This window comes from Mesoplodon mirus (genome assembly GCF_964341445.2).
Source record: "Mesoplodon mirus genome assembly, chromosome: 7".
In the NCBI taxonomy this organism is placed as follows: Eukaryota; Metazoa; Chordata; class Mammalia; order Artiodactyla; family Ziphiidae; genus Mesoplodon; species Mesoplodon mirus.
Genome location: NC_138983.1, coordinates 55,731,754 through 55,803,842, shown reverse-complemented (window position 1 = coordinate 55,803,842; position 72,089 = coordinate 55,731,754). Strand labels below are relative to the sequence as shown.

The window sequence follows — 72,089 nt, the reverse complement described above, 5'->3', positions numbered from 1 at the left end:
AAGAAAGATGTTGGACTAGATTCACTCATTTATGCAGGAAATGCCAGCTGAACCCCTATTGTGTGCCAGGAACTGTCTGGGTACTGGGAGTCAGCAGAGAACAGACTAGATGACCTCTGGAGGCCCTTTCAGCCCTCACATTCTCTGATGATCCCCCCAGCCCAGTTTCCATACACCCCCAACCCCCACTGTAGGCAGTCAGCCCTGGCCTTTCCCATGACCACGTTTTCTACCCCAGCAGTGCATAGCCCCCTCTTGCTGGGACCTTTGATGGAACTAGGAGTGAGTTTCCTCTGCAGGCAGCATTGCTGTCTCCCTCTGTAATTGCCCATCAACCTGATCTGTCTGGCCTGGAAGTACTGCCTGGCCAACCACAACGGAAAGGTTTATTTGTAGAGGTCAGGAAGTCCCCCACGACCCCTCTCCATCCACCTCTGGGACAGGAAGCCCCAGGAGGAAAAAACAAAAGATGAAACGCTGGCTGACTTCCCAGCTTCCAAGTGTTCAACAATACTTTGGTCTGGAGGATCCCTTCTGCCCAAAGGACAGTGACCTCCCTCAGCTACTCCTTCCTTGTCATTGGGCCCCAGGACCTCAGTTCCTTTCCAGGGGGTCCAGAAGGACTTAGGTGACGTAAAAGAGGTAAAAGAAATGAAGATTGACTCCCTGGGAAAGGATGCATGTTGTCTTATCCTAAGCTAAGCCTCCGTGTCTGAGAGGGAAGGAGGCCGAATTCACAGAGTGGGAAAAACATTCCCAGTGGTTAAGAAAGCAAGTGACTCACATGCTCTGACCTTCATCTATGCCTTCCCATGGCCAGGGTGGCTTCAGGGAGGGGGTGGGGATGGAAGAGATCTCCTAGCCTCAATTTTTGCTTCCTGAGTTACTTGGGGACCCTTACTTATGACATCCCCTTCCATCCATCACTCTTCTCCCAACATCTTAGCTAACCTGCCTGGAAGAAAGTTAATATCAAGAGGATATGACTGTGTAGATGCCCAGGGCCCTGTGCTTAGAAGGACCTTGTGCTTGGTTTAATGCTCTGTTCTTGCCATCTTGAAATTCTTGATAATTTCTGAATAAGAACCCCACATTTTCTTTTTACCCTAGGACCTGCAAATTACACAGCTTGGGCTGATTTAGATGTCCCATGTATTTCGTTCTAAGCCAGGTACCTGAGTACTCCTTCCATTCCAGTCTCTAACTATGCTGATTTAGGGACTGTTAGTTCCTTGTCACCACTGATGAAATTCAGGCTTAGGTAAGTAACTTGCTAAGGTCACATAGCAATTACAGGGTGGAGCCAGGATTCAAGCCCAAGTCTAACTCCAGCATTAGTGCTCATTCCTGTCCACAATGCTGTCTCATGAAGAGAAATGCTTTTACTTCCCACTTTATAGGAGAGCTGAGTCTGGAAAAGCAATTCAGAAGAGTCAGGCAGGAGTGGGTGAAGGGCTTTCACCAGATCTGGAAGTTCATGCAAGCCCCGAGTATATCTTTTTTGAGAATGATCTGCATGCACACTCACACACTCACACTCAAACATTCATGCACACACACTTGCACACATTCACATCCACCCACACACACCACCTAGCCCAGAACCTTCCTTCAGAAGCAATTCACCTGGGGAAAAGCAAGATTCAAGTGTACATTCCCTAGCAGTGGTTCAATAACTAATTTTAAAACTGGATCCAGCCCAAAGTTTATCTTTTCTAAATTCTTTCCTTGATATATATATTTTTTCATTTCTAGCATTTATAATTTTATTAGATTGAGCTGTTTTTTTCATATCTACCTATTTTTGTTCCATAATCCCCTATGTTTTGTAATTGAAACATTTTCTTCTTTTATCAGTTTGAAGATATTAAAATGCTTATTAAAAAAAAAAGGGGGCCTCCCTGGTGGCGCAGTGGTTGAGAGTCCGCCTGCCGATGCAGGGGATACGGGTTCGTGCCCCGGTCTGGGAGGATCCCATATGCCGCGGAGCGGCTGGGCCCGTGAGCCATGGCCGCTGGGCCTGCGCATCCGGAGCCTGTGCTCCGCAACGGGAGAGGCCACAACAGTGAGAGGCCCGCATACCGCAAAAAAAAAAAAAAAAAAAAAAAAAAAAAAAAAAGCAGTTCAATTACGTGAACCATTATAGTATCCTAAAGTGTCAACACCACAGGGGCCCTATAGGGAAGCACCTAATCTGATCATCAGATTCCTTTGTTTGACGGATGAGAAAACTGAGTCTCCAAGAGAAAAGAGAGTCGTCTAGGGCACACACTTTACTAGTGGCAGAGCTAGGGGCCACATGCCAGCCTCCGGACTCTCAGTTCAACAGTACAGAATGAGGGTGAATTGACAAGAGGTAAGATGGGGCCACTACAGGTGTATCTGAACAGAAAGGAAGCTTGATCTAGAGGTTAACCAGACTTTCTTTCTCTCCTGACCACCCTTCCTCTGCACCCTGAGCAAAACTTACCCATCAGCATCTGAGAAATGCTTTGCTTCTGACACTGTCTGGGCACAGAATCCCTTTACCTCTGTATACATATTTATAGTAATGCTGTAGCTCAAGACCCCAAACACCTGCTTTAAGGGGTTAAGCAGTTTGGATTAGGAAGGTTGAATTGTTCTTTCATTCATAAGCAAAACAAAAGACAAAGGCAGAATATAAACAGGATGAGGCATGAGGGTTTAATTACCCTACAGAAACAGGAGAGTTTCTATGAAGTAAAAAACAAAACAAAGTACCATGATCTGCCAGGAACTGCCCTAGGGGAGCAGATAACCTGGGGCTGGGCCCAGTTTATGACCTTCTCTAAACAGTTTCCCAGCACCAGCCCCTGGGGCCAAACTGGGCTAGAGTCATATGGTTAAAAATGCAGGGCTTTGATACCTTCCATCTTTCATTCTAAAAAGGCTTCTCCTTTTATATTTCCTCTTTGATAGCTCTGGGTTCAAGTTTTGACTCTGTCACTTAAGAAATGTGATTTTAGGCATGTTGCATAATCTCTCTAAGCCTCAGTTTTCTCATCTGTAAAATGGGCATGATCCTCAAACCTATGTTCAGATCTCAGGGGATTCCCAGAATGTGTGACTTTCAGGGGAGTCCTGGCGAACTGGAAAGGTTGTTCACCTTAGTCTATTAGGAAGTTCATTTTAGTAAAGCACTCATCATGGTGGCTGGCACACAGTACTAGCTTTAAAAAAAAAAATAATTTTTTCTTCTTACTTCAGATATTTAAAAAGCACCTCTGCCTGCCACACTGTGTGCTTGGCCCTGTTAGAGTAAATTACAAACATTTGTAGAGCTCACTTTATAATTTACAAAGTATTTTTGTACCTATTATTTCATTTAATCTTTACAATAGCCCTATGAAGGAGGTAAAACTCAACATCCCCATTTTACAGGTAAGATAGCTGGAATTCAGAAAGATGAATGACTTGTTCAAAGTCACTCAGTGAATAGGTTGCTAGGACTAAATGGCCACCTCCAGCCATTCATATATTGAAGTCCTAATCCCAATTGTGATGATATTTGGAGGTGGGGCCTTTGGGAAGTAATTCAGTTTAGAGGAGAGCGTAAAGGTGGAGCCCCTTATAAAGGACTGGTGCCCCTATAAGAAGAAGAGACCAGAGCAACTCTCTCTCTCTGCCATGTGAGGATACCGCAAGAGGGTGACACTGCAAACCAGGAAGAGGGCTCTCACCAGGAGCTGAATTGGCTGGCACTTGATTTTGGACTTCTCAGCCTTTAGAACCATAAGGAGTAGATTTCTGCTGTTTAACCCACCTAGTCCATGGTATTTTATTATAGCAACCTGAGCCAACTAGACATAGGTGAAGGGCTAGGTTATGAACATGAGTCTCTTTGCTCCAGAGCTTAATAACTTTCACATCATACTGCGTTCTCTCTCTTGCTACCCTTCTCCCTTCTAGTCCACTAAAGCTGCTGGTAGCTCCTGTTCCATTTCCCCTTTATCAAGCAAGAGTCCTTGCTGCAAGCAGGGAACATATGTGGCTTATATAAGCAGAAAAGCAATTATTGAAAGGATATTAGGTAGCTCACAGAATCTCCTGGAGGGTGGAGAGCTGGGCTTGGACCTTTCCCCCAGGATCAACTCCCAAATTCACCATGTAGAACTGGCCCAGTGAACACAATGGCATTCACTGTTCTGGGGATTGGGACTACTCAAGTACGATCAACATGACCACTCCAAGATCCTGGAGTCTGCCACTACAGCTGCTGCCTCTGCTGCCAGCCATGGCTCACACTGATTCTGTACACCCCTGCTTCTTTGCCTCACTAGCTTCCAATTCAAGGTCTGTCTAAGGCAGGTGTATCTGATTGGCAGGGCCTAGGTCATGTGCCTTGTCTTAGTTGCAGGGGATGCTGGGAAAGTGAGTTGGCATTCTCAGTTTCTGTAATGGGAAGACAGCTCTGCCCGTCTCATAAGATGAGGAACTCTCCAAACACGAAAAGGTCCTAAAGCTTGGCAGCCCCAAGTAATTACAGTTGACATAGGTTTGAACTTTGTGAGTTCACTTATATGCAGAAATTTTTCAATAGTAAATACTATAGGACAACACCATCCGTGGTTGGGTGAATCCGTGGATGTGAAACTGTGGATAGCAAAGAACCCTGGATAAGAAAGAACTGTGGGTATTGAAGGCCAACTGTAAAGTTATACTTGGATGTTTGACTGTGCAGGGTTGGCATCCCTAATTCTTGCATTGTCCAAGGGTCAAATGTACAACTATTTGCTCTCTCCTACCTCTCCATTCTCTCTACACCTCTAGGCCATCTACCTCCAAACTTCAGATTTTATTTTGTCTGATTGTATTAGGTTGGCCAAAAAGTTTGTTTGGGTTTTTATAAGATCTTACAGAAAAACCCGAGCGAACTTTTTGGCCAAGCCAATACTTTACTAAAAGTATCTCAGGTCTTGTGAATTAGTCCGCAGTAAAGTCCGAAGTCCTTAAATAATGTATACTTTTACACAGGTATGTTACTCTGGGTCCTTCTAGAAGCAAAGTCAAGCAAGGTTTAAGCGTGCAAGATTTTACAAAAATTGGAAAGGAGAGTTTGGTTGAACGATAAATCCTCCATTCAAGTCTGACCCTGAGTAAGCAGAAGGGAAAGGAGGGTTGGGTGGAAGTGTCCGATTCTGCTGTATGGTCTAAGGAAGGTTGGGTTATCCTGAAGCCACAAAGTTGGCTGTCAGAGGTCAGAGGAATCCCTTGCCTCTCAGGAATACACCTGCCTTAATCTCCCTGCTGTGCCCAGTTCTCAGCTGACAGCAGCTCATGGGAGGTTATGTCTCAGCGCAGACTGGATGCTGGACTCGAGAGAGCAGCGTCTGGGGCCTTTGGTCTATTTCACTCCTATAAGTTGGCGGACTGAAAGATACCGTTTCATGGCCACATAACATGCTCTTCTCTCTGACCCCAGTGCCTCCTTCCCAGCATTTTCTTCTTGACCAATTCCTCTTGATCTTTTTTTTTTTTTTTTTTTTTTTTTTTTTGCAGTACGTGGGCCTCTCACTGTTGCAGCCTCTCCCGTTGCGGAGCACAGGCTCTGGACGTGCAGGCTCAGTGGCCATGGCTCACAGGCGTAGCCGCTCTGCGGCATGTGGGATCTTTCCTAGACTGGGGCACGAACCCGCGTCCCCTGCATCGGCAGGCGGACTCTCAACCACTGCGCCAGCAGGGAAGCCCCCCTCTTGATCTTTTAAAACAGGTCTCCAATCTTCTCTGAGAAGTCCTCCTTGAACTCCCCAGTTAAAGTGCTCCCACAGCCCCCTCCATCCAGCAGTCTCCTAGCAGCCATCGTACTCTTTATAACTGTTTAGATGCCTGTCTCCTCTCCAGTCAGGGCTCCTCTAAGGTGGGAACAATCTCTGTATCCCCAGCACTTACACATTAGTAAGTGTTGGGGCAGGAGTGAGTGAGTGTATAGATGGGAGAGATGAGTGAATGGGTTGATACCATGTTATCAGTGTCCTGCTCGCCCTTAAGCAGTTCTGACAAGATAAGGTGAACAAAATTTTTCCTTATGTATTATCTCATATCCGTCTCTGTCCCTCTCATTGCCACTGCTACCACCCTGGTCCAGATCCTCTTCTGCCATCTAATGTCTGGACTATGGCAGCAGCCCGCTACATGACCTCTTTGCCCGATCTCTCCTCCAGTTCATCCTCTACACAACATCAAAACAACGTTTTGACATGGAGGGGAGGGATAAATCAGGAGCTTGAGATGAACATACACACACTACTATATGAAAGGTAGATAAACAACAAGGACCTACTGTACAGCACAGGGAACTCTAATCAGTATTCTGTGATAACCTATATGAGAAAAGAATTTAAAACAGAATGATTGTATGTACATGTATAACTGAATCACTTTGCTGTACACCTGAAACTAACACAACATTGTAAATCAACTGTACTCCAATAAAATTTTAAAAAATATATATTTAAAAAAAATATATATATATTTATTTATATATTTGGCTGTGCTGGGTCTTAGTTGCGGCACATAGGACCTTTTAGTTGTGGCATGTGGGATCTAGTTCCCTGGCCAGGGATCGAACCCAGACCCCCTGCACTGGGAGCGTGGAGTCTTAGGCACTGGACCACCAAGGAAGTCCCTAAAATATTTTTAAAAAATCATGTTTTGAAAACAAAATATCCTTCAATAGCTCCCTGTTGAAAAGAGGGAAGACCAAACTATTTAGTCTGAGCTTTATGACCCCTTATGATCTGGCTCCAGTGACCTCTCCAGCCCCTCTTGCTGTGCCCCGTGTCACACCCCAAGCTTCTAGCACAGTGTTTCTCCCTGTCTCCCCCCTGCACTTGGCTGCTCCAGGCCCCTATTTCCTGCCTTCTGCCTAGCAAGGCACCAACCCACCTTTTAAGATTCTCCTCAAAGTCATCTGGGCATTCTAACCTTCTCCTCAAGGAGAGCTGATCAGTCCCTCTTTGAGCCCCCGTTTTACTCCGTGTACTTTTTAGCCTGCAACCCGTAACACTCCATTTTTCCTCCTGCTCACTGGGATCGCCTTGAGGGCCAGGTTTATTTGTTTCTGATTCTGTGGGGCTTAGCACAGAGCCAGCAAAGAGTTTTTAGGTACTTCGTAAAGGCTCATGGTGGAGGCTTCCCTGGTGGCGCAGTGGTTGAGAATCTGCCTGCTAATGCAGGGGACACGGGTTCGAGCCCTGGTCTGGGAAGATCCCACATGCCGCGGAGCAACTGGGCCCGTGAGCCACAGCTACTGAGCCTGCGCATCTGGAGCCTGTGCTCCAGCAACAAAAGAGACCTCGATAGTGAGAGGCCAGCGCACCGTGATGAAGAGTGACCCCCCCGCTTGCCACAACTAGAGAAAGCCCTCACACAGAAGTGAAGAACCAACACAGCCAAAAACAAATAAATAAATAAACAAATGTGGGTAAAGGCTCATGGTGATTGCAGGCATACATGAATGAATGAGCGTTTAAAGGACAGGTGAATCTGGAATATTTGCATTTTAACTGGGGTTGTAGTATATATGTATAGAGGTCAGGATGTTTGTTTTTGTTTGTTGTTTGGTTGGTTTGCTCATTTGTCCAACATTGAAACCCCTTTCAGATATCTGGAGAATTCTCTACCATATGCATCTTGCAGGGGGTCAGATCTTATCTCCCATTATAGAAGTGATGATAGCCAGATATTTGCTTTCCCAATCCCCCCTTTCAGCTAGGGTATGCACATATGATCCAGACTCAATCAATCAGGTACATTCTCCCAGAACTTAGAATAAGACATTTGGGTTGAAAGGAAGCAGGGACAATGGAGAATTCATTTTGATAGTGTTGGGGGCAGTGGCCTTAAAATCTAGATTTTGGGGTAGGAATACCAGCAGAGCAAGTAGTGGCCTCTGGGTCCAGTGTTCAGGGCAGGGGTAGGGGTGGAAGAGGTGTTCTTATTGAATTGCTTCTGTAGCATGATTTGGGCTGAGGTTGTACCTGTCTTGGCTCCCTTTGTTTTTGCCAATGTTTTAACAGCTTTATTGAGGTATAATCCACATACCACACAATTCACCCATTTAAACTATACAGTTCACTTTTTAATATATGCATAAGTATGTGCAATCATCGCCACAGTCTAGTTTAGAATATTTCTATCTTCTCAAAAAGGAACATTATACCAGGGACTTCCCTGGTGGCACAGTGGTTAAGAATCCACCTGCCAGGGCAGGGGGACATGGGTTCGATCCCTGGTCTGGGAAGATCCCAAGTGCCACGGAGCGACTAAGCCCATGTGCCACAATTACTGAAGCCCGCGCTCCACAACAAGAGAAGCCACCGCAATGAGAAGCCCGCGCACCACAACGAAGAGTAACCCCGGCTCGCCGCAACTAGAGAAAGCCCGCGCGCAGCAATGAAAACCAAACCCAGCCAAAAATAAATAAATAAATTTATATATAAAAAAAGAAAGAAATGCTATACCATGTAACTATCACTCCCCTACTCCTTGTCCCTCCCCCATCCACAGAAACCCCTAATCTACTTTCTGTCTCTAGATTTCCCTATTCTGGGCTTTCATACTAGTCATATGGTATGCAGTCATTTGTGACTGGCTTACTTCATTTAGCGTAATGTTTTCGAGGTTCATCCATGCTGTAGCATGTATCAGTACTTCATTCCACTTTTACAGCTGAATAATATTCTACTGTATACCAGATTTTGTTTATCCATTTGTCTGTGAATGGACATTTGGGTCTGTTAAAAAGAAATAAGCCCAAAATGGAGTCACTTCTCCTAAACCTCACCAAGACTTAATACCTAACCTAAATGCAGTTTCAGCCACTACCAGGAGTGGAACTGTAAACCGATCAGTCTGGAATTTCCTGTCAGCACTAGTGAGGTAATAAGCGAGATAAGACCCCCCCCACCCCCACCCCCCATTTGCTGCTTACTTAGGGAAGGTGACCTAGCCTGAAACAATTCTTTCTTTTCTTTTGCAAATAACTTCCTTGTCCTGCCCCGTTTTCTGCCTATAAAAACCTTCCGTTTTGTACAATTCCTTGGAGTGCATCCCATCTGTAAATACATTATTTACTAGATGGGATGCTGTCGGTTTCATGAATCATTGAATAAAGCCAATTCGATCTTCAAATTTACTCTGTTGAATTTTGTTTCTTAAAGGTCTTTTCCATAGTTTGGCCATTATGAACAAAGCTGCTATAGACATTTATATACAGGTGTCTGTGTGCATATATGCTTTCATTTTTCTCCCCCCTTTTTTGTTTTGTTTTTGTTTTTTTTGCGGTACGCGGGCCTCTCACTGTTGTGGCCTCTCCCGTTGCGGAGCACAGGCTCCGGACGCGCAGGCTCAGCGGCCACGGCTCATGGGCCCAGCCGCTCCGCGGTATGTGGTATCTTCCCGGACCGGGGCACCAACCCGTGTCCCCTGCATCGGCAGGCGGACTCCCAACCACTGCGCCACCAGGGAAGCCCTTCTGCCCATTTTTTGAGCCTAATTCTCCAGGCTTTCTGGAGAAGATTATCTTAATAAATTTATTTCTCATTCTAATCAGTCAGAGTTGATTTCTTCTCTTTAAGTGAGGTCTTTACTCCTTTCCCTTGGGGCTAAATTCTTAGCCCCAGAACAAAAAGGCTATAATTGGCTAATATGACACACTTCCCAACTAACTTTCAAAGTCTTGAGTTTAGCTTTCTCTGTACTCTGATGTGAAGAATAAGGTCCAGAGAGGGAAAGTGACTTGCCCAAGGTCACACAGTCAGTCATTGGTATAGCTAGGACTAGAATCTAGGGTTCTCCATCCCGATTTAATGTTCTTTCCACTACACTATGCTGCCCTTCATCAACCCAACAAATGTTGTCAAGCTCTGTGGCCATAAAATATATGGAAGAAGCAGAGAGTATAGAGTCCAAAGATGTGATTCCTATCCCTGGCTTTGCCACTTCCTAGCTTAGTGACCTTGGACAAGTTACAGTTTCTCTGGGCCTCAGCTATCTTATCCATAAAAGCTGGGGACTGTGGGGAGGGGTTGGGTTAGAGGGTGCAATCTCAAATGCCTACAGCCTCCTGTGGGTGTTACTGTTTCAGTTATTGAATTATATTTTATACACTTATAATTTATTCCCTTAATTCCATTTGATAGCAGAAACATTTATTTGCATTCAAAAGAATAAAATCTATTGAAATTTGAGTCCTTTCTTCCATGGTTGCTTTTTCATCTCACATCTTTTCTATATTCCTTTTGGTTCTTATTGTGCTTTATTTTTAAGTTTTATTTATTTTTTATAAATTTATTTATTTATTTTATTTTTGGCTGTGTTGGGTCTTCGTTGCTGCGCGTGGGCTTTCTCTTGTTGTGGTGAGCCGGGGCTACTCTTCGTTGCGGTGTGTGGGTTTCTCATTGCAGTGCTCTAGGCACCCAGGCTTCAGTAGTTGTGGCATGTGGGCTCAGTAGTTGTGGCTTGCGGGCTCTAGAGCGCAGGCTCAGTAGTTGTGGCGCAGGGGCTTAGTTGCTCCACGGCGTGTGGGATCTTCCCGGACCAGGGCTCAAACTTGTGTCCCCTGCATTGGCAAGAGGATTCTTAACCACTGCACCACCAGGGAAGTCCCGTTATTGTGCTTTATTTTTGTAATGTCACCTTAAGTTGTGTTATTTCAACACAGACATACTGCTTACTTCATTTTCACGAAGAAATGGGTTCTTCCCTTCCCCCATTTTTTGGAACTTGTGGTTCTCTTAATCTAGGTCTTATTTTCTTCCTTTTGTTGAAGACATGGTTAAGAAAGATTTCACTTATAAGAAAAAGGTTTAAGAAAAATGACAATACAAGTACTTTGATCAATGGCAAAAGACATTTGGCCTAAATGTTGGGAAGACCATAGGGAGTGGCAAGGACCAAGGCCCACGGGAGAGCACAGCCTGGACAAAGGATGGCAGCCAGATGTTTGGATTAATAATTAAAGCCTGAAATCCTATTTTAATATAAAATCCCCTATTCTTTCAATTCAGGCAATTAATTCAATTAAAGTCTGGCCCACAGAGCGTTTTCTAATTGATTGTTGAGGTCCTATCTTCATTGTTATTCTTCCTGTGTGAAGGAGCACCAGCAGCTCCTGATGGGAGATGACAAAGGAGGAGCTGGTGCTGCCCTCTGCTGCTCAGTGACGGTACGTACCTGCCAGTTCTTTATTAGGGTTTGGGCACTGCCTGCAGAACTGATCAGATCTGGAAGGCCCTCCCGTGGGCCCTTCGTTCTATGGATGGGATGTCTGAGGCACTTGGAGGTCTTTCATTTCAGGACCTGGAAGCCACCTAGCCAGCCCCTAGGTAAAACCCACAAGCAGAATCTCTCCTCTGGTGAGCATCAGGGATGTGCTGGCACAGAGCACAAAGTGTAGAAGATGCAGGGAGAGGAGAAAGGATTAGAACAGGAGACACCAAAGGAAGCTGGAAGCTCCAGAAAGGGGCACAGTTTAAGGAAAGAAAATGGAGAGAAAAGAGTGGATTTGAGAAACAGGACAAACAGAAAACCAGACCTGGGGAGACATGGGATCCCGAGAATAAAGGGGTAGGACTACCAATGCCTCCCAATGACTTGTACTTTGTGCTACCAAATTAATCTTCATAAAAGTTCAGTTTGATCATTCATTAACTTTAGCCTATTTTGGCTTTCATACTGCAAGGCAATCTGCAAAGTGGACAATGAATGCTCCTACTCACCCCAATCAATCTCCCCCACGAAATTGAATGAATCTGTCATGAATCCTAAAGTTGGTGGGGAGTCAAGAAGCCCCAGTGTGAGTGCCAAGTTCAGTCGCTTTCTGGCTGTGTGATCTTGGAGAAAGACACTAAACATCTGGGAGTTTAGTCTTCTCATCTTTAGTTTACTCATCTGAACAATGGCTCCCTCTATTAGGCAGTTATGTCGAGCCCAGTGGCACATGAGATAACGTCTGACATCTATCATCTTATTGAATCTTCACAACGCCAGGGAATGGGCACTACCATTATCCCCTTTGTTCAGATGAGGACACTGAAGCTCAGAAAGGTGGAGTAGCTTGCCCACGGCTACAATGCTAGTAAGTGACGGAGCTAGAATTCAAACCCAGGCTGCTTAGCTCTAAAGCTTTATTGCACTGAATCTCTGTATTGGTTAGCTTTTGCTATAAAATGACTCACCCTGAAACACAGTGGCTTAAAACAATGATCACTTTATTTAACTCGTATTCCATAGGTCATCTGGTCTTGGGCAGCTCAGCAGATCTATGCTGGGCTCCCCCTTGGGTCTGTAGTCAACTGGCAAGTGGGGTGGTGGCCGCACTCATATATTGGGAGCACCTTTTTTCTCCTCCAATGTGGCCTCTTGTCCTCCAGAAGCCTAGCCTAGGCTCATTCACATGGTGGTCTCTCGACTCCATGTGTGACAAGAGAAGGGAAGCCCCTGTACTCAAGCACGTTTCTAGTCAAAGTGAACAACAAAGCCAAACCAGAGTCAGTGTGGAAGGACACTTTTAAAAGATGTAGATAAAAGTGAATAATTCCTGGCCATTTTTACAATCTGCCATAGCTGCTAAACTATAATCCTTATGTGACAGAGTTGATCAAAGGAGATAAAGGATATGAATAAGCTTTGTAAATTTTTATAAGGCACTGTCTAGATGAGAGGTACTGTCTATTAGATTATATTCCACTAACATCTGAGACTCAATATGTCTGATTATTATCTCCATTTTACAGATGAGGAAACGAAAGTCCAGAGAGGACACAGCATATGTAAAGACTTGTAAGTGAGAAATAGCATAGTATATGCAGTCTACTTATGAGCAATCTCTGGTGCTGAAGCAAAGGTAAGAAGCAATAAAGGGTGAGAAGTGAGGTTGAAGAAGTAAGAAACTTAAACTTGATTTTAAAACCTCTGGGATCTACCCAAGAGAAATGAAAACGTATGTTCATGTGAAGACTTGTATGAAAATTTTTTAGCAGGAGTTTTAGCACCAAAACTGGAAACAATCCAAATGTCTATCAACTGTGAATAAATAAATAAACAAAATATGGTACATCCATGGAATACTACCGGCAACAAAAAGTAAAGAACTACTAATATTTACAATATTATGAAAGAATCTCAAAAACATCATGCTACATGAAAGAAGCTATATTAGTTTGCTAGGGCTACCATAAGAAAGTACCACAAACTGGGTGGCTTAAACAATAGAAATTTATTTTTTCATGATTCTGGAGGCTAGAAGTCTGAGATCAAGGTGTTATCAGGGTTGACTTCTTCTGAGGCCTCTCTCCTTGGCTTGTCGATGGCCCTCTTCTCCCTGTGTCTTCACATGGTCTTCCATCTGCAGTGTACATGTGTCTTAATTTCCTCTTCTTATATGGACTCCAGTCATATTAGATTAGGTCCCACCCCAATAACCTCATTTTAACTTAATTATCTCTTTAAAGACCATATCTCCAAATATAGTCACATTCTGAGCTACTGGGGGTTAGAATTTCAACATATGAATTTGGGGTGGGGACACAATTCAGCCCATAACAGAAGCCTAACCCAGAAAACTACATATTCTATAGTTCCATTTATATCAAATTTCTAGAAGAGACAAAATTATAGCGACAGAAAGATCAGTGGTCGCCTGGTGTTGGGGGTGGGAATAAGGATTGATTGTGTAAGCAGGGAATGAGGGCACAAGGGAACTTTTGGGGGGCAATGGAAGTGTTCTAAAATAGGACAGTGGTTCTTAAGCAGGGAGTAATATCATCAGTTCTGTGTTTTAGAAATGTCATTGTGGAACTGGTGTTAAAGATGGACCGGGGGGAGCAGGGGCAGATTGGAACAGAGATCAGGCTAGAGAAGATGTAGATGAGCATGATTTCCTTTATAAGCCGAAAAACAAGTTAAAAAAAAAAAAAGACTGATGATAAGGAGGGTTTGAAATAGGGCAGGTCCAGGGAGATCAGAAGGGTGATGGAGGCATTTCCTCATCAGACAGAGAAAGGGGAAATGAGGAGAATTAGTCTGGGGGGAGTCTACTATCTGATTTTGTCTCTTACTCTATAGAGTCTTGGAAGAAAATATTGAAAGGTAAGATACTTCAAATTAGTCACCCCAAAATGTATGGAGTGTTTACTAGATAAAATCCTGTCTATAAAGATTGTACATATAGGAATGCATGGAGCCTCCCTTCGGGGTCTTCAGCAGCAGTGCTCTTTGCAGCTCTCAAGCTTGTTTAGGATCTAGACTTGGTCCTGACTTTTGTCCATAAAAGGTCACCCCTCTCCCCCTATTTCTGATCACTGGCCTTTGAAGGCAGCTGAATCTCCCCAGTTAACTTATCAGTAAAGCTCCCCATGATAACAAGACTATGTAACAATTTCAGTGGTGGAGGGAAAGGAAAGACAACACCTTCCACAAACAATGTTCTGTAAATCAACAAAAGGGATTATAGAGCAGAACAATATTTAATTCAATTCCATTCAGCCATCCATCTACTTATTCTGCCATTCAGTTATCAGTCAACAAATATTTGCTAACGGCCTACACCATACCAGCTATGACCACGCTGGGTGCTGGGAATGCAGGGATGAAAAGACTTGAAAAATTCCCATTCCACGGGAACCGAGGATCTACCACATGCTCTCCTCCTGCAGATTCAGACCTGCAGTTTCTGAGGCACCCCTGACTGAGGACCTTCTACATAGAAAAGACCCCAGAATGCCTATCATACTTCCTTCTCAGCCAAACACCCACCACCACCTCCCACCCCTGTAGCTTAGTCAGACGTGTTGTGAAATTCATGACCACCCTCACCCCCACCCACCTCTCTGTTTCACAGAGTTAGTTGGCCAACGTTGTCACTACCCTGTATCTTCAGTTCCTTGTTTCACTCTTTCTCACTCCTTAACTCACTGCAATCTGGCTTTTGCGCCGCTCACTCCTCTGGCCAATGTCACCAGAGGCCCCCTAATTGCCAAATCCAATGCCTTCCTCTCAATCCCTACCTAGCACTACTTTGGGGAAGCGTTTGACACTGTCAAAAATTCCTCCTTCAAACTCACTTCTCCTCTTGTTTCCACTTTGAACCCTCTAAGTGCTCCTTCTCCCTCTCAGTCTCTTTTTAGGCCTTTTCTCCTTCGCGTGTCCCTTAACTGCTGATGTTCCCTGGGGTTCTGCCTTTGGCTCTGTCCCTGGTTCATCTGATCCCCTCCAGTGGCTTCAGGTGTGGATCCCCACTCTAATTCTGCATCTGGGCACAGGCATACCCCACAGTCTACTGGACATCTCTGATGGGTGCACAGTGTTTGTTTCCTCTCATAACATGATCTCGTAACTTTTCGTTAACTTCTCTGTTTCCATCCAGGGCCACGTGTCTCTTGTATTCTATCGTATCTCGCAGACATAGTCAGCTGATAGAAGGAACTCAATCAACGATTGGAGAATGAATGAAGAAGCAATTATCCCAGAGGAATCTTTCCACTGGCTGCTCAGTATCCTGAGAAAGATATTGCTCATCTGAGATTTAAAAGAAACAAAAGCCTGAGATAAGCTAAGCATATCAGGTTCAACAATTTAGGAATTACATAATGGGGAATTGTTGAGAAAATCTGTAGTGACGGACAAAAACTGGAGGCCGTGGGAGAGAGGAGCCATGGCAACCTATGGCTGTGTTTAAACGGAAATTCTGAGGAAGTAGAGACAGTGGTTAAGCCAAACAAGAAAACAGAATAGTCATAGAGAAGCAGTGATGTCAGGAGACAGACTGAGCAAAGAGAGCAGCCCACTCCATCAGGACTGTGTCTAGAATGGCCTCTGCCCCATGTTCACCGGAAACTAAAGCTGAAGCCACACGGTGTTTCCTCAGGAAGTATTCCCACCCAGCAGGGTTTGGGAGCCAGAGAGCAATGGTCTGTAAGAGAAGGATCATATGCTTCTTTTCAGCCCTGAAAGCCAATGCCCCCTGCCCCCAATTTTAATAATTCAGAAATGATATGCTTGAGACAAAACTTCTCATAGCCAATTTCCAATTAACTTTCACCTTCAGCATCCCCTCCACCCCCAGCCCCCTTCCAGCCCCCAAGGCAATGGACAAAGGAAAACAATGTACAAAGCAACTGCAAGATGGGGCGGGGGTGAGGTCCTCCTGCTCTTCTTCTGAATGTCTGTGGCAACAAAGATGACACAGTGAGCCTCCAGTGGCTGAGCTGAGGGATGAATGGGCTGGGGTGTGAGTGTGGGCTGGGGGGAGGTGTGGTTTGGTGCTGTGGGTATGAAACAAGAGAACCAGTGTCTGAGTGTCCTCTTGCCTCATCCACCTTGTTTTGATAACTGAGGGGTTTTACATTGATTTTTACAGAACTGATAAAGTGTTTTAAAACAGCACCTGGAGCCTTATCTCACCATCCCCTGGGCTCCTGCCTCCCCAGCTGTCAGGAAGGTTGATGTGTCCTGGCCTTGGTGGCTGTACATTCCACAGGACAGTCTGCACAAGGTATATGTATTCTCATAAAACAGCTTTTTTAAAGAGGAAATACAGGTGTGTTTTGCGTTGTTAAAAACTATAAAAATGGCAGCACCCTGAGTTCATTTCTTTTATATTTTGCCTAAAGTGAGAGGAGGGATTACACATCTAATCCTGGAAACACAAGTCCACTTTTCCCCGCATTTCTTCTGATCCTCAGGCTGGGTTGGTTGCCTCCTGTGGGTTTGCATGGCACCCTGTGCTTCCCTTGCACTGTATTGCTGTTTGTTCCCCCCCAATTCTAAAATCCCCAGGGATGAAGACCATGCTGTGTTCCCATTGGTCACACGGGGTCTAGTAGGTAAGAGACCTTTAGTAACGCTTGATGAATGAATGTACGAATGATCTAATGCTAAATACCTTGGTGTTAATAAGTCCTGGGCCTCTGGGACTCTGGAATGGCCCTTGGACAGTTATGTGGCCTCCGAGTCATAATTCTTAATCTTATACTCCTTTGTTCTAACCCGTTACTCTGACTGGAATGCTATCCCCCAGAGACCTATGGCAGCCCTGAAGCCCAGCCTGGTGGGGCTCCTGAGTTGCTCTTACAGGCCCTCTTCCCCTGCTTGAGGTCTGGGGATCCTGCCCACATACAGGTTAAAAGCTCCTCATTCCCTCCCAATACTGAGCCCCGCCTAGATTTCCCACCCCATGCCCTGTCAGAATCATTAGACTCTCCGAAGCCAATCATTTCTGGGGTAAAGTGGGATGAAGAGGAGGAAAGAGGAGGGTCAGCCTTCTATTTCTAACGTCAGCCTTAGGTTCTGTTTTGAGACATGGAGCCTTCATGCTATGGCTCCCACTGCTGGTATCACCTGACACTGCCATCTCCAGAACTGCTCGTGTTCTTACAACTAATCTTAAGCCTCATCCTTAAGGAATAGGGAGTGAGTTGTCTCATTTAAAGAAGCAGTATTTGAGGTGAAGGAAGGAATGGTGGTACTTTTCCTTTTTGGAGATTTGCCTTTTACATTTCAAATAGGGAAAACACCATGCCTGGAGTAGGAAGTTGAGTTAATTTTACGTTGCTAAATGCACTTTTTCTTCAAAATGAAAATATGTTCATTTTTTTCTAACAATAAAAATGATACTTGTAAAAATGACTTGTAAAAATTCAAAGATGCACAAAAAACAATAAAATAAGGAAAAGAATAAAAATCAGTCCAATGCTCTCCTCCAAAGACAACCACAGTGTTTGAGCATGGGCTCTGGGCACACCTGGGTGGAAACCTATCTCCACCACTTACTACCTGGATGGTTTGGGGCAAGTTACTTAACTTCTCTGAGCTCCAGTTTCTTCATCTGAAAAACAGGGATAATAGTAGGTAAGTAATAATATTTATTTACTTTATAGAATTATTTTGAAGATTAAATGAGAATATTAAAGTAAAAGGCCTAGCATGGTGCCTGTACACTTTCCACACTCCCAGAATGATAAGTAAGAGTGAACACTGTCTCAGATCACCTTGTTTCTTAATCCAGTGTTTTTCCTCCTCAAATCTCACTTCCTTCAGTGTAATTGAATTTAAGTCAATAAACGTCACTGAGAACCTATTAGATGCTGGTGAGGTTGTTGTTATTATATTAGAAGGAGGCCAATTCTAAAATCCTACTTAGTTATTAGTTTAAGCAAAACTTGTCTTGGAACTTATATGAAATCATTTCCCATTCATTCTTCCTACCAACAGCATAAAATTGATTTCAAATTTGGGTTCTTTTTTGGTGAAGGGATAATCAAATTTAACAGGGTTGTTTGACGATTAAATGAGTCACTCTCTGCCAGGTCCCCATAGCATGGTAGGTGCTCAATAAATGATAGTTATTAACATTCCAGTGATGCACATGAGCTGAAGGAGTTTCATACCTATGATTTATGGGCGTGGAAGTGCAGAGCACTCCTTTCTTTTCTGATTTAGTTTTGACCCCAGAACTAAGCTTTCAGGCATTAGTTAGAAAAACACTAATCTCCTGGCCACAGTCCTAGGCTTGTACACTGGCATTTGTTAGCTGTGGTTTCCTCCATAAACCTAATCAAAGGTCCATTCCTCCCACCACCAACTTTCCTCCCTCAACCTTGTTCCCCCCCTGCAACAATTGCCTTGAAAACTTCTAATTAACTCCTGTTTACCTGGACTCTATATTCCCACATCCTTTAGATACTCAACATATATCATTTGTTACTTGGCTTCCACTGAAAGCAATTCTCACTTGACTGATGTACACAGGGATTCCATAATTCTGCAATAAAGTGTGTTAGACTTTCACAGTACTTATTATTTTCCTATATGCAGTTGTAAACTAATAATGAGGCAGCAAAATACAATGTTTAAGATCATGGATGTTGGAGCCAGACTACCTGGGTTATAACTCTGGCTTTGCCACTTACTCTGTGATCTTGGGCGAGTTACTTAACCTCTCTGTGCCAATGTTTACTCATCTGGAAAAAGGGGCTAATAACACACCTTACTTTCTAGGACTTTTATGGAGGTTAGATGGGTTACTATTTGTGAAGCACTTGTAACAGAGTCTGGCATATAGTTAGTTGTATGCAAGTGTTAGTTATATAATAATAGTTACCATTTTTAGAGCACTTAGCTATCTGCCAGGCACAGAACATGTTTCCTTCAATCCCCTCAATCATGCAAGTTAAATTATATTTATAGTAGTGTGCTGGAGCTGGCCCATACTTGCTTATGAGAGCTGAATGTTAAAGTTTCAGAAAGTTTGCAAGTCACTTGTTAAACAGAGCTGTTACTAAAAATTAAATTACATAACTTACTATTAAATAAATTATATTAAAAACAAAGATAATATTCAAATCTTATTTCTCAATTATATTACTACATTTTACTATCAACTATGCTCTTGAGGTTATTTGCTTATTGTATCTGTACAGTGGATATATTGGTGTGATAGTGTGCATCTCTTCCTGACTGCATTCTGTGATGTCACTATCTGTAGTTTGGAATGCTATGGTGGGAATATTTACACCACAGAAGCTGGCAATGACTACAAATCAGGGCTTTTTTTATTTGGTAAATTGGTTCTTTTTTTTTTTTTTTTTTTGCGGTACACGGGTCTCTCACTGTTGTGGCCTCTCCCGCTGCAGAGCACAGGCTCCGGACACGCAGGCTCAGCAGCCATGGCTCACGGGCCCAGCCGCTCCACGGCATGTAGGATCTTCCAGGACCGGGGCACGAACCCATGTCCCCTGCATCGGCAGGCAGACTCTCAACCAGTGCGCCACCAGGGAAGCCCGGTAAATTGGTTCTTAAAATCATTTATCAGAACATCACTGCACATCATTGTCCATTCTTTTTTTTTTTTCTTTTGCGGGACGCGGGCCTCTCACTGTTGTGGCCTCTCCCGTTGCGGAGCACAGGCTCCGGACGCGCAGGCCCAGTGGCCATGGCTCACGGGCCCAGCTGCTCCGTGGCATGTGGGATCTTCCCGGACCGGGGCACGAACCCGTGTCCCCTGCATCGGCAGGCGGACTCTCAACCACTGCGCCACCAGGGAAGCCCTGTCCCTTCTTTAAAGATGATGAAAATGAGGACTAGAGAGGTTAAATGATTTGCCCAAGGCCACACAGCTAGGAAGTGGTGAAGCTGGGATTCAAGCCTAGGTTTTTGTTTGTTTGCTTTGCTTGCTTTTTAAAAGAAAAATGTACTTCCAAAGCCCACATGCTTTCCAGTCAGCTACGCTCCCCTGAGGTAGGAATGTTCAAGGCTGGGTAGGCCTCAGACATAAGCAGAAGAGCTTTCCCTTCCACCTCCAGCTCCCTGCCCTTAATGTACAAGCCCAACTCCAAACCTGCCCCCTCCCGGGCATAGCGGTGGTCATTCCATTCTAGTCTCATTATTCCAACCCAGTCTTGGAGATGCCTTTGATCATTTATCTTAACTTGATAATTCCATTACTGTCTTGCCTGGGGTCCATTTGTCCATTATCCCTTCTTCCCAGAATCTCTTTTCTTTTTTCCAAGGTTAAGACTAAACCTATCCTTTCCAATACCCGTCCTTACCTGTACCTATTTTCTGTTTTACTGATTTGAGAAGACCTGGCACCATAGTTAAAGATTTCCTGAATAATCATGTAAACTTTTTATAGATGTAAACATACATATAGAAAACCATATATATCAAAAGTGTACAGTTCAAATTTTCACAGACTTGACACACCCATGGGATTAGCACACAGCTCCAGAACCAGAACATTACCTTTTTCTCAGAAGCCTCCTCCTACTCCCTTTCATTTTCTATCTTCCCAAAGACAAACACGAATCTGGCTTCTAAAAGACATGCAACTCTTTTAATATTGGCAGATCTAGGACCATGTTGGGCCAGGTGGTCTGTAAGTATTATCATCTGCTCCCTTTAGGCGGGGAGGTAGTATCGAGACTCTTCTTTGGTCAATTTTGACTTCTTTTCCCATCCTGTGGAGCAGTGACTAGAAACGAGTTCCAGTTCCAGTACTACCACTTAACCCTGTGACCTGGAAAATCCGTGTCTCCTCCCTTGAGCCTCAGCAATCTAGTCTATAAACTATGGACAAACAGCATCCATTTGCAGGGATCCTATGAGAATCAAATGAAATCTCGCTCTCAAAGCCTGGAACGGTGTGCCTGGTATATAGCAATGTAATAACTGTTTTGTTGGTGTTGGTGTTGTTTTCTAACTTTAGTCATTTTATCATTTGCCAATGCCAAGTACAGATACTAACTGTTGATTTCATTGTGTGCAGGCATGGCATGAGGGGTATATGTACATTACCCCGTTTATAACTCTGGCCAAATAAAATTCTTAAATTTTCTCACCTGCTCCTTCTCTCAGTCTTCTCAGTAGTCAAAGGCATCACCATTAACCTAAAGACTTAGGTTCCAAATCTAGGCATTTTCCTTGATTACTGTCTTTCTCATACTCCACTCATCTCATTCATTAGCAGTTTTTGCTGACTCAAAGAAAATCCAAGTTACTCAGTTCTCAATTTCCAGTACGTACGATCCTATTTTAAGCTGCTACGGTCCCTCACTTAAAAATCTCCAAGAAAGGGCTTCCCTGGTGGCGCACTGGTTGAGAGTCCGCCTGCCGATGCAGGGGACGCGGGTTTGTGCCCCGGTCCGGGAGGATCCCACGTGCCGCGGAGCGGCTGGGCCCGTGAGCCATGGCCGCTGAGCCTGCGCGTCCGGAGCCTGTGCTCCGCAGCGGGAGAGGCCACAACAGTGAGAGGCCCACGTACTGCAAAAAAAAAAAAAAAAAAAAATCTCCAAGAAAATGTCAGCTACATGTGAACAAGCTCTGTGTGTTATTGATCACAGCTGTATCCCCAGGGCCCCAGTACCCAGAACAGTGCCTGGCCCTTAGTAGGCTTTTGCTAACTATGTCTTGAATGAATGCATGTTGCAACAAACATTTGAAATGGGTGCTATTGCTACTTCCATCTTTTTTTTTTTTTTTTTAATGTTTTGGCCGGGCCTTGCGGCATGTGGGATCTTAGTTCCCTGACCAGAGATTGAACCCGTGCCCCCTGCACTGGAAGGGCAGAGTCTTAACCACTGGATTGCCAGGGAAGTCCCACTATTTCCATTTTGTAGGTGGGGAAACAGGCTTGCAGTGTTTAAATAACTTACCTAAGTTCACACACAAACATCAAAACAGGATTCAAATCCAGGGTCTAACTCTAGAGCCTGCTCCATTATCCACTATGCTGCCCTACTGAAATACACTGGCTTCTGCTGAATGGTTTTTTAGCTGATGTTAGGAGAAATTTTAGTTGAAATTCCCCAATTCGAAAACTTTTCTTGAGAATAAAGTGCACGTGCCCCTTCACACAACCTTGCAGGCATAGCATGATTTGGCTTCTTCGGTCTCATCCCTCCTCATCGTCCTTTTCTCCAGGCATTCCAACCATAATGAAAACTATTCTCTTCCCAGCAAATACTCCCCCTCTCTCATCCTCTCTGGAAAACTTTCCCTGATTTCTCAATTCTGAGAGATTATAACAGGCAGTACTTTATCCCAGCTGGCAGGACTTTACTAAAATACTTGTTTATTTCTGTCTTTATTGTTCACTGCTATGTCCCAGTGCCTAAGAAGTGCCTGGAATAGACTGGGTACTTAATAAATATTTGTTGAATAAATGTATGAAAAGGTAAGGATTATTTTATCAATTTAGAGTTGGAAAGACTGTGGTTCCTAGAGGTGAGGTATTTTGCCCTGGGTCAGTCACTAAGAGGCAGAGCTGGGATTTGAAACTAGGGCTCTACACTCAGCCCCTGCAGAGCACGCCTGCGCTGCTAAGACCTCACTTCCGTCCGCTCCTATTAGCTCCGCTTCGTTCAGCCTGCGCCGTCTCCGAGACTAGTTTGACCCATGGGCGGCCGCCGTAGCGCGTCGCCTCCGTTGCTGTGGGAAACGACCCGGGACCTGCGAGGGAGGAAAGACGTTTCCCGCCGGCGGGAGCTGCAGTTGTAGTGGCCAGGGGAGCTCGGAGGCGAAGGGCCCGGCGCAGGCACCATGGCGGACCAGTTTTATCTGGAAAATATAGACGAGTTCGTCACGGACCAGAACAAGATCGTGAGGAGCTAGGATTTGGGGAATGCGGGCGTGCGACTGGGGTCCTGGGCCCAGCGAGGGTGGCGGGGGCCTTGATGCCTCTGCGTGTGCCGCGTGGGGACTGGCCCAGGGGAGACGGTCCCCACACCTGGTGCCCCAGGGCGAGCGAGGACTCGCCGGGGAGGACCTGTGGCTCGCGCGCAAATCCGCGTCCTTCGGGTGGGCGTGCTGGGTTCTGTGCACAGGCCCGGGGCCCCGGAAGTCGGGGACGGGGGCGGTGGGGGGGAGGAACATTGGTTGATAATGTTTCTAAGGCGTCTCTACACCTGTCTGACGACGTGGTTGGCGTTTGAAGTCTCAAGTTTACAGCTGAGGAAATTGTGTTTTGACCGGGTTAAGTGACATGTTGCTTAACCTTCCGGCCGTCAGTTGGTTTCCTCCTCCTGGAAGTTTGGTATTGATACAGGCTTGGTCTGCCTCACAGGGTTGGAGTAAAGATCAAGTGGATATGAGAGTGCTTCACAAATCGTGATGACTGAGTGCCTACTGTGAGCTTTGGATACACATTATTGCGTTTAGTCTCTACAGTGACCCACCTAGGGGTCGGTGGCAGTATCCCTAGAAAAGGCAGTTGAAGCAGAGGGACCAAATAAGTTATTTGTGGTTAGTAAGGGATAATCAGTTTTCCAGCCTAGGTCTGTCTCTTTTGCTAGTGCTTTCCTCTACATCACACTGCCTTTGCCTAACCTATATAAGTCTTCTAATTATTGGAAACTCAGCGTTTAGAGTTGGAAGACTTTGAGAGGAGGGTGACAGGTTATTAGGAAGTGGCAAATGACAGGAGAGTTCAACGAGGGATGGAAGAAGGTCAGAGCTTGATGCCAGTAGTTCCCAGTCTAACCTCTTGATACAGTATTCAACAACTTCACTCATTCCCTGACCCCTGCGCCACCTGTGCCCTTTAATGTTTGTATGGCTGCAACTTTCCTCAGAAGTTTCTGAGTTATACACTCCAAAGTAACCTAGCTTCTGGGTGAGTTTGAGGATAGTTTTTGGTGGTGGCCCCAAAAAAGGACAGAATGTGAAAAAAAAAAAAAAAAGGCCTTAGTAAAACTAGGAGTGTGAGAAAAATGAGATTTTTTTCTATGTATATTCAGCCTTTCTTTTTAGATTCTTGCATTAATCTGTGATACAAACTTCTTAGTACTTGTAAGATAAATATCTGAGTCCTACCTGCCTAGGTGGATGGTTTTTGGCAAAACTGGGGTGGCATCTAATGTAATTTGTAAGGCTTAATCATCTAAGAGTAAGAATCTTTAGGAGCCCTTGGGACTGACCTGCACTCTGGAGTCATCTAATAAAACATTAAAAAAAACTCCTTCTTCTTGCAGGTGACATACAAATGGCTGAGCTATACACTAGGAGTTCATGTTAATCAGGCCAAACAGTAAGTACAATTTATTACTAATTTTAATCTGATTGGAATTTTTGGTTTTATTTGTTTGTTTTCTTTTGCTCTGTTAGCTTTACAGATAGTCTCTAGGTTAGAACCCACACCCCACCCACCCTGAGGGGGAATGGGAAAGAATACCTTTTACTACCTTTAATGCTTTTGTCTATTATTTAGGAGATAGGTGGACTTGTATATAAATGTGTGGTGATATGTTTACTAGATTTATCTGTAGCCTTGCCCTCTGGTTAACATCACTTTGTTATTTCTGATTTATTAAATGGGCTAGCCAATTCTGTTTACATCTCAGATTTATATGTCTGCTATCTTAAACATCTTCATTACATTTTCACATGTGCTCCTTAGGCCCATCTCTGGGTGTTATTGAAATAACTTCCATAATGAGGTCAACAGGTGTTTGACACAGGCTGTGTAACAATATAAGACAGGGTAGAACTATTTAAGTGAAACTAAAAAGGGAGTGTTCAGGATGACACAGAGCATTGCCCTTCTTGAATTTTGCCCTGTCACCTTTCCTTGCTGAAACTTGTAGTCCAACTTGGGGCCAAAATGGAAGGCACAGGCTTTTGAATTAACTTCGGAATTTCTTCACCTGAAAATGTGCAGGTGTTGTCTATGTCCAATGGGTAGGAATTGGTGAACAGGCTGAGAGCACATATATTGAGTTAAATACTCATTTTGTTTGCTTTATTCCTAAAGGTGGTTTGGTTTTTCCCTACTCCTTGAGTCATAGTAACATTCTGTGAGTCTTAAAAAAAATCCCTGATCTCTAGAATGGGTTGATTTGGGTTGCTGTTTGGCAGATCTAGGAGTTTAATTTTGACTCTGATGTTTATGCCTTCAAGACCTGAAACTCTTGGCCAAGGGATGGGTTCGGACTGATTTTGACTATTTGAGATTGCCATTGCTGAGACCAGTCCTGGCCCAAACCTAACAGGTTTAGGTAACTTTAGGATTAGACACCCATAAGAGTAATTATTTGTTATGGTTATAGATGTTTAAATATGAAATGAGGTAACTGTTACTATATAAGCCTATTGAGATTAAAGATGCATATTGAGGACTGGAGATGAAATAAAGTTGCCTGCAATTTTACTGTAGCTATAATTTTTATGGAATTATTTCCTATAATTTTTATGGAATTAATACACTGTCTAGCCCCTGCCTGTCTACCAGTTTCATCCCATACCACTCTCTACGTCACTTATACTCTAGCCATATTTGCCTTTCTGTTCCTCAGATGTGCCAAGCCCATTCTCACTCAAGGAAATTTGTACCATTCCCTCTGCCTGGAATGCTCTTCTCACAGCTGTCCTCATTGTTCAGGTTTCAGCTCAAATTTCACACATTACTTCATATAGCAACTTCCCTAATGCTCTATTTCAGGTGTCCCTACTCCTCGCTCTCTGACATGCATCCTGTTACTTTCTTTCATAATTATTATTTTTTTAAAAACAGCTTTATTTACATATATTTCATATACCATACAATTCACCCATTTAAAATGTACAATTCAATGATTTTTAATATATTTACAGAGTTGTGCATTTAGCACTATAATTAATTTCAGAACATTTTAATCACCCCTCAAAAGAAACCCTGTATCCATTAGTAGTCCCTCATCAGTCTTCTCCCCCCACCCCCCAAGCACTAGGCAACCACTAATACACTCTTCATCTATAGATTTGCCTATCCTGGACATTTCATATAAATGGAATCATAAGTAATTATTAATACTTATTAATACTTAAAATTACTTACTAATAATAAGTAATCTTGTGTGTCTGGTTTCCTTCACTGAGCATAATATTTTCAAGGTTTGTCCATGTTGTAGCATGTATCAGTAGTTCATTCCTTTTTATGGTTGAATAATATTCCATTATATAGTATATTAGTTCTCTAGGGCTGCCATAACAGAATACTACAAACTGGGTGGCTTAAAACAACAGAAATTTATTGTGTCAGTTCTGGAGGCTAGAAGTCTAAAATTAAGATGTTGGCAGGGCCATGCTCCTTCTGAAACCTGTAGAGAAAAATTCCTCTTTGATTCTTCCTAGCTTCTGGTGGTTTGCTAGCAATGTTTGGCATTCTTTGGCTTGTAGCTGCATAACCCCAGTATCTGCCTTCATAGCACATGGCATTCTCCTTGTGTGTCTGTATCTTCACATAGCCATCTTATAAGGATACCAGTCAGGCTAGACTGGGAGACAGATGAGACACCAGGCTTGGTGGCTCCTGTTTGGAAGGCCTAACCCTTAGAGGGCTCATCCTGGCTCCCTCTAGCCAATGCCAGCAGAGCAGAGTTCAAGGCACAGGAGCCTTAGGATTACAAACACTGGCTTTGGAGGCCATGCATCCAGAATCAGAATCCACTCATTTAGCTGAGTTACCCACTTGAGTCACCGCTCTTAGGTTCTGAGCTTCTGTCTCTGTTTGAAAAATGGGAATAATAAAAAAACATGTAGCTTCTAAGGTCAGGGTGCAGATTGAATTTTATGGAAAGTACTTAATATGTGCTCAATAAAAAGCAGTTGATACCATTAAAAAAAAAAACAAGGATACCAGTCATAGTAGATGAGGAGTCCACTCTACTCCAGTATGACTTCATGTTAACTTATTACATCTGCAAAGACCCTATTTCCAAATAAGGTCATACTCTGAGGTACTGGTGGTTAGGACTTCAACATATCTTTTTGGGGGGGACACAATTCAACCTATAACATGGATATATAGCATTTCGTTTATCCATTCATCAGCTGATGGACATTTAGGTTGCTTCCACATTTGGCGTGTTATGAATAACGCTACTATGAACATTTGTGTACAAGTTTTTGTGTGGACATGTGTTTTCAGTTCTCTTAGTATACACCTAAGATTGGAATTTCTGGGTCATATGTAACATTTTGAGGAGCTGAGGAACTATTTTTCAAAGTGGCTACTCTATTTTACAATCCCACCACCAAGGTATGAGGGTTCTGATTTCTCAGCATTCTTGTCAACTCTTTCTGTTATCTGTCTTTTTAAATTTTAGCCATGCTGGTGGGTGTGAAGCAGTATCATTATGGTTTTGATTTGCATTTTTGTAATGGCTACTGACACTGATCATCTTTTCATGTGCTTATTAGTCATTTGTGTATCTTCTTTGGAGAAATACCTATTCAGATCCTTTGCCCATTTTTTCCATTGAGTTTGTCTTTCTATTATTGAGTTGTAAGAGTTCATTATATATTCTAGAGACAAGTCCCTGATCAGATAATGATTTCTTTGCACTTTCTTGATGGTGCCCTTTGAAGCGCAAGAGTTCTTATTATTGATGATGGAGTCCAGTTTTTTTTTCTTTTGTTACCTTTGCTTTTTATATAGTATCTAAGAAGGCTTTGCCTAACCCAAGTAAATCATGAAGATGTACTTCTGTGTCTTCTTCTGAGAGTTCTGTAGTTTTAGCTCTTAAATCAATAATTATCACTTTATTTAACATTTCTACGTATCTTGTGTTTGTTATACTAAAAATGCTTCGGTCCTCACAATAAGAATACACTGTGTTGGTTCAAGCTTATTTATAAGTGAAGCCCTAAAATGTGTATAGGCTTACCTCAGTTTGTTGTGCTTCACTTTACTGCACTTTGCAGATACTGCATTTTTTTGTTTGTTTTTGTTTTTACAAGTTGAAGGTTTGTGGCAACCCTGTGTTGACAAAGTCTGGGTGCCAGTTTTTCAATAGCATTTGCTTATTTGTTGTCTCTGTGTCACATTTTGGTAATTCTCATCATGTTTCAAACCCTCCACCAACAAAAAGATTATGACTTGCTGAAGGCTCAGATGATAGTTAGCATTTTTGAGCAATAAATTATTTTCTATTTTAAAATTTATTTTATTTATTTATTTTTGGCTGCATTGGGTCTTCATTGCTGCACGTGGGCTTTCTCTAGCTGTTGCGAGCGGGGGCTGCTCTTCGTTGCGGTGCGCAGGCTTCTCATTGTGGTGGCTTCTCTTGTTGCTGAGCATGGGCTGTAGGTGTGCAGGCTTCAGTAGTTGTGGCTCGTTGGCTTTAGAGCGCAGGCTCAGTAGTTGTGGCGCACGAGCTTAGTTGCTCCGTAGCATGTGGGATCTTCCCGGACCGGGGCTTGAACCCATGTCCCCTGCATTGGCAGACGGATTCTTAACCACTGCGCCACCAGGGAGGTACCTATCAACCATTTTTAACGGATGAGAAAACTGAGGCTTAGAGTGTCCTGTCACCCTTTTCTCTTTTAACTATAGTGAGAGCATTTAAAGTTTCACTGTTGGCACTGAGGGCAGTGACTGGGCATGGTTGTTACTATTTGCTTGGATGCAATAAAGAAATATTTTTTCAGTTTTTAGCATTATTTTAGGCTCTGTCATAAAACAGCAAACTTGACAGACAAGACCCTTCCCATCATTGACTGAAACAAGATAATTTCAGGTTATAAAAATGCTGTGAAGGAATTAGATTAGGGAAGACAATATAGGTATACACTGTATTCATCCTATGGGAAAATTATGAGTGGAACTGATCAGGAGGGATGAGAAGATGCGAAGGTATAGTTAATCGTGTGTGTAGGAGGTGCATCTTGTCAGAAGTCATATGCATTGTTACTCATATTTAAGAATACTTTGCATGTTTTGTTGGTAAGGTGTTTGGCATAATCAAATTAGATGAACATGTCTTAGAGATTCAAAAGGTATGCAGAAAATTTTTAAGAGTTTGTGCAGTTTTGACCATCTTGTTAATATAAAAGAGAACTGGGCCTGATTTAGGGGAGATAAGTGCACAGAGGACAATGACTATGATGATACAAGCAAGACTGAATTGTTGATAAAAGACAGCGTGTTTCACCAGCAAGCTCAAAGCATCTTGGGCAGGCTTCCCTGGTGGCACAGTGGTTGGGAGTTCACCCGCCGATGCAGGGGACACGGGTTCGTGCCCCAGTCTGGGAAGATCCCACATGCCGCGGAGCGGCTGGGCCCGTGAGCCATGGCCACTGAGCCTGTGCATCTGGAGCCTGTGCTCCGCAACAGGAGAGGCCGCAACAGTGAGAGGCTGCATACCGCAAAAAAAAAAAGCATCTTGGTCATGGTCCCTTCCTACCATTTCTTCTGCTAGCATGGTCCTAACTAGCATAAGTAGACCAAAATGTTCATGACTCTGTCTTCCTCATCTTTCCTAACATAATTGCTGCATGGAAGGACACACTAAAGAGAACAAGATAGAGGAATCAACAAAAATGTTGCTTTTTTTCCTCAAGATGTATATAGTCTAGTGGGGATGTCAGATACATAAACTAAGTAATTGGAATACGGTGTGGTAACTATAATAACAGATATGGGATAGGTCCTGTTAGAACTTAGACGGCAAGGGTGCCCTGCTGGCCTAGTGGTGTTAGGGAAGGCTTCACATAGGAGGTGATAACTGAGCTGCTATCTTGATGAGGAATTAGGTGGATGAGGTCTGAGAAGAGCATTCTAGGCAGAAGGAGGGGCGTACAGAAGAGCCAGGGGAGCTGCAGAATCTTCCATAAGGCTGAAAATTGTGTGCGTGTGGGAGAATGGTGAGAGATACAGGGGTCGGAACAAGAAAGGTCTTACATGTCACTGATAGACCTGTGGAGTTGCTCCTTAGGGGATGGGGTGCTACTGAAAACTTTTGAACAAGGAATAATACTTCAGCTAAGAATAATCAGCTACTTTTTAACAGCACTTAATGACTTATAGGTATCTCAGATTTAACATGCCCCCAAACTTAACTCCTCATTTCTCCCACATCGCCTCCTTCTCCTGCTTTTCTCTGTCTCAGTGAATGACAGCTTTGTTCTTTGAGTTACTTAATCAGTCATCCTTGATTTCTTTTTCTCTCATACCCCACAGTCAGTCCATCAGCAAATCCTGTTGTTTCTCCCTTTAAGATGTCCCCAGAATTCATCCACTGATTACTGGCTCCATTGCTACCACTGTAGTCTGAGCCACCATCATCTCTAGCCTAGATGATTGCAATAGCCTTGTAAGTGGTCTTCCTTGCCCCTTAACAGTATATTCTCCACACAGCAGTCAGGAATCCTCCTAAAAGGTGAGATCATGTTGTTTCTGCTCTAAACCATCTGAGGACTTCCTTCCTACATAGAGCCACAAGGACCTACATGTCTGGTGCTTGGCTCTCTTGTTCCCTTCTTCCTTATTCAGCACACTCACCTCTTTTCCGTTCCTTGCACCTTGCTTACATTCTTGCCTCAGAACCTTTGGATTTGCTGTACTTTCTGCCTGGAACATTCTTCCTTGAGATATTCACACTGGCGGCTCTGTAACTTCCTGCAGGGAAGGAGTCCTTCCCTAATCATCTTATATAAAATAGCAAAACTTCTCAGGCACTCTCTATTCTCCTAATCTTTTTCTCCCCCCATAGATTTACTACCATCTGACATATATTTACTTGCTTGTTTATTGTATCTCTCTTTTCTGCAGTGCAAACTCTGAATGGGTAGAAACTTTGATTGCTTTGTTCTCTGCTCTATCCCCAAGGCATAGAGCATGAAGTAGCCACTTATTAAGGTTTTGCTGACCGAATGACTTAATTTGCATTTTTAAAACTTCACCTTGGCAGCCTTGTGGATAATGAATGGGAAGGTGGTGTGAGGAAGGCATTGACACTTGGAATTGAAATAGTCCAGTCAAGAGATTTGGAGGGCATGGAGTCAAGAATTACTTGGGATGGAAAACTGACAAGATTTGGCAACTCACTGGACTGGGAAAAGTGAGGGATAACGACTCCCAGATTTCTGGCTTAGGTGGTTTGAGCAGATGATGTTGTTGTTGGGAATAAATGAAACCATGGGAATGAATGAAATGGATCAAGGAGAAGATTTAGTAAGGTGACCAATCATCCTGGTGTGCCCTGGACTGTTGGTTTTAGAACTAAAAGTCCATGTCAGGAAACCCCTCAGATCCAGGCAAGCCCAGATCATTGGTTACTCTAATACATAGAGAGAAAAGATAGCTGAAGACAGCCCCAGCAGTACAGAAAAGGAGTAGGTAGTCAAGTCTGTGCAGGAAATGGATCAGAGGCAGTTAGAGAGGTGGCAGGAAACTCAGTGAGGCATTGGATCAAGGAAGCTAAGAGAGTAGTCAACAGTGTAGGTTGAGTTTCCCTTATTCTTGCCAGAAGTATGACATGTCATAGAGGCTCAGTAAATGTTTCTTGAAATAAACGACACAAATGATGTCTCTTGGTTGATGTTTTTGTTAAACTGTAAGTTATTGAGGGGAATCAGCTTCTGATACTAAGTGGATCATAAGGATAAGAATGAATTTAGGGAATGTTATAAAAGCAACATTATTTCTATATTGAGTGTTTGGCAGTCTCAGGTTAATGAATACTGGACAGTGAGTAAGCTGTTACATTTGCAGTTTTGAAACAGCATTGATTCTGAATGATCATAAAATTGGAACTTCAGAGCTATACACTTACGATCATCTACATAATGGTTCTTAATGTTCTGGAGTAATCCTTTTGCAAATCTGTTGAAAACCTTGAACCATCTCCACCCTCTCCCCTCTTTCCCTGCAAAAAAACACCTACATTTTGCTTACAGTTTTGAGGGATGGAGGCTTATGTTCTTTTTTTTTCTTTCTATCTTTTTTCTTTTTTTTTTGGCCGTGCCGCAAGGCATGTGGGACCTTAGTTCCCCGACCAGGGATTGAACCTGCACCCCCTGCATTGGAAGCACGAAGTCTTAGCTGCTGGACCACCATGGAAGTCTGGGATGGAGGGTTATGGATGGCCACAGGAATCCCAGATTAACAGAGAATTGCCAATCTTGTACAGCCCTCCCAAATTATACCTCAGGATAGAAAGAGGCCTAGAAAAACTAATTAATTTATCCAGGATCAAATGGCTAGATAGTGACTGAACTTATCCTTGATTGATTATTCTATCCATTATATGTCTTTGCCTCTTTTAGTGCAGGCTCAGTCCCACTTGACCAATTATTAGATTTCTTTTATTTCAGTTGCTTGGTCACTGTGCCAGCTCAATACAAGTTGACCCCAACCCCTATGTTCCATTCATCTTTTTTTAACTCTCTGTCCATGGACAGAGCAAAAATATTCTGCAGAATATTTGATGGACTGTCAGATTTAATATATCTAACTTTTAAGTCATGAATTAAGAGTTGATGAGGTAAACTTTTACTAATGACTTACTTGTGCCTTTTGTTTGTAACAGGATGCTGTATGATTATGTTGAAAGGAAGCGAAAGGAAAATTCAGGAGCCCAACTGCATGTCACTTATTTAGTGTCTGGCAATCTCATTCAGAATGGACATTCCGTAAGTTCTCAGAATCTTATTATGAGTTTAAATGTGTTTGAGCTATAAATAGTGTTATATAACACAACACAGGGCAAAACCAACAAGATTCAGTATTATGGAAATTTTAAAAAGCTACTTGAAGATGGTGATTATTTTGGATTTTTAGACTAAACCTAAAACTCTTGAGGAGTTTGGGTAATATCTCGGCTGTGATACAGAGACTGTCATTATTGTGCAATTTTCCTAGGCAACAAGACATTCGGAACTGCTTCTCTTATTCCTCTTTCTTCCATTTGAAGGTATATTGGGGACAATGGTGGTTAATTTTCAGCCCATTCAAATGTCAAGCCACAAACTCTGGTGTTCAGCAAGTACAATTTTTTTTTTTTAAGTGAACTTGATTTTAATTTGAGCTTTCGTCCCAGAAGCTCTGCTGAGATAACTCCATGCCTTCTCCCGTACTAGACTGATCCTTGGAACTTTGATAATTCCTCCTCTTTTGCTTCCTCCCCAAATGAGGCACACCTCCTCTGTTCTTACTTCCCAAGCCTCTTACCTGAAGGTTCTTTTGCTCCCATAGCCACCAGCCCTAGAGAATTTAGCCCAAGGATCAAGACTCCTTCTCAGAGATCCACTGATACATGTTTTCCTCTTCCCTTTTGACTTTCCCTAAGATTCATAAATTCAGAAGCCAGATTTATCAAAATACTGACTGGATTTGTCTTGTATCAATAGAGTCCCAAGCATGTGAGATTCAAAACTGGAATGGTGATTTAGTAATTTACAAGGAGAAACAAAACTGCTAGGGGTATCAGATCCTTATATTCTCTGACTAGCATATTCTGTTCTTGTTGGTAAGCTGTTTGGCAAGCCAGATGTTAAGATATTTGCAAGTGTAGATGGAATCAGATGTCATTATATATCTGAAACCAGGTTAAGCACACCTGATTCATTTGCTCTCAGAAATAAACCTGACCAGAATCCTCTCCCTGTATGGCCCTTGAATGAATTCTGCCAGAGTTTGCATCTGAATGTCTTCTTTTGTTTCCAGGGTTAATCAGCTCCCTCTGTCTCTTTCTTGAGTTTAGTCAAAGCCTTCCATTTAGTCATAGTCAATTCTTTACCTGGGAATCACTGTGTACCTTTAAAGCAGTGGTTTCTGTTCTTTTTTTGGTCACTGATTCCTTGAGAATCTGAAAGAAAAATGCATATGTTGACATATTCATGAAATTTTCAGTGTTCACAGATCTTTTGAACAAGGGTCCAAGGTTAAGAATTTATGTTTTAAGATAAAGTTGTAGATTTTTATTTTAACTCATATGACAGAGGTTCTTAATTTCAGATTCTTGCATGGTCTTTAGGGTTCAAGGAATTCTTGGGTGAACCCTTGAAAATACATTCAAATTGTGTTCCTCAGTGCATGTTTTTGAGACCATTTTTCAAAAAGATGTGTAACCCAAGATCAATTAAAAACTTCTGTGCTGTGGTTTGCTTGTATAAAGCCTTCTGTTTCTAAGTTTAAGAGAGCATTTAAATTCTGCCCAGCTTTTTTTTTTTTTTTGCCCACCTTTTTTTAAAGCAGCAGAACACTTTATCAAATGAAATCTTGGAATCCTAAAATATAAAATATATTAAGAGTAGGGTTCCTGTGGTTGAAGTGGTTGTGAGAATTTTAGAGCCCTGCCCTGTGGAACCCTGTAGAATTAATTACTGACCAAGTGTGGATGCTTATCCATGGTTTTTTCTTTTAAGAGAGCCAGGCTAAGAAAAGGCAGATTATTAAGCATAATGTCAGGTTTTGTTCTTATTCTTTCTCATTTCTTTTTTAAGTTTTTTTTTTTTTTGCGGTACTTGGGCCTCTCACTGTTGTGGCCTCTCCCGTTGCGGAGCACAGGCTCCGGACGCACAGGCTCAGTGGCCATGGCTCACGGGCCCAGCCGCTCTGCGGCATGTGGGATCTTCCCGGACCGGGGCACAAACCCGTGTCCCCTGCATCGGCAGGAGGACTCTCAACCACTGAGCCATGAGGGAAGCCCAATTTAAGTGTTTCTAGAAAGAAAAAAAGATACATAGGCTTTGTATGGGTTTTTAAACATACGAATAATTTCTATTTTTCCAACGATCATTATTGTAAAAAATGCTTGATAATACATAGAAAGTAAAAGCCTCCTTCTAATCTCATCTTGGAGAGTCTTCCAGAGAATTTTTGAAAATTTCAAGGAAATGTTTGGTTGATTCTTTTAGAGGTTATTAGCTTGATCCAGTCTTTATTAGGTCCCCCATTAGCTTTTCATCTAATGATTTTAGCTGAGATTGATTTTTATCATTGCCTAGATCATTAATTCACTAGGAGTTACAAAATAGTGATGTTCTAATTCTGTCATTGCTTCTGGATTTATTGGCTGGAATGTTTCTATAAAGAAGACCTTTCTCTCATCAACTAGCTATGTTTTCCCTTTTTCTTTAACTGATAAAAAGCTCAAGGGGCTTGCCCCCAGCCAGGCTCTGGGTTTATGGATGCTGAACTCAACTCCTGTGTCCCCCTTAATAGGATCCCCCTGAACCATAGCTCTACTCTGGTCTACGTTATTTTAGCACTGGCATTTCCACTGCGTTGTTTTTATGCATTTCTAATATCCCCTAAGGCAGTGTTTAGTCACACTGAACTGTCTGGGCTGCGATATTTTCTCCTGAGGGTACCAATTATTGTTTTTAGGGCTCCTATTACATAGGTTTGAGTGATTAGTTCCTAATGCTCTTTTTCTCATAAGCTCTGTAATTTTTATTGTACAATTTTGCAGAACATGACATTTTCAAGAATGCTTTTTTTAAGAGAAAATGCATTATGAAGACACGCCAAATTCCCAGTTCAAATTTACAATTACATTTTTTAAAAACTTACTTGATTTTATATTGTTCTTTTTTCTTATGTTGTGAATTTTGGTTATTCCTAACATTAAAATAAATATTTATTTGCTTTAGCCAAATACGAGATTTAGAAAAGCAGACCCAACAATTTTACTAACCATATGATGACTGAAAACAGTTTAAGGTTTCTAAGTTATCCCGAGCATCACTCTGTTGCAGTTATAGAAATGTTTCTCATTCCTTACTACAGCCACATGATCCTACATTGATAGATATACCTTAGTTTATTCAGCAGTCCCTTATTAATAGTTATTTGAGTTATTTACAATCTTTGGCTATCACATATAGTGCTGCAGTGAATAGCTCACCGTATGTGTTTTGTATATTTTTGCCAGTGTGTTTTAGGGTTACATTCCTAGAAGTAGGATATATATATAAGCTTTGTTGGGTATTGCCAAATACCTCTCCATTTTTCATTCCTACCAGCAATGTAGGAGAGCATCTGTTTCTACACAGCACATGTGGTCCTGTTTCAGGGTCATCTGCATTTCTCTTCTGTGAACTGTTTCTTCATACCTCTTGCCGATTTTCAAAAGGATAGTTAGTCTTTATTTTCTCTATTTTAGAGGCTGTATATTAACCCTTTGTGATGTAAGTTGCAGATATTTTCCCCACTTTACCATTTGTCTTTTTACATTGCTTAAAGTTTTTTTTTTCATCATCCAAAAATGATTTTTTAGCTTTTATGGATTATTTCAGTTACTTCTGGATTTTGAATTATAGTCAAGAAACTTTTCCTCATTCTCAGGTTATATTAGTTTATAGAAGAATTCACCCATATTTTCTTCCTGTGCATATTATATATATATATATATATATATGTGTGTGTGTGTATATATATATGTTTCATTCTTTACATTTAGATCTCTGATCCATTTAGAATTTATTTTTTTCGTATGGTGTGAGAGATCTAATTTTTATCTGGTTCCATATGATTATACAGTAATTCTCATTACATTACTTAGTAAAAAGTCCTCTTTTCCTCACACTAGTTTGAGCTGCTGTGTTTTTTTGAGTTTTGGGGGTATTTTTGGTACTGATATCTACACTCTCTCACTTTCCTTAACCTGATTGAGAAGTTTCAAAGTAAGCAAGTTAAAAATGAGTCTGACTTTATTAAACTGTAACATACATTTTCAGGGGTACCTAATGTTGCTGATTTCACATCCAAGTGCAAATGAATTTTTGGCAAGGAAACGTTAAAATTGCAAGTTGTACTACTTTAAATACCAATGAAGTGTTATTTTGTTACAGTGCCACAAGGTTGCAGTAGTGAGAGAAGATAAATTGGAAGGTAAGTATTATAGCGATTTAGCAAGTTTTTCCTCTTTTTTTTAAAAAAATTTTTTATTTATTTATTTTTGGCTGTGTTGGGTCTTAGTTTCTGGGCGTGGGCTTTCTCTAATTGCGGCGAGCGGGGGCCACTCTTCATAGTGGTGCGCGGGCCCCTCACTGTCGTGGGCTCTCTTGTTGTGGAGCACAAGCTCCAGAAGCGCAGGCTCAGTAGTTGTGGCTCACGGGCCTAGTTGCTCTGCGGCATGTGGGATTTCCCAGACCAGGGCTCGAACCCGTGTCCCCTGCATTGGCAGGCAGATTCTCAACCACTGCGCCACCAGGGAAGCCCAAGTTTCTTCTCTTATGGCATCAGTGTCATTAACATCTCATATATGTTTAGCTGTTTTACTGGAGAGCCATGTATTCTTTTTATTAGTAATTTCTGAAACATGTTAAAATATGATACTACACTAACTTCCCATTTTTAAGGCCAATGGCTGCTGACATTTATAAAGCGCTTTTATCACGGGATTTCAAAACTGTGACAGACATGTAAAAAACTATTATGAATACCATATGGAACACCTCATCAACTGTCAAAACACAATGGTCTCTAAATATTGTGTTGTATTCCATAACAGTTTTTTTAGGAAGAAAATTAAAGAATGCTTTTCTGAAGTCAGAAGAACTTAGTATAACTTCTAAATTAAATTCGTCTACCCATTTCAAAACTATTAATGCTACTGTTCTATTTTTTAATACCCAGTTCAAAGGAATTTTGTAATAGTCAGCCACATGATCTTGGATTATGTTTCAAGACAAAACCTGCACTGTTGTACTTTGTATATAAAGATGCCTACCAGTGCAGTTGTTTTCTTATAAATTAACTTTGAGGTATTCAAAATGGTGGAAATGTCCAATATTTTCTTTCTGAATTCCCACAGTGGTAGATTTATTCATTCAGTAGATACATAGTGAGTATCTACTCTGTGTCAAGCTCTGTGCTAGGCACTAGAGACTTGGAACAAGTTAGGCATGGTCCCTTCCTTCATGGAACCTAAAATTTGTTCTTGTGATGTTCTTTTCTGTATTTCCTCTGCAGACTCATCTGGTTAGTAGTATTTTTGTTATATAGAGTTTCTTTTTGTAAACTAAAATTGAATTATATAAGCGAGACTTCTCAGAAATTACTTATTCCTCAGTTGCTATGTTTATATGCTAGAGTATAAGATTCTTCCCTGACTGGGGAGAAAAAAACTCCACATAATAGTATCATCAATTATTCATTAATATTTACTGAGTGTCCACTGGATGAGTGATACCTTCACAGTACTGTACTTAGAACTGACTCACCACCACCTACCTTTCGTAATGTCCTTGTCACAGACAGAAGAGTTGATATCATACTGTGTATAAGACTGTTTGGCCTTTTAGAGCTTTTTGGACCACCACAGATTACAAATGGTTTTAATGCAGAAGGGTTTCTTGTTAAACTCCCCACATGCTATGAAGTTTGTGTATTAACAGACTGCTTTTCCTGTTGACTTGTAGCAGTGAAGTCCAAGCTAGCTGTGACTGCCAGTGTACATGTGTACAGCATCCAGAAAGCCATGCTAAAGGACAGTGGGCCTCTGTTCAATACCGACTATGACATCCTTAAAAGCAACTTGCAGAACTGCAGCAAGTGAGCTCCTTAATGTTTCTTGTGGGCTTCTTTACGAATTGATTTTGTAAGATGTTTACACAGTGGCTGCCTCTTAAGAGTGAATGCCAAGTCTAGTAAAACCCCATTTATCTTGCAGTAAGACACATGCCTGGTTTTATTAGTACATCATAAGGTGAAAAATAGCAGCCACAACCCATACTGAAAACCTCAGTAGACTCCCCATAAATCTATTTCTCATGTATTTATCCTGTCACTACTACCAGAAGTGTTGTTTGTTGGGCCCCCTCATCAGTCTTTTACCCCAGTCTCTGCTTGTCTAAATCCTACCCATCTGTCAAGAGCCAGTTCAAATGTTATCCTTCAAAAAACGATTCCTAATTTAATATTCCTCTACCTTCCATCCAAAATCAGTTGATCTTCCACAGCCAGGATCAGATCTTGTTCATCTTTTGTATCTTTCACAGTACAGGGAGGAGGTGGACTATAATGCACATATGTTTTGGAAATTGATGGTCATGGGCTTGATTTTTGGCTTTGTTGCTCATGGCCCAGTAGCTTTGGACAAGTTACTTAAACTCTTTTGAGCTTTGGTCAAATGCCTACTTTGTATTGAAGGTTCAGGCCAGATCCCCAGACATATAGTGAACACCTACTACTTTGATAGGTACTAAGCAGGATAATTTGAATTAATCCAACAAAGATCTGATGAGTACGTGTGACATGCCACATACTATAGAGTGAATATGGCCCAGTACCTGCTTATGGAACTGATGATCCTATGGGAGGCAATTACAGTATAGTGTGACAGTGCTACAATATGAATAAGAGTTTGGGAGGATGTTGGGGGACACTCATCCCCCCTTTTTGGTTGGGGTGGAGTGAGGAGGTAAGACAGGTGGCTTCTTGAAGGGTACGGCATTGAAGTTGAGGCCTGAAGGCCTAGTAGAAGTAGCCAGTCAGAGGAAAGTGGGAGAGTAAGGACAAGGCTGAGAGAACACGTGGTGCTTGTGCAGAACCACAGTAGTTTTCTATGGCTGGAAATTAGAGTGAGAGGCAGAAAATAATGATGCAAGGAATCAGACTCTATGCTTGACTACTAGGATAAAGAGTTTAGGCTTTATTCCAAGGGCACAGGTGAGCCACTGAAGATTTTGAAGCAGATGATTGAAATGATCAGAATTGCATCATAAAAATATCACTCTGACTGTGATGGTGAAAATGGATCTGAAGGGAATAATCTGAAGGCAAGTCATCAGGAAGGAGAAATGTTGCAGTGATTCAGGGTGGAGATGACAGTTATCTGAAGTATAGTAGTGATGTTGGAAATGGAGAGGTACAGAGGTTAAAGGGTCATACCATCAAAACCTGGATGGTGTGGTAGTGGTTAGGGACCAGGAGAGTGTGTGTGGTGGGGATGGGGGTGGGGTTCATGGTGTTAAGGATGATGGCCGTGTTTCTGGCTTGAATTGCTGGATGGATAATGGTACCATCACTAAGGAGAGGAATATATGAGGAGGAGCAGGCTTTGGGAGAAGGGAAAAATGATGAATTGGCTTTGGACATGTTGAGTTTTAGTACCCTGTGGGGAGTCCAAGTGGATGTGTCCTTTGCAATACATAGGGGAGTCTAGAGCTAAGGAGAGAAATCTGAGGGTAAAGATAGAGAGTTTGGAATCAGAGAAAATAGATAATTAATTGGGCTACAGCAGTAGATACAGTCATGCAGAGAGAATGCATAGACTGAAAGAAGGGCAGAAGGTTATTAAACTCCAGCCACAATTACTAGCTGTGTAACCCCTTGGGCAAATTATTTAACCTCTCTGCTTGAGTTTCCTCATCAGTGAAATGAAACTAATAAAATTAGTATCAGCCTCAGGGTTGTAGAGGATTAAATGAGTTAATATATGTAAAACACTTAGAACAGTGCTTGGCACACAGTAAGCACTGTTTAAGTGACAGCTGTTTTTTAAGGGGTGGGCAGAAAAGAGGGACCTAAGAGGAGCAGCCAGAGATAAGAGGAAAATCATGAGAGTGTCTGGAGTTCTAAAAACTAAGAAGAGAGTTTCAAGAAGGAGGGACTGGTTGACAATATCAAACCTTGCTGAGAAGCTGAGTAAAACAGGAACTGAAAAGTGATGGCCTTGGTAAGAGCAGTTTCAGTGGAGCAACCAGCTTCTGGTCAGCTGGGTAGATCGGGATATAAAGAAGTGAGACAGCAGATAGGGACAACTTTCCAGGGAATTTGACGGTAAGATGAAGGAGAAAGAGAGGTAACCTGCTACAGAGGAACTGAGGCTCAGGGAGGATATATATACATTTTTAAAGTTGAGAATGCCTTGAACTTGTACTATTAGGAAAGAGCTATAAAAAGGAGAAATGGTTGAAGATAATGGGGGGGATGGGATAACTGATAACGTTGGGTCCTTGAGGAGAAATAGGTATAGGATTGCCAAAAACAATTTCTGTAAGTTCCATGAGCATAGGGATCATGTCTATTTTGTTAACCACTGTATACCCAAAATGGTGCCTGGCAAATGGTACGCATTCAGTAAATAATTGTTGAGTGAATTAATGCCAGACATTGGTTCTTTTTTTTTCTTCAGTTCAAAACCTTGAGTATAATAGGCATACAAATATTTATTAGATAAATAATGAATATACAGCTAAAGAGTAATTTATGTCTGGTATCTTTTAGGGAAGGATTATAAGAAAACATTAACACCCAGATATGTTTATGTAAGTTGTATTATTAGGTTTCAAAAATAATCTGTATTAAAATCTAGTGGTATGTCAAACTCTAAAAATCAATTCTGTTGTATCTAGTAAGTAAGCAAACAAGAATAAAAGTGACTCAGAAGTCCAAAATGAAATTTGCATAGGGACCGCTAAAATAAACATGGCAAGTAGAAATGTGATAGTAGGAAGCACTTTAATGAAACTTTACTTAAATATTTAAAGTATCCTCGGTAGAAATGAGAGGAATTTATCACCAGTAAAGAAGTTTGTATTTGGTCCTGAGAATCATGGGCCAACTGAGATCTGACACATTGTTTCATGTGTTTTAAGAAGTGTTGTGACAGGAAGAAAGTTGAAATTTTAGATTGAGCAGATTCTTCTCTGTTCGGACATGTTCCCAGCCTAACCTGGTCTCTTCCTCATTGCCAATTCCTGGTCCTGACCCTAAGGTGTGGAATGTAGACCGAATGGAGAAAGAGTTGTCTCGGGGCCAACTTTAGATGTTGACAATGAAATAAAACATTGCTCTCTTTCCCTGTACATGGAAGCACTGCAGGGCCAGAGAGGAAGAGTGGTGAGTGAAAGGAAATGATTTCCGTCTGTTCTTAACTCTGATGCACAAAATATTTGTGTTAATGTGGGGTTTTCTATGTGGACTGTAATAAATCAATGGAAGGTTTTTGGAGCTGTGGACTCTAGCTCAGGGCTGTTCAGCCTAAAGTTACTTCAGAAATTAAGTGATATTATCAGGGATTTTTTATCTTAGGCCAGTTAGTCTCAGAGTTGTGCCTGGTTGATCTGTAAGATAATTGCTATCACCACATAGTTTCTTAACCTCCATCTTCTCCCCCCCAAGTTGAGATGATACACTAAAGAAAGGAGAGAAGCCAGAAGCCTCACTTTCAGTGACTTAAATAATCTTTCTTTCAACCTGTATTTCTCTGTGCCAGGTCTTGTATTGGGTGCCTGAAATACAAAAGGTGAATAATATACTTACCTTCAAGGAGCTCTTACCTACCCTCAATAAGCAAAAGACTGAGGGAAATAAAATGTTCTTCTTTGTTAGGAAATGTTGGAAAACTTTGCTTTAAGTACAACTGTTTGACAAGGCTGGATCAGTTCCCCATTCACAATGTAGGACATTACATTATGGATTTTTGTGAAACAGGCACATCTACAATGATTAGAGAAGAAGAGATGAATGTTCCCTTTAATACATCATGCAAATTGTTCCAAATTTCTTCACTTGGCTATGGGCATACTTGTCTGGTGCTCTTAGTTGGGATTATTATAAATTATTAAATAAGTGACTTTAAAGGACCACAGGTTATAGAAGCCAGTGGCTCTGTTCCCAGCTTACTCCATGTTTTAAAGCATGATCCATTCTGACCAGGAAAGTTGCCAGGAAATTTGTTAATATTTAAAGCTCTTAATTTTGATTCAGTCAGTATTTATGGTATTGCTAGCCCTATATGTTGAAGGTCTTTAAAAACAAGAGATAACCATTTGGTTTACCAAAGATGGTGAAATTACTAATGTTTTATTATTGTTTGGTGTATTCTTACTATTTTGAATGAGGATGCTTTTTTCAAAAAAGCAAGAATACTCATATGGCTTGGTAGAAGACACCTTCCAATCTTAGTTTTTTATTACTAACGAGATGTATAATCTAGGACTTCACTCACTCCTCTCCAGTACTTGTTGCACAAACTAATTTCTAAAATCCATTCTAGTTCTAAAATTTTCTAATTTTATAGTATTAGGGTTAGAAAGTATTGTGGGGAAGAAGCAAGAGATTAAAAATAAGGTTTGATGTTGACATCAATTAATTTAATGTAACATTTCTGTCCTCAGGTTTAGTGCCATCCAGTGTGCAGCTGCCATCGCTAGAGCTCCTGCTGAATCCTCATCTTCTGAAAAGTTTGAGCAGTCAGATCTTCCGGTATCACCTGAGACACAAGCCAGTAATGAGTTGACCACCAATGGTCATGGCCCACCTATCCCCAAACGGAGTTCCCAGCAGCCCAAAGGAATCATGGGCATGTTTGCTTCTAAAGCTGCTTCTAAAACCCAAGATGCCAACAAGGAAACCAAAACAGAGGCTAAAGAAGTAACGAATGTAAGTCTTCTTTAAAAATATGCTTTTATAGCTCAGAATGGGTAACTAGAAAAGCATTTAATAATTCCAGTGGTAGTAGTTTAATTATTTAAGGTTCTGATATTTAGTTCTGTTTTTTCTGCTTTAGTGTAAATCCTTTAATTCTTGATATTCTCACCTGAAGTAGTCCTTTTTCTTTCGATAATGCTTCTCACCAAGCCTCAGATTCTCCTGTAAAATGTAATGCCTGCCCTGTATACATCACAAGATTATTGTGAGACCCAGTTGAAATAAGGCAAAGAATTGTATATTAGCAGTATGTTATTTGGGAACATCTATATTTTGGGCTTTGCCAGTGTATTTAACATTCTCATTCTATTTAATGAATTTTTCTTGTTTTTTTCTTTCATCCCTTTCCTTAGTTTTTTATTGTTCAGTCATCTGAACTAACTTAAGTGAGTTGACTTAAGAAAAGTCTCATAAGATACTATTAAAAATAATCTAGAAAAGCGTAATTATTGCCATTATTATTATTACCATTATTGTCATTTTAAAGCTTCCACTTTGGGAAAGGAGAGGAGAGGGAGAGGGAAAGCACTGACAATTATAGGACTCCTACTGAGTGCCAATAGTTTGGTCTTTGCTTAAATCCTCTTATCGCTTCTGTGAGGGAGATATTATCATCTTGTTAAGTAATTTGGATGTCATATTGCTATTACGTGGTGGAACCAGCATTCAGTTCTGCTTAGGATGATTACAAATGTAAAGTTTTAGAGGTTTTTCCCCATTTTGTACCATGTTGTCTCTGATGTGTTTTAATTCTGTCAAACTAAGTAGTTTTTAAATGTACTCTAAAAAAGTTTAGACATATTCATGGGTAATAATTTTATAAAAACCGGGGGAAACTAAGCTTTGGCAATTAACACCAAATACTATCTGGTCTGGATTTGTTCTTATATCTAGTGCCTACACGTTTTGGCCTGATAATATAGAGACTGTATGATCATGAGAGTGTGCTCTGCTATTGAAGAGATTTTTTGACTGCTACTTGAAGAACGGCCTAAACACTAGAAAAAAAAATCATGTGTGTTTTCTCTTTCTATGCTTTTAGGCATCTTCGGTAGGCAACAAGGCACCAGGGAAAGGGAATGCGATAAGCAATTTTTTTGGAAAAGCTGCTATGAGTAAGCATGTTCTTACCTTCCTTTGACTAATATATGAATGTTAATATAATAACATTATATCTGAGGTGAAAGCCACCTTGTCCAGTTTTTACCCATCTAACACACTACCATGTGGCATTCCCACATCCTAACATAAACTTGTAGTATACAGACCTATATGTTGATGAATATAACCAACTGGAACGGTAGATTTTATGGGTGAGCTGAGTTCAGTCGAGATATCCTGGAGGGTAGTTTACTTATTTCTATTTTTACTTCCTGCCTTGGAAAGAGAATTAAATATTTGTTTCATAGTGTTCTTGAAAATGGGTGTTTAAAATAAAAGGGAAGGGCCTCCCTGGTGGCGCAGTGGTTGAGAGTCCGCCTGCTGATGCAGGGGACACGGGTTCGTTCCCCGGTCTGGGAAGATCCCACATGCCGCAGAGCGGCTGGGCCCGTGAGCCATGGCCGCTGAGCCTGCGCGTCCGGAGCCTGTGCTCTGCAACGGGAGAGGCCACAGCAGTGAGAGGCCCGCGTAACGCAGAAAAAAAAAAATAAATAAATAAAATAAAAGGGAAGTTTATTTATAATGGCCATTTATAAATATTTACTTTTTGAGAAAGCAAGTCTCCTTTATTTAAAAAATATATTTAGATGAGGATTTTTTCATATAGAAAGAACCAATAACCACATATTTTTGTACTTCTCATATCAAGTACACATCCCTTGGGGGGGTGTGGCCAGAATACCAGGAAGAATGCAGGAGTTGCAGGATAATTATGGCACACTTCTTGGAGCATAGCACTTTACAAAGATTTTGTGGGAAGCAGTTTTGTTACATGCCTATGCAAGCAAAATTAGTCAGAAATCTGCTTTTCTGTGATGGTCAAAATAGTAGTTAGGGGACAGATTGGGGTAATAGTTTTTTTATTTGCCATAAAAGCTATCAGAGAACATTTTTATGTTCTGAAACAATATTGAAAATTTGCTACTCTCAGGTTATTGGGAGGCATGATTGTGTTACTGCAGGCACAGTGCATAAGGAGGGCTCCCTACTTCTGTGAAAATATGTCATGCTAATGTCACTGGCCTGCACGGCTGGTGCTAGTCCATTATACCCAATCAGATTGTGTGGTTTCTTGGCAACGTTGATGAGGCCCACATCTTTATTTGTTGTTGTTGTTTTTAATATGTTTGTAACCTTAAAAGCCAGTGAATTTTAAAATTACTATTATTTCTAAAATACATAAAACATGACTGCAAGTTGTAAAAGTCAAACAGAAGTATACATTTATTTATTCATGTGTTTATTTAGCAAATATTTATTGAGCACCTACTACATGCTTGGCACTATTATGCACTAGTGATACAATGCAGAAAATGTCCTCATGGCCCTTATATTCTACTGGAATAGAAAGACAAATACAGAAAAAATAAAATACTTAATGATTATAATAGCTAGGCAGAGAGTAACAGGATATTATGATAGAATGTAATAGAGGGAGGGGGGAAACCTGGATAAAATAAAAGAATGAAATATTCACTTAATTAAAAGAATGGCTTACAAAGCTGATTTATTTAACAGATGTTTTTTTCAAGGCTTAATGTTTAGAGTAAAATTATGAATGTTTTTATTGTATTTGACACATGACAAGATCAGTGCAATGAAAATGAAGCTTGAGAGCTGGATGAAGAGTTGATTGTTGGTATTTGAACCATTTAAAACTTGATGCCAGACAATAACAAGTGTTAGCAAGAATGTGGAGAAATTGAACCCTCATACATTGCTGTAGGGAATGTTAAATGATGTGCTCACTTTGAAAACAGTGTGGCAGTGCTTCAAAAAATTAAACATATTTACCCAGCACTTCCACTCCTAGGTATCTCCTCAAGTGAATTAAAACTGTGTGTCCACACAAAATCTTGTACAAATGTTCATAGCAGCATTATTCATAATAACCAAAAAGGTCTATCATGTGATGAATGGTTAAATGATATGTGATATATCCATATGATGGAATATTTTTCAGCCATGAAAAGGAATGAAATACTGATACATGCTACAACATGGATGAACCTTGAAATGTTATGCAAAATAAATGAAGCCAAACACAGAAGGCCACATGTTATATGATTCCATTTACACAAAGTGTTCAGAATAGGCAAATCTATAGAGACAGAAAGTATATTAGTGGTTGTTAAGGGATGGGTTGGAGAGTGATGGCTAATGGGTACAGGGTTTCTTTTAGGGGTGATGAAATGTTCTAAAATTGGATGGTGGTGTTGTTGCAATTAAAAACCACGGAATTGTACACTTGAAAAGGGTAAATTTTATGATATGAATTCTGTTTCAGTAACAAAAACCTTAATGCTTTATATATTTCAAAAAATTACAGCATTGGTGACAAAATTAAAAAGTCATCATCTGTTATTCTTTGCTTAAAAAGGTGTTTCATATTTTTTTGCGTATACAAAGGAGACGCTTTTCTGTTTTCAGAATTCATAAGCTGCATACTCTTGGGAAACATCTTTTAATCCCTCTGACTCTTAATTTCCTCATCTAACAAATGAGAATGTTGGTACTTCATAAAGTTGTATTCATTTTTTTCCTAAGTGCTACGTTTACTATCATTTGGCTTGGGGGCTGTGATATAATGAGGGATTAGCAGGAGGCAGAAATGAAAACAGTTATAGCTAGAGTGGTAGTTGGAATGGAGAAATGTTCTCTGACTAGACCATGAGCTCTGTTAGGACAGGGACTGTTTTTTATCCCTTTAGCCCCTGTTCCTAATATATTACCTGGCACTTATTAAACTGTCAAAGGAATGATAGATTAATATTGCACGATGGGGTTATATGTCGTCTGCTATACTTTATTTACAGATAAAATTAAAGTCAATTTGGATTCAGAACAAGCAGTGAAAGAAGAAAAAAAAGTGGAGCAACCTCCACTGTCTGTCACTGAACCAAAGCTGGCAGCCCCTGTGGGCCTGAAGAAATCTAGCAAAAAAGCAGAGCCTGTTAAGATGCAGCAGAAGGAAAAAAAAAGGTAGGAAAATTTTGTTACTTGTGGGGGAAGAGTGTCTCTGCTGGGGGTGAGAAGGTCTTTTTGGGCTTATTGACAAGCAGGCAGTTTTCAGCTGAGCACTAAATCCTACTAGGGATAGCCTTAGGGATACAGCTGTATAACCAAAATGAAGAGAGAAGCTCCATAGCTTGTCTAGTGAAGCAGAACTTGAATCAGCCAGTTCAGATGATTTAGAGCCCAAGGCCAGTTTTTTGGGCCCCATTGATTTAAATTGATTGTCTTCTCCTTTGCTTCATTTTATATTTGTGGACATGGCATAAGTGTGCCTGATTGTATGTCTCTGTGTCTGTTTTTCACCTCAGATTGCCAAATGAGGGGTTACTGTTTCCAGTGAAATTTAAGAGAAAAAGTTCTTTGTTTTCTTTTTATATCAATGAGTTTATTTTTCAAGTGGTAAAATGTAATTAGAAAAGAAAATAAAAAGCACACAAGCTGTTAAAAATGAATCCAGGAATTTGAGACACTACCTCATAGTTGGTAGGAGCTAGTCTGTTGAAAGAAATTCTAAAGGACACTGTCAGCACTGATAGGCCCAGACATACTTGACTTTTGTGGCAAGGTTGGGGCTACGCTATTAGAAAACATCAACAAAATGCTGACGTTGCAGAGGGTCAGAGCTCTCTGTCCAGTGGGCCTCACCTCCTAGGAACATGTGATAGGGATGGATTAAAATGTTTCTAACCATGGGTACGACACTCGCTGTTGATGGTTATTGCCAGGAATACATTCAGGATCTCACCACCAAGTAGGACATTAACTGTATGTTTTTAGTAGATGCCCTTTACCAGATTCAGGAAGTCTTTTCTATTCCTAGTTTGCGGAAATGTTTTATGAATGGGTGTTGAATTTTGACAGATACTTTTTCTGCATTTATTGAGGCGATCGTATGGTGTTTCTGTTAATGTGGTGAATTACACTGACTGGTTTTCAAATGTTAAACCAGACTTGCATTCTTGAGATAAACCCCACTTGGTCATGATGTATTATCCTTTTTATATATTGCTAGATTCGATTTGTTAATGTTATGTTAAGAATTCTTTGCATCTATATTTCTGGGGGCTATAATCAGTTAATTTCTTTGCTGGTAATGTCTTTGTCAGATTTCAGTATCAAAGTTATGCCCATTTCATACAATCAGTTGAGAGGAGTTTCCTCCTCCTCTGTTTTCCAAAAAAGTTTGTGTAAGGTATGTATTGTTTCTTTCTTAAAAGTTTGATAAAATTCACCAGTGGATCCAGGCTTGGAGTTTTCTTTGTGGGGAAATTTTTATTATGAATTTGATTTCTTTAAGTAGAGCTATTCAAATATTCTTATTCTTTTGGGGTCAATTTTGAATGTGTTTTTAAAGGAATTTACTTCATCTGAGTTGTTGACTTTATTGGCATAAAATTGTTTATAATATATATAGCCTTATTCTTTGAGTATCTATGGAATCTGTAGGTATCACTATAGATTTCTTCATTCATTCCTAACATTGGTAATGTATACTTTTCTCTTTATCAGTCTTGTAAAAGTCTTACTAATTTTATTAATCTTTTCTTGAAAAATAACTTTCACCTTTTAAAATTTTCTATTTCATTGATTTCTGCTCTTTATTATTTCCTTCTACTTATTTTGTGTTTAATTTGTTATTTTTCTAGCTTAAGGTAGAAAAATAAGTTGATATTTAGTTACATAAGAAATAAGATTGAAGGTAAAAACTATGTTTTGTACTTATTTTTGTCTATAACACACACTAGGCCCTTGATAAATTATTGCTGATTGAATGAATAGTGTGGTGGAGTATCCAGACAGAGGAGCTAAATAATGTCAAGATGGATCTAGGTTATTTGTCCAGTAAAATTTATCACATTGTATTTTATAGTTAGTGGTATTTATACCCATTTTTCCTGCCAGAGCTTCTTGAGAACAACGGTATTTTCTTGATCTTTGCATCTGAGTGTTTAGCAAAAAGCCTTTATGTAGGTAGTAGCTGCTTATTTAATGCTTGTTGAATGATTGAAAGGCCAGTAGGGGAAGTAAGAAGGAATTTGGAAAAATTTTCAATAACCTGGTAAGTAGCTTACAGTGGTCTTTAGAGAGCTAGAGAAAGTTTTTATTCTGGTTACCCCATGAAGTAACCTAGTTGTGGTCAATTAGCAGAGTATCCTTATGGGTCTATTATGACTTTTACTTTCTACCCTCTGGAATTAAGATCATGAGTTATGAAGCAAGGCTGACAGTAGCACATGAATACTTATATTTTTATTTTGTGTAACATGCTTAAATTATTCCCAAACAGCAACAGGAGGAAGCAAGTGGAGTTATCTGATGATGAGACAAAAGAAACTGAAAGCATGAAGAAAAAGAGGAGAAGAATCAAACTTCCTGAGTCTGATAGCAGTGAAGATGAAGGTGGGCATTGCTAATTTTTTAAATTTTAATTTTTAATGTTAATTTTAATTTTTGGCTAGTGAGATTGTCTCAGTCAATTTGGGCTGCTATAACAAAAATACCATAGACTGAGAGGCTTAAACAACAGGAATTTATTCCTCTCAGTTCTGAAGGCTAAGAAGTCCAAAATCAAGGTACCTGCTGATTCAGTTCCTGGTGAGAGCTCTCTGCCTCATTTGTAGACGGACACCTTCTTGCTGTATCCTCCATGGCAAAGAGAGAAATCATCTTTCTTGTGTCTCTAATCTCATTCATGAGGGCCCTATCCTCGAGACTTAATTATCTCCCAAAGGTCCGCCTCCTACTTCTATCATATTGGGGATTAGGGCTTCAACATATAAATTTTGAGGGAACACAAACATTCGGTCCATAGAGGGGTCAGTTCTTATTATGATGATTTTAGGTTCAAGGAGCTAAAAAGTTACTTATTATGGGTCACAGTGACAATAGTAATCCTAGCACTGAGAGACACAGTGTACCTATTTCTGTTTAAAACCTACTTTAACCTTTTGACAAGAACCATAATCTTATGATAATTTGTCAAAGTAGCAAACACAAAGGGAAAGAGAATAAGGATTATTACATTTATTATCAAAGACGTTTTCTTTTTTAAAAAATAAAATGGAGCTCTTCCTTTGGGTACCTTCATGTGAATCTTATAAAATGGGTAATATTGTAGGCATCAGGGGTATTGGTGGTGTTTTGTACCACATAAGTAAAACCATGCTAAGATGAAGAATCTGTATGGTCATTGTTGAGAGGGAATGACACTGTGAACCCTTCCAGTTTTAAGTTGTAGACACTTGTACAATAAGCGAACAGAATAAGGACAAGAGTCTTGCCTGAAAAATTAATGTGCCTTTTAAAAGAATATCAATTATTCTAAGAGCCAGTATCAAGTATCCTTCCTAAAATGTGTAAATGAAAGTGTACAGAAAAAGGAGGAGACCAAAGAGAACCATACCTGGGTTGGACTGATATGCCAGATGACTTCGATCCTGAAAAGCCTGGTTTGAGAACCAGTGGTGAAAAGCTTGAGCTGCTGTGATTGATTCTCCATGAATTCATGGCCTAAATTGTATAAAACATTTTTGTTAATGGCCAGGGGAACTCTCGTCCAAAGGGATTCAGCATCATATAAAGGTAGACAAAAGTAAACAAACTGACACTAAAAAGAGATTAAAGAAAAATGAATGCAAAAAAAGGAACCTGCTATGCTGTTGAAGGACAAAGCTAAACTTGTTAGACTCTACTCTTACCAGAAACTACTGTAAGAAGCACTGAAAATGGTAACAGAGGTTCCCCAAAAGTGGGGGGATATTAGCTCAAGTGAGTGAAAAAGCAAATTATATATACAGGTGACAGTAATGCAAAGGACATGAATATATGTAAGAAATTGTACAAGAAAGTTGAATATGTCTATGGCAGAGGTACATCTTTGACTCTTCCATGGATTTAGGGTTTCCATTGACTGTGGAATGGATAGGGATAGGGTATTGTGAGCATCCCAGTGGGGCAGTTGCTATATACTCATTCCATGTCATTTATCAAAATGCTTTAACCAAGACTACAGAAAGGAAGATTCCCAAGTGTGTGATGAAACAACCATCAAGGAACATTCTGACTGGTTAAGAGTTGAAGGAAATAGAGGCAAATCTATGCAGACACACAGGAAAATAACTAAGCAAGTAACTTAGGAATATGTGCTAATTAGAACAGTTTTCCCTAAACTCCAACCAGGAAAAGAACTTGAGGAAGATTCTAAAAAAGTCTTTGAAGCCATCATCCTAATGTACATTAAAAAAGTAAACTAGATACTCTAGTATTAGTGAAGGAGTCAGCTCTAAGTCAAGGAATTACTGTGGTTGATTGAACACTCTTTACATACTTCTGAAATATTCTCTGTAGTTCTGATCCTTAGCTCACAAAAATAATACCCTTAAGTGATTAGAAATATGAGTGGGGTTATTTAGTTTGGAAGGGAGAAGAAATGTGAAAGAGGTGGACAACCTATAACAGCAGATGATATAAAGCAGAGGCTCTCAGATTTTTTTTTCTGGCAAAGATAATTTTTGGCATCTGACTAAATTTATAAACCTTTGCCATTTTATTCCTAAATTTCTTCTTTGTCTCAAAGCCAGTGGGATTTCATTTTAAACCTTCATACAGTCTCTAACCTATTATTGTTTTATTTCTGTTACACTATTAGTTCAATATGCTGTTTTCAGCTAGAAGTTAGTACATGAGCAGCAGGAGTGGAGGAAATGGCAGAGACTTTGCAGTTAGACAGACCTGGGTTTAAATCTTAACCTTTACCACTGACCATGTGACTTTAGGCAGATTACTTAACTTAATCAATTCCTGTTTTCTCATCTCTAATATAGGGATGTTATCACAAACTGTGCCGGCCTTTTATGAACATTAAATAAGATGCCGCGTCAAAAGTGCCGGGACAGTGCTTAACATATAGTCAGTTTTCTTATTACACCCCACTTTTCCTATTGAATTTCAGTAAGCATTTAATGGTAATAAACACACTTGAAAGTACCTTCTCTCAGAAAATTCCCGTCAACTTCATATCCTTAACTCTCTACCCAAGGGACTGTTCCTTTCTCTTTCTCCCTGGCAGAGTCATAAGCACCTTTAGCAGTTCTATTGTACATACTCCCTTTGTAAAGCAAGAAAAGGCCAGACCCAGAGAGAAACAACATTAAGAGTAATATCTATATTGCTAGGAAAAAGTAGTTTTAAATGGTATGTTTCAGTCCTTGCTACCATTTTCAGTCCTTGCAAATTGCTTATAGAGAATGTTAAGCAAATGACCCACTGCCCCTTTTTTAAAGGTTAAGATAAGTAGTTAAAAAAATTTCCTAGGAAGCTATGAATGATTTTCAAGAATTCTAGTTACTCATCTCTTCCAGAAAACTCTCTGATAAACAGATGTTACATTACTGGATTCCTGCAATTAGTTTTACCACAGCTCTTATGCTGCCCCAACAAAGGTTGCTTTCCTGGGGTGAGTGATATTTCACTACTTGAGAACATTTCATCTGAAGAGCTGCAAATCTGTTAACAAATATATTTAAAATACACCAATGCATCCATCATTCCTTATGCTTATGTCGCTAAAAATATATTGAGGGAGAATGCTTGGCTTGGTAATAGAGACTAAGGCAGGCAGACATGGATTCTAGCATATGAATGTGGGCAAGTTTTAAAAAAATCTCTTTGAACCTCAGTTGTATCAATATAAAACAGAAATAGTAATAGTGATTTTGTAGGGTTGTTGTGCAAATGAATGATTAATGTTTGTAAAGCCCAGAAAATTCTAGTTGTTTTCCCTGTCCTTCCTTTCTTAAAATATTTTGTTTAAAAAATTTTTTTTAAACAAAGTAATACATGTACACAATTTCAAAAATCAGATAAAATACAAGTTTTATAATATATAGTAACCTCTCCTATCAGACTCACCTAATTAACTGATGCTTCCCTTGTCAACTTTTTCCCATCTGCCTTCCATCTTCCAGGGATTTGTTGAAATTTCTTATTCATTAAGAGCTCTTGGCTCCTCTGGTGTTCTCTTCCCTATTATGAGAGGGTTACAACATTTCTTTCCTTTATTACCATTATAATGTTTCTCTTTGGGGGTGTGTGGAAGGGAGAAGGAGGTATATGCTAAATCTTCCTTGACCTAGAAGCCCATCGTCCCAAATTTAGTTCAGAAAATGATTCTTTTCCTTTATTTAAAAGAAATAGTTTCTGTATATTCAGTGCTAGGGAAATCGTGATGCCTCTGCCTGTGTGGAGCTTAGAGTCTGAAGGGGGAGTGTAGATAAACAGTCCATACAGTGCAGTGAGAGGGGTCTTAGAGGGTGCCACTGGGATTGTGTTTTCCTTGGTTAAGTCAAGTCGTTACAGAACTGGAAATAGAGTAAGAACTCTTAAACTTATTACTGAGAGTACTCAAAATTCCTTTTTTTTTTTGCATCCTCACCGCATAAACTTCACTCCCACCACTGTAACACATTGTGACACAACTTTCTTAATAGCTATACCTTCAGAAAAATGGGTGCTTCGTTCTGTGGTTTGACTGGTCTTTTGCTTCCTTGAGCTCCCATCATGTTCTAGCTTCCCAGAGCTGGTTAATAGCTGGACCACTTTCCTTTTATGTTTTTATTTCCTAGAGTTCATAAAGTTTTGGGGCCCATTTCATACTTGAAGTGTATAATTTATTGTTTCTTTCTGGCTGTTGTTCTGCTTCACCTCTTTAGGTCATTTGGCCTTGAACCCTCCACTGTCATAATTTTTAACACTGACCTAATCGGTTGGGAGAATTTCAGATCCAAGACTTGTGCTAAGAATTTGAATACAGCCAGGAGATTCAGGGAGCAGGTGAGGCTAAGCAGCTTACCCAGACCCTTGACCAGCAATTTCTTTGTGGTAATTAAGCAATAGGTCAGCTGAGGATTTTCACTTCCTCTCTTATGGGCCTTATACTATTTCTGGAACTATTCAGAAATGATGTGATCCCTCTGGTGGTACTGTCTTTTCAGGTGGTACCACTCCCATAGCAATATTTCTCTCCTTAAAATATTCTTTCCTGCTAATCTCAGTGTAGCAAAATAAGCCTCATCAGTGAGGCAAGTGAGTAGTTCCCAAACACTTATTAACAAGGAAGTCCTAGTTGTTAGAGCTGTAATTGTGATCATCGTGTCAAAGATGATTCCCCCACCCCACAGTTTATGCTCTTAATATCAGCTGGAAAATTCCAGTCTAACATACATCTGAAGTGATGGCAAGTAATCCTCAGACCACAGTCACAAAATCACTGTTACTATTATTTCTGTTTTATACAACTGAAGTTCAAAGAGATTTTTTTACAACTTGCCCGCATTCATATGCTAGAATCCATGTCTGTCTGCCTTAGTCAAGCATTCTCCCTCAATATAATTTTAGTGACATATGCATAAGGAATGTGGATGCGTCGGTGTATTTTAAATATATTTGTAACGGATTTGTAGCTCTTGAGATGAAAGGTACTCACATTTGGTATAATCTGAGGATTATCTCCAATTACTTGATCTTAAGAGAAAATGTCTGGCCCTGAGTGATAAGGTAGCATGGGAGAGTTGGAATAGTAAGGCTGTGGAATCAGACTGACTGGGGTCTAAAACTTGCTGCCTCAGTTGCAAGCTCTGTGCCCCTGACAAGTTAACTAACCTCTCTGAACCTCTGTTTACTCAACTCTAATGTATGAATAATAGTATTTGTCTCTTAGGTTTGTTGTGAGGATAAAGTAAAATAATGTAAGTGAAATACATGACACATGGTAGATGATCAGTGGATTTTTTTTTGATCAGTGAATATTTATAAAACAACTTCATACTTTGACTTATCTATAAAATTAGAAGCTTAGCTAAGATGATCTCTAAGGTATATTCCAGCTCTAATAATTCTTGATTCTTTGATTCTCTTTGTATGAAAATTAATAAAATATGTATTTTAAAGATATTTATAGTTATATAATTGCAGAGTCCTTGGTTGTCATGAATTACTGCTTGCAAAATACCCTTTGTTGGACATGGAAGTTTAGAGAGCCAGTGGAGAAGGCATTGTACCAGACACTGCTGTAGTTCTCTTATCTAAGCTTGATTCCTTATTTCAGTCATACCAGACTCTCCTGGGGCTTATGAAGCTGAGTCACCATCCCCACCTCCTCCTGCTTCTCCATCTCCTGAACCAGTGCTGAAGACTGAGCCAGAGCCTCCTTCTGTCAAGGTACAACTTTACTGGGATGTGTCCTTTATCGCCCAGGGATAAAACTACTCTGCTACGTTAGTTCGCTGCTGTACACTTCACAGATGTCAGTAGCCGGCTCCTGTCTCGTCCTGCTCTCCTATGGGTAGTGCAGAATGGGCATTCCCTCTCTTCCCACCTGAAGAGGGAGTTCAGCCATAAGGTGTCATCTCAGGAATGTGGCCGAAGTCAATCCTGGGAGCTCTTTTGTTTTTCATTCCCTCCAGCTTTAGGCAGCTGTGCCACCCAACTCTTTTTGGCATTGTGCAAAGTGAAGTCTTGCAGCAGAGTGTGTGAAAGACAGAGTAGAACAAACAACTTATGCAGGTTTGTTGCTCTTCCAGAAAAGGACTGCAAATGGGGGAGTACAGTTTTCAATGATCTTCATCTGGCTCTTGTCTGCCTCTGTTAGTGTAGGTAATGAAGGACTGAGAAGATGGGTGGTTTTTTTCCTTTATGACTACTAGTTTTCCTTAATTCATTGTGTTAAGACTGTCATTTAAATTTTGCACTGATTTCCTCATTAGCTGAAGAGAAAATGGGGTGGAAGACCAGTGGAGAGAAAGGGAAGTTGGTATAAGTAATACCTTTTGATACTAAATTAGACAGTTGTAACGTTGCAGTGTCAAGATTGAACTAGCAGGTATCCACAGCAAGGGTGGATGCCGTGGAGACCTCTGGTCTGGTTTAGAGGCCTTCCCTGAGCACTTCCATAGTATCTGCTGTGGCCTTCCATTAAAGCCCTTACCACAGTGGATTGCAATGGTCTGTTTTCTTTGTCTCTCTCCTCCAGTAAGGCCCTTGTCCTATTGGTCTTTTTAACCTTGACGCCTGCACTACCCAACAAAAGTTTGTTGACCGAATGAACACAGTTCTTTGCTCAACATGCTACTTTTCTTCTCAGTGAAGTATCAATGAGCGTAACTTGTCTGTGGTTGGGCTGGTCCCCTAAAGGGAAATTTGTAGATAACTTGTTTAACTTTTTATCGTCATAGAATATTGGAGGGTGATTGTTATAGAGTAAAAAGCTTTTATTATTTTTCTTTGTAGCTTGATTGGTCAATTTAATGTTGTATCCTCTGATCTTCCTATGATCTTTTAGGGCTCAAGTGGAGAAAACAAAAGAAAACGAAAACGTGTGCTAAAATCTAAAGCCTTTGTGGATGAGGAGGGCTGCATAGGTAAGAAAAATTTTTGACTCCAAATCCAGAGATAGAGTTATTACTGTGGAGAGCACCTTAATCCCTTACAGAGCAGGGTGCCTCAGACTTTAATATGCATATGATTCATCCCCAGGTGGTGCTGGGCTGCTTTCCTGTGGCCCACACTTTGAGTAGTGGAATATAGGGAACACTACAACTAGAGTCAGAAGACCTGGGTTCCTGTTTGGGTAATATGCTTGAGATCTTGCATAAAAGTCACATCATCTCTGGTGGGGAGTTTCTTGATCTGTGGAGTGGAGGGAAAATACCATTTTGCCTACATGTGGGATTGTTGTGAAGATTCATGTGAAGTAATATATTTAAAAAACACTTTCAAGATGGAAACCACAATACCAATTTTAAATCATAGACATTGAGAAACATTTGGGGTTTTTTTGAATGTTTGTTTTATACATTGAACAGTGGAAAAGAAGCTCCTATAGATGACTAGACTCTGAAGAGAGTGTCAAGAGTCTTCTTTGTGTTTTGTCCCATTTGTTCTATAGAGGGGTCTGACTCATCCAAATCACTTCCTTTATGTTTCCTGCTTGTAAGCCATGTTAGGTAAAAGCATGTGCTTTTTATGGAGGCCTAGAGGGAAATTAGAATTCATGCGTCAAGTCATTGCTTGATTCTTCAGCCATGTTTTAGCTTGTTCTACCACGATTGACCGACTTCTGTGGGGCTTTTAGGATTTAGCACTTGAGGCCCGATGAGATGTTCAGATCCTGGTACTGTCTTTTGTGTTTGTAAAAAGTTGTGGGTTTAGGCTCTTCAACCGTTTGTTAGTGAGATAGCCGAGAATTGTCATTTCTCCTTTCCTGTGGCACCTGCCACATGCTGGCTCTCCTAGAGAGAAGTATTTTTTCCCTTTCTTGATTTTCTTTTTCTGGTTCAAATTTTTGTCTTAAAAAGATTGATAGACTCTGAAGAATCAACTTTCCCTAGGCAATGTGGTTCTTAAAACTAGTGAAGACCTTTCATCAGTCTTGAGCCCTCTCCCATTCCCCACCTCCCACTCATCTGAAAAGGCCTCTGCCATTTTAATTGTAGCATGTGATTGGGAATAAAATTTCTACACAGGAAATTTCTGTCTTTTCAGTGCTAACTTTCTTGTGCCTATGAATTCTGGATTTTGGTCTTTTTTTGTTGTATTTGTTTGTTTTTTGCTTTTAGTCTTCTAGTAATGAATTTCAAGCCTCTTGGTTTGACTGTTAATGGTAATTTACGTACTTACTGTTGAATTTTTTATTCTTTTAAACTTAAGAGGACTGAAGCATCATTGCCAGTTTTTCCCTCCTGCTACCCCAAAAGAAAAGTGTCAGGAATATCTTTATGGGAGTTCATTGGGAATTTGTGGCTAATTACTTATTGCTTTGTTCAAAACATAGTACTCAAGTTTTGGCCAGGTATGGGATGTGAACTTTTTTGTACTCCTGTCTCCAGACAGGACTATTAAGAGCCTTGGATGCAACAATGAAAACTGTGCTCACATAGCACATTTTTTTTTAAGGTTTTTAGTCCAAGCTCAACCTAATGAATCTTGGCTCCTGTAACCAACAAAGGAGTTCTGCTTTCCTCTCTCTGCTCAGACTGTTCCAAATGTACCAGCACAGGGGGCTTCTCCTGTCCTGTGCTGGATGGGAGTTGGTCTGTGGGTTTAAAAAGCTGATCTTTCCCTTTCTGTGAGTTTACTACAGGGACTGGGGAGTTGGGCCCCTGAGATAAATTTGGGGTGGACTTCTGGACAGGGTGGATTTCTAAGAGCAAGACAGTTGAGTGGAAAATAATTCTTTTACCCATGCAAACTGGGCCTGTTTTTATGGCAGCCCAGAAAAGTGGCGTGTTGTTCAGCTAAAATAAAGGTCCTGTATTTTTAAGTTGAAATCTCCTTTGTTCTGTAGTTTGAAGTAGCCACAGCTTTGAATATAGAAATGCTCCTTTTAGCTCTTAAGGTATATACAGAGTGTTCTGCTTAAGAAATTCTGTTGGTGCTGCCCTGACTGGTTTTTAACTCCCTCAAGCAGTGCGTTGCACAGAATCGGCAATGAGACAACCAGTGGTTAGTCATGAAATAATGAGCTAATTGATGCTGAAGTTTAATATTACAGACATGCCGCCATTTGAATACATAATATAGCTTATGGAGGAGCAAGTCTTGTCTTTTCTATATCTGTAGGTGGCTCTTTGGAATTCCCTAATTTGAGATATTGAGTAAATAACAGCTCATAATTTTGTTCTAAGATCCAGTTATGTAATTAATGCTTTTGAAGTTGCATCAGGATGGGGATGATGTTCTGGGATCATAATTGTTGAACTAACAGGTATACCATGGAAATTCCTGAAGTATCTTAGAGCTGCATTTCTTAAACTTTGTTGAGTAGATGCATTACTTGAAGATCTTGACAAAATTCAAATTCTGATTCAGTAGGCCTGGGTTAGGACTTGAGATTCTGTGTTTCTAATAAGCTCATGGGAGATGCTAATGCCTCTGGTCTGTGGAGCCTTAAGATCTTCAAGAACGCTTAGTATATATTTAAAGCTTACTGGTGTTTTTTTAGCCTCTTACTTGACAGGGGTCAGCCAAAGTGAATTCTAGGCTGTTGAAAGTAATGACAAATCCTAGGAACTCTTAGGGAGGGGACTGTTGATTATGCAACCTTAATAAGAATAGATGAATAAGGTGAAGGAATACTCCACTGGTTATAGCCAGTTGACCTCCAGCGTGGCCCATTGCAAGGGGAAAATATAGCACTGAAGAGTGCTTGCCAAAGATTACTGGGTGTATTTGTACATTTCGTAGGGCAGCATATCACCTTTTACAGGGGAGCAAAGAATGGTGATTCTCAAGGTGTGGTCCCCAGGCCAGCAGCATGTCAGCATCACCTGGGAACATGTTAGAAAAGCAAATTCTTGGGTTCACCCCAGACCTATTGAATCTAAAACTCTGGAAATAAAGCCCAGCCATACGTGTTTAAATGAGCCTTCAAGTAATTCTGATACACATTAAAATTTGAGATTATGTAAGTGACAGACTAGGTATTAGAACACAGGTGTATTTGATTCCAAAGCCTATGCCTCTAGAACAGTTCGGTGGATATATTTTATTAGAAAGAAATGATCAATAATCAAGAGTTTAAAACTATCATTGTTTGTTAATGGGAAAAAATACCTTTCACTTTACTCATTTGAGTATTATGCATATTAGGTTACTCTATTCAGCTAAGAAAAGGTGTTTTCCTTTTTCCATCATTTGCTGAGAAAGGATTTAGATGACGTTGACTGTACAGCTGCTGCATCTCTCTAAAGTCACAGGAGGGTGGCATTGTACTGTTTCTTGTGGTTGGTGTGTGCACTGCAGTAGTATTGAAGAGACCCTCATCAGTTCTGGGACATCATTGTTGGAAGCGATTGTCTGTGCCTGTGCCCTTTGGGGCTTCCTTATAGTGACTCCTCACTGGTATAATTTTTTTTAAAGTTTCCAGTGGGGAGGGATCAGTGAATTTTATTGGTAGGAGAAAAGGCAAAATACACCCTTGGCTGACAGGGAGTAAAAACACTGGGAACTTTTTCTCATTTTCTCATTGTCCTTCCTTAAAACTATCAAGTTTGTCATCTGACCAAGTTTGCTTGAGATAGTCATTCTTCATGATGTAGACCATTACTAAATCCTGGGTCACTGAGAACCAAGAACTGAATAGTTGAGTAGCTAATCTCCAGTTCACAGTGGGTGACATCAGGATAGGACTAGCCAGGAGGGTCCATGGCAATGAGTCTGGCTAGGCAGGATGGGGACTGGCTGGTAGAGCAGAGCTTAAGACCAGGAAAACCAGTGATGGAAATGGCAGGCACTGTGGGTCAGGGAGGTGAGACTGAAGAAGTCAGTCAAAGCATGGAGGTAGAAGTAGGTGTTTGAGATGCAGATAGTTCTGATGTAGAGCTCAACAAGTTAGCTAAGCATAGACCAAGGCCCAAATGCAGGATTTGGGCAACCACATGATAAGGGCCCACTTAAAGGCATGGGGCATAGCAGTGACGGAGTAAGGGTGAATGTTGATTTTGAGCCCCAGCTAGAGGCTGTGTGAGCTCAAAATGCTGCTTCCTCCCTGAGGCGGGATCTGATCTCCCAGCAGGATTGAGCTGTGGTGGTTAGTGAGCACACCTCCCTTGGTCAGTGGGTCTGAGGGGATTGGAGTGAACCAGACATCTCATTCTCTCGAGAGAGCAGTGTTCTAAATGACTCAACGCACTCATATCCCAGTTTTTCCTTTGTTCTTTCAGTAACTGAAAAGGTCTACGAGAGTGAATCCTGCACAGATAGTGAAGAAGAGCTTAAGATGAAGACTTCCTCTGTACATAGGCCTCCCGCCATGACTCTGAAAAAGGAACCCAAAGAGGAACGAAAGGGCCCAAAGAAAGGAACTGCTGCTCTGGGCAAAGCCAATAGACAAGTGTCCATTACTGGCTTCTTCCAGAGAAAGTGAACTGCCATCTCTGTTAGGTCCAGAGATGTGGAGTGGTCAAGGGACAAGACCAAGACATACAGACTCTCACTTACTGTGTAAGTTCATCCAGTGCCTCACCTCATCTTTATCAAAAGACTGTTTTTCCATCCTGTCAGGTTTATACGGCTTCTGGTTTTCAACAAAAAGGAAATCACCTGGAAGCAAGAGGCAAAAGAATATTTCAAAAGCTGTTATCTTCCAACATTTTTAAAGCACAATTTTGACCCGTCCAGGAGAAGAATTCATTCCAAAAATAAATTGGAACAGGTTTCAGAATTATCACTGAAGCCGTTAGTGGCTAATCCACTGTGCCCTACCCACCCTGTGCCCTTATCCATCCATTTATGGCTCAGGAAGTGATCCTCCTTGTTCTTTTGTATTTTGTGGACTTGTGTGGGTATTCTTTTATGCCTGAATTTTACTGGATGTGTTTACCACTTCCCCATCCTCCCTTCCCCACTACCACACTTCTGTGTGAAGCATTTTCTGTAAGTCTTTTAAATCTTGGTTGGACTAAAGGCTGAAACAAAAATCTCCCGGTAATCCTCTTTTCCTCCATTATAAAGTACACTGACACCTGGCCACAGACCAGCACATTACTTGTTTTCTAGCCCTTTCACAAAAGCTCTTACTCTCGAGCTCTTTATTCGCAATTAGTGGTTAGGGAAAAGCCTCAGGTAGAGCACAAATAAAAATGTAATGATGTATTCAACCCCACCAGAAATTACTTAGAGTCAACATTGATGACATTAGAGGACTTGTCATGTTGCTGACACAGGCTGTGCTTTATACTACACTTTGTGATTTTTGTCTCCTCCTCTCTCTCCCTTTCCCACTCTCAGTACCTAGAGAGGGAAACCCATACAGTGAAATGAAGGCTAAAAAGAGAAGTCCCTTCTTACCTGCAATGTACAACAGTTAAGTAAAATTTCTCCTTTTCAAGGAAACTGAATGTTAGGAACAACAATTTTCCAGGAAGGTAATGAGGAAGAGGTAAAGCACATTGTATATTGATGCTGCTCCTCTGTATTTTTAACTTCCTCACATGTTTAGAAGTACAAGCTCCCCTAGAAGAGATGGAGAGACTGAGTCATTGGTAGATCTAAACATTTTCATTTGTTACTTATGGAAAATCATTTATTCCAGTGATAACTTGGAAGCACCTTCCTTTATGGCTGGACAGTGAGCTCAGGGGATGGAGGTGGTGTGGCGGTGACCTTGCACAGTGAGCTCTGGGGAAAGGAGCACAGGCTCAGCTGCTGGAGTGACTCATGACTTAACAGACGAGGGACATCTGACTTGCTTCTTGCTTCTGCCTTCGCCTGGTGTGTGTCGTAAGTGATGCAGTCAGCCGTCTACTGTTTAAGGTTAGGATTGTGACTGACCTTAGATTAATAGGAGCTTCTTTAGCAACTGTCACCCAGGGCCCTCCAGCCAGGCACCCCGTGGACTTGATTAAAACCAGAGGTTTGGGAGATTAGTCCCAGCATTGCATTACGTCTACAACTTGAGAAGGCAGGGGCTTTGTGCAGCAAGCTGAGTAAAGGTTGACACATTCCAAACTCCTTTCTTTTTAAAATGTAAAAGGATGGAGAGAAGGGTGGAAAGGCTGGATTTAACTTTACAAAAAACTTCTGGAGAGGAATCCCTTTTAAATGGTTATTTTCGCCATTGCCTCTAGTCATTTTTTCTAAATAGAAATGGAAAATTAAAGAAAAAAAAGCAACAATCCAGCCTTTAAAAAAAATTATCATGCTGGGATCTCTAATTAAATCACATTTTGAATTGGAAAACTCTGGTGCTGGTGGAGTTCTGTCTTTGCAAGCATAATGCAAATCCTGTGGTCACTGTGCCCAGTATGCTGCCTACACTCTGAGCCGTCTGCAAGGCTTAGTGAGTAGTAAGTGCTGGCTGTTTCCTTCTTTCTGTAAAAAAAAAAAAAAAAAAAAAAAAAACTCTACCATGTTATCCACATGAGTTAAATAAATTTGAGAAGTTGTTTTAAAACAGTGCTTCAAACTGATTGTCTGATGAATCTGTTATTTGACAGGATGGCAACAGTGTATGCAATTATTTAAACTCTGAACAGGAACAAGGCTGGTTTTCAGTTTATATTGTTAAAACTGCATACCCATAGTCTGAGATGGACAAGTTATTTGCTGTCTTCATCATTTTTTCAGTCCTGTGGGAAATCTTAGATTCAGCCGGCCTCATTTTTTAGTTCCTTTAGAAGAAAATCTAGTCCTGATCTTGCACATTGTGTTAGTCTGGCTTCACCACTTGCTGGCTCTGTGACCTTGGGCAGATTTCTAAGCCTCAGATTCTTTATCAAAATAGAGCTCAAACAAGTTACCATGGGCCACCAAGAGTGAAGTAATGTGTATACAGAATAAATTCGGCACACGTCGGTGCTCTGCAAATGATGGCTTCCTTCTTGATGTCATAAATGATGCAGTCCGCCACCATCTTCCTGAAATGTTATCAAGGATATGACCCAGTTGTTACACTCTTTCAAAATATTCATTCTGGCTGTCAGTGTGGTCAAAGAGGGAAGATAGTTACCCTATTTTATGAAAGGTTTTAGAGAGTATATTATTGAGAGAAAGTGAGATTCGTAGATGGCTATATTTACTATTCATTAAAACATTTATTGTATATCTCCTATAGGTCACGCTTCTGTCCTGAGCACTAGAAGGTAGAATCCTAGAATTTGGCACTTGTCCTCAGGAACTAGTGGAAGGGACAAGAAAGTAAAGTGAAATCATAGCATCACATGGTGAGTGCAATGATAAATAAGCGCAGGGTCCTCAGCTCATAGGAGGGGGGGTGTTGAGGACGTCTTCCTGAAGGAGAGGAAGCCAAGAGTTTTTTTGAAGGATGAGTAGGATTTTACCAAGCAAAGAGAATGGAAAGGATTTTCCAGGTAGAGGAACATGACTTTTGGGGACAAATGGACTATGAGAATTTGGGAATAGGGAGGGAAATATATTGGGAAGTGAAGTTGGGGTCCTGCTAAGGAGTTTGGATTTTATTTGAAGACTATGAGGGCCAATCAAAGAATTTTAAGAAGAGGAGTAACATTAGAAGTTGATTTTTATTTAAGCGTGACAGCTGGCATTTTCTTAGATTTTGTGTGCCATACAGGGAGTGTTTCTACCCATGCTTGCCCATCGTATCTTAGTTCTAGTAGTATTCAAATTAAAGTTCTAATGGAATTAAAGAAAAATGTTCTGGCTAAAGTAAGACTGCTTAATTCTGGCAGTCAGGGTAGGCAGTTGCAGTATTTTCCCTTGCCTCCCCCCATCAAAGCAGCTTTCTCTAGCAGAAATGATTTCAGTTTTTAAAAAGTGATTTCAAAAACTGGTAGTTCTTCTTTGACACTCTGAATGATATGAGCCTCTACTCATTTCCCTGAAAAAAACGGAGGAGGACGAGTGGAACAGTTCTATTCCTTTTCTTTGTTTCTCTAAGAAGACATTAGTTATTATACAGGAGAGAGCTGAAGAGAAGGGCCATATAAGGAAACGAAAGAGTTGCTCCAGGACCTGAGTAGAGTGAGTGCATAATAATGTATTTGCCAGAAACGTACTCTGTGTCAAGACTCGTTTTGGTAAACTTGTCTCCTTTCATTGGTTCCGGGATCTCAGTATGCTGTAATGCAGCTTTTTACCACCACAAAACATTCTGGGGCTGCCTCGTTTTGTTGTGAGAAGGCAGTATTGCTTTTTGAGTTATTACCCTGGCGGCTCTGTAAATTAGCCCATGCTGTCACTATGCCCTCTCTGAAGGGCACGTTGTACCCAAATGACTGCATTGAGGATGGACTCTTGCCACTCCCTGCTGCATGACACTTCTCACCACTTGTATCCGTGTCCAGTTTTTTTGTATTCTTAAGTGTGGGCCACCCACAGATTGCCACCCAGGCTCTTTAGCCTGAGAAACTTGGGAAGGCTTCTGATCCAAACCCACCTTAACTCTAGAATTCCTCTTCATTTCAAACCCTAAATATCATGTGGCTCCTCTGCCACCTCTCCCCTTCTTTTTTCTCATTTGCTTTTGCCAGACTCCTTGTTTCTTGAGGCTTCACTTTGGCTTCTCCCCCTCTTTTTTTATTTTTTCTTTTGCGATACGCGGGCCTCTCAGTGTTGCGGCCTCTCCCGTTGCGGAGCACAGGCTCTAGACGCGCAGGCTCAGCAGCCATGGCTCACGGGCCCAGCCGCTCCGCGGCATGTGGGATCTTCCCGGACCAGGGCATGAACCCATGTCCCCTGCATCGGCAGGCGGACTCTCAACCACTGCACCACCCGGGAAGCACCCCCCCCCTTTTTTTTTTAATATTCAAAGTTCTTCACAGCTAGTCCTTCTTTAACTTCTTTTTTTTTTCAGTCTTTTAAGGCTTTCTTTCTCAAGGTTCTTATGTCTTTTATTGAACTGCTCTTGAAGAATGGAAAAACCACATTGTTTAGCATCTACTTTGGGTCATTCAAATCCAGAGGGTCAAACAGTTGTTGAATATTAGTTATGTTTAGTTCTGGATAAGATACTTGAGGGATTGCAAGAGCGCAGAGGCTATCATTTTTGAGTGGAGGACAGGCACACTAAATAGCATTAGATATCAACTGAGATGATGCTTAGATGAGTGGTAAGAGGAACTTAATTCAGAAGAGAACCTGGATAATCATAATGGGCGAAAATTTATAGTCCTGTGTAAAGAATAACAAAGAATTTAAGACAAGAAACAGGCTAAGGAAGGTTCACCATTTTAGTGGATTTTTAAAAAAATGTTTATTTGGGTGCACTGAGTCTTAGTTGCAGCACGTGGGATCTTTAGTTGTGGCATGCGGGCTCTGTTAGTTGTGGCATGTGGGATCTTTAGTTGCGGAATGTGGGCTCCTTTAGTTGCAGCACGTGGGATCTAGTTCCCTGATCAGGGATCGAACCCAGGCCCCCTGCATTGGTGTGCAGAGTTTTAACCACTGGACCACCAGGGAAGTCCCTTTAGTGGGTTTTTATCTAGCTGTTTGAACATCACCATTTACACAATCATGGTATAAGTAAACCATGATAAAGTGAATCCTTGACAGGGTTATTTCTGCCCTACCTTAAAACTGAGAGTATTGACAAGATAGCAAGCAGGTACCCAGCGTTATTCCAAAAGGCAGTTTACAGGATCTACATATATTGGATCAGCATGAATTCAACTCAGTTTTGCACACACTCAATAATTTTGACATACTGGGGAAGCAGGGTGCTGTGATGGAAATAACACAAGTTGGGAGGCAGAGGGCTCTGGATTCAAACCCTGTTTAAGGCACTGACCTTAGGTAAGACACTCATCCTCCGAGAACTTGTTTCCTCATCTTTAGAATGAGCTACACTGTCTACCTTAGTTGTTTTCAGGCTTTAATGAAATGTTTCATGGGCAGTCAGTCCCTAGTATTCTGACATATATTAAGCTAACACAAAGCAGGATAACTCATATTTTTTTGCGCACCTACTATGTACCAGACACTGTTCCAAGAATGTTAAAGGTATTAGCTTCTTTTTTTTTTAATAGATTTATTTTATTTATTTATTGGCTGCGTTGCGTCTTCCGTGGCTGCGTGGACTTTCTCTAGTTGCCGAGGGCTTCCCATTGCGGTGGCTTCTCTTGTTGCAGAGCACAGGCTTCAGTAGTTGTGGCACACGGGCTCAGTAGTTGTGGCGCACGGGCTTAGTTGCTCCGCGGCATGTGGGATCTTCCCAGACCAGGGCTGGAACCCGTGTCCCCTGCATTGGCAGGTGGATGCTTAACCACTGCGCCACCAGGGAAGCCCCTAGCTTCTTTTTTTAATTGAGGTATAGTTGATGTACAATATTAGGTGTACAACATACTAATTCACAATTTTTAAAGGTTATAGTCCACTTATAGTTATAAAATATTGGTTATATTCCCTGTGTTGTAAAATATATCCTTGTAGCTTATTTGTTTTATATTAGTAGTCTGTATGTCTTAATCCCCTATCCCTATTTTGCCCCTGCCCCCAGATATATTAACTCTTAATCCTTACAGCAACCCTAAGAGACAGGTACTTTAATTTCCATTTTACACATGAAGAAACTGAATCAGAGAAATAACGAAACTTGTTCAAGGTCACAGAGTTAGCAAGCGACAGAGCCAGGATATCAATCTTGACAATTTGGCTTTAGTGCCTGCAGTCTTAACCACTGTGCTATACTGCTCTTGGCTATATATTAGTTCACATTGCCACACTGCCCATGATGATTCATGTTCGTTTTTACAAGTGAAATTACAACTAAGTTGTTCAGATCCCAGATTGTCAGATTTGAAGGTGATCTTAATGTTTATCTAACTCAGCCACCCATCTGCTGCATGAGTCCTCCCTGCAGCATCCCTGCCACATGGTCTTGAATCTGTAAACAAAGATTCAATTATGTTCAGTATACCATACTTACTAAATTACAAAGTTAGATAAGTAGACTAATAAATGTTAAGAAGAAGGTAAAGAGAGGCTAGAATAAAGTTTTATAATTAATTTTAGATCATCAGGAAACTCTTCTGAACAGAGCATAGTTCCCTAAGTAATCCATTTGGTTGCTTTTAGTTTAAATCAAGAACACTTTTTCCTTGGAAAAGATTGTCCAACTCTTGGCCTTGCCTTTGACTTAACCTTTGTAAGAAAATCAAAAAGAAATTTGGCATTTTTTGCCCTATTTAAGCCATGCAGGTAGTAAAGTGGCCTCAGGACACTTGTTAGCCACTGATTGCTCTGAATTAGGCCAAGGGAGTCTTCTCAAAACCAGGTTTTCCTAAAAGATATATGTGAAGATTACATAAATATAGCATAATCATGGTATTGTGCTTTTTTATTCTCTCCTGGAATGGGATGTACAGGAAGCAGAACTATTTTCCTGAAAACCATAAAGCCTGATAGAAGTGTTTCCCTTGTCCCTCTTAGTTATATTCCACCTTTACATGGTGCTTTACTTCATCCTATTTCATCCTTGTGATAACCCTCAAGGTTTTTCTCTCCCCTGTTTTGCAGAAAACAAGCGAAGGTCATTTAATGAGTATGCCTAACACCTCACATTAAGGGAGTGGACCAGGGCTAGAACCAAGGTCTTCAGACCTCACAACATGTAACTTTTCCACTGTAGAGCAACTGCTAAGAAGAAGAATGTGTTGGTTTACTCATGAGTTTGCCTTGAATGACTCCTTACTGATTTGCTCCACAACCATGGTGGCTGCTGTGAAAGATGAAAGAAAAGCACACAACAAGTTCTCTGCCTTCCTGGAACTGACAGTCATTGGAAAGGCAAAATGTGTGCATGTTATGCATCTCACAGACTTTTGCCAGAAGTTTCTATGTGCCCAGCACTGTTGTGCTAGATGCTGGGGGATATAAAGATGAATTTCTTGCCCTTGAGGGATTTACTATCTAGTGGAGGGAGAGACAAAGATAAATAATTTAAATGTGCTATAATGATACAATAATATTAGTGCTTACCGTGGGCCAAAATTTGTGCTCAATCCATTTTCTCTAATCCTCACACTTTTCATTTACACATGAAGATAAAAGAGGCTCAGAGTTTAAATGATTTGGCCAGTAAGTGGCAAAGGTGAGATGCATTTATTTTTAATAATAAATTTGTAACAAGAAATTGGAGGAACTAGAATACTCAAGTGGTTGTGATTAGCAAACCTGTATAGGAAGCTGACTTCCTGTCACATGGGTGTGTGAGCAAACATGGAGGTTGGAACAAAAGGAGTTAAATGAATTACACCTTTAGAGTTGTCAATCCCAGATAGGGATGATCTCACCAGTGGTTCAGGTCACTGAATCTTTTGGTTACAAGCCCCCGCATCTGTCTTTACATAAGGAAAACCACACCAGTGGACTATACATTAGGCTAGAAGACTATGTCTTTCCCTCTGGTTGGTGTTCCAGCTGGCCTGGGAGGAGGGCCAGAGTTTAACCTCCAGGCTTTCTGACTTGAAACCTATATTCTTTCCACTGTACCATGTCCTTCCTTCCCTGTGTAAGGGTGAGCCCAGGGAAGGGTTGTCTGTGACTACCTCAGGGATTAAGGATTCACAGAGGATGAAGTGCTTAAACTGAGAATAGAAGTTTGCCAAATGGGAAAGTGAAGGGCACCCCAGGCAAAAGGAACAGGACATACTACATAAAAGACATAGACATATGAGAAAGCACAGAGTGTTTAGGGAGCTATAAGTGGTTTAGTGACAGATGGAATAGTGGGTTATGAGACAAATAAGTAGGTAGGGGCCAGATCACAGAAGTCTTTGCTAGTAGTTTGGACTTCACTCTACAGGCAATAGGAAGCCATTGAAGAAGTTTAATATCTCAGATTCGTACATTAGAAAAATCGCCATTTGTAGCCTGAAGAGAGAATCACCAGTATGAAATAGGTCGGCCAAATTGCACCTGCATCTTGAGACAGAACAAGCCGAGGAAAAGCTTGTTCTCTCTCAAGATGAACAAGCTTGAGGTTGGATTTAGTTCAGTTTTAGGCAAATGATTCCTTTGATCCCCTTGGAAACTCAGGACAGGAGAGAATTGGGAGTGACTTCAAATGTGGAATGATTAGCCTTTTGCAGCTTCATCTCATGCTTGGAAATCCTCTGGCTCTTGCCTGAGCCATGGTCCTCGTTAAACCATGGAGATGGGATTGGTTCCACGGTTCCACTAAGGATCCATGTAGGCCGTTCTCTGACGCACGAACACACACTCTGATTTAGACCTGGAACTGACTGCATCTCCCTGGAATTCTTTGGGCCAAAATGACCCATAGTCCCAGATTGGTCAACCAAACTCATCCTATGAATAATGAATAAATATGACTAAAGTCATATTTATTGTACACCTGTTCCATGCCAGGTGTTTCTGTATACTTTATCATTTATTCCTCACAATTTTGTGAAGTGTAGATATCAGCCCAATTTTGTGAATTAGGAAATTAAGGGAGGCTACCACCAGGCTAGCATACAGTAGAGCTGGGGGATTTGAGGGCCAGACTGAGTGTCCCGTTGTCATCCACTCCTGACGTGAGTTCTTTTCCAGTGAGGTGGAACGCAGTGAGCAGTCTTGCTTATTGTAACTAGGGTTCACATCAGGCACTTACTGAACAGCCATTATGCTTGGGATTGTGCAATGATATGATTCTACTCTAGCAGTGAGTTTTTGCTGCAAACTCCTAAGCTCACCCCTAAAATAAGGGACCAGCTATCCTGAAGCCTCTGCATGAAGCCCCCCACCCTTACTTAGAATCGTACATAACTCACAACATGAATTACGTGGCTTCCCAACCAGTAACACATGAGTAGCATCAGAGCAGCTAGAGAGGGTCGCTTTTTGCTCTCCAGCAAGTGGCTGTCGCTTCTTGGTTTTGTAGAAAGTACTTGGATTTTAGAGACAGATTGGAGCTCAGTGCCCATTCACCACCAGTGTGACTTCTCGAAAGTCACTGAACTTCCCTGAGCCTCAGTTTGCTCATCTCTAAGATGAAGATAATAACTATGTCAAGATTAGTGTGAGGATGAGAGATCATGAAATGTCCAGTTCATAGTGCTTGGTCAGTAAATGATAACTATCATTATTTTCAAAGCAGTGCTTTGGGCTTTAATCTTCCCTATGTGAGAAAAATGAGTTGTCATCCTTCATTTATTTGTTTTTCAACTCATCTTTATTAGAGCGTCTACTTTATGTTATAAACAACACTTTGGACTATCAGAACTGATGCTCTGCCAAAGTGAGGAGGGAGTGTTTCAGTGGGCAGCCTTGTGATCTGCTCACCTGTCCAATCCATGACCCCCTTGATCCACCAGCGCCCCTCCCTCTCAGTGGGCTGTTGTGTCATTCTGCTTATGTTCTGAACTCTCGTTTCAACCACATTTCTACTTGAAACAGTTTAGAGGAAAGTCAGTGGTCTGAGCGCACATTCGATTTCTCCAAGTACAGGCATCAGAGGGCGCCTTTATAAATGAAAAAAGTAAACAGATCTTCGGCAGCGAAGAGGCCTCCCTCTGCTTCGCCCAGGGATGGGGGTGGGGTGCTCAGGCAATAGTCACGCCTGCAGTTTGAGCCCATCTGTTTTTTCTGTCCGCCTCCTGAGTACTGTCCCCTTGTGGTTTGCATCATCCCCAGACACAAGCCAACTCCAACCCTCCTCAATCCACTTGGTCAATAGCTGTCTTATTTAAACACACTCCCTCTCTCTTTGGGCGCCAGATGTGAAGTTTCAGGGCAGTAGAGGCCAGGCTGGCTAATGCTGGGACACCTGCTTTAG

The 72,089-nt window shown here is 41.0% G+C and overlaps 1 protein-coding gene across 1 annotated transcript; it reads left to right on the top strand.

The window, feature by feature from the left end:
• The first annotated feature begins 22,941 nt into the window (after nt 1-22,941).
• Nucleotides 22,942-62,313, top strand: POLD3 (DNA polymerase delta 3, accessory subunit). The gene is made up of 12 exons (XM_082627120.1): nt 22,942-23,121; nt 24,492-24,547; nt 32,808-32,910; nt 37,075-37,114; nt 38,647-38,779; nt 43,351-43,615; nt 44,706-44,778; nt 47,641-47,806; nt 50,127-50,239; nt 55,944-56,056; nt 57,177-57,255; nt 61,558-62,313. Exons 1-12 carry the CDS (start codon nt 23,062-23,064, stop codon nt 61,758-61,760), a joined length of 1,404 nt encoding a protein of 467 aa, XP_082483246.1. The 5' UTR covers nt 22,942-23,061; the 3' UTR covers nt 61,761-62,313.
• The last annotated feature ends 9,776 nt before the right edge of the window (nt 62,314-72,089 follow it).

Bases quoted from the DNA above. Each gene is read 5' to 3' on its own strand.
- POLD3 (XM_082627120.1), top strand. From the start codon at position 23,062: ATGGCGGACCAGTTTTATCTGGAAAATATAGACGAGTTCGTCACGGAC. The intron at 43,616-44,705 runs GTAAGTCTTCTT...CTATGCTTTTAG, and splicing joins AGGCTAAAGAAGTAACGAAT to GCATCTTCGGTAGGCAACAA. The intron at 57,256-61,557 runs GTAAGAAAAATT...TTGTTCTTTCAG, and splicing joins GGATGAGGAGGGCTGCATAG to TAACTGAAAAGGTCTACGAG.